This window comes from Hordeum vulgare, chromosome 3H (genome assembly GCF_904849725.1).
Source record: "Hordeum vulgare subsp. vulgare chromosome 3H, MorexV3_pseudomolecules_assembly, whole genome shotgun sequence".
Taxonomy (NCBI): Eukaryota; Viridiplantae; Streptophyta; class Magnoliopsida; order Poales; family Poaceae; genus Hordeum; species Hordeum vulgare.
Genome location: NC_058520.1, coordinates 585,376,763 through 585,438,278, shown reverse-complemented (window position 1 = coordinate 585,438,278; position 61,516 = coordinate 585,376,763). Strand labels below are relative to the sequence as shown.

The 61,516-nt window shown below is 42.6% G+C and overlaps 4 protein-coding genes and 2 pseudogenes across 4 annotated transcripts; 1 reads left to right on the top strand and 5 right to left on the bottom strand.

The window, feature by feature from the left end:
- Positions 1-4,060: 4,060 nt before the first annotated feature.
- Positions 4,061-5,354, bottom strand: LOC123440805 (polygalacturonase inhibitor-like). Its single transcript, XM_045117351.1, has one exon. The coding sequence runs from the start codon at positions 5,325-5,327 to the stop codon at positions 4,317-4,319; it is 1,011 nt and encodes a 336-aa protein (XP_044973286.1). The 5' UTR covers positions 5,328-5,354; the 3' UTR covers positions 4,061-4,316.
- Positions 5,355-16,888: 11,534 nt separating this feature from the next.
- LOC123445369 (sarcoplasmic reticulum histidine-rich calcium-binding protein-like) lies at positions 16,889-18,100 on the bottom strand. Its single transcript, XM_045122342.1, has one exon. The coding sequence runs from the start codon at positions 18,044-18,046 to the stop codon at positions 17,147-17,149; it is 900 nt and encodes a 299-aa protein (XP_044978277.1). The 5' UTR covers positions 18,047-18,100; the 3' UTR covers positions 16,889-17,146.
- A 6,825-nt stretch (positions 18,101-24,925) lies between these two features.
- On the bottom strand, positions 24,926-25,783 carry LOC123440804 (annotated as a pseudogene).
- Positions 25,784-28,376: 2,593 nt separating this feature from the next.
- On the bottom strand, positions 28,377-31,440 carry LOC123440803 (annotated as a pseudogene).
- A 6,688-nt stretch (positions 31,441-38,128) lies between these two features.
- On the top strand, positions 38,129-44,137 carry LOC123445367 (spermatogenesis-associated protein 20). Its single transcript, XM_045122340.1, has 15 exons — positions 38,129-38,423; positions 38,775-38,847; positions 39,229-39,250; positions 39,352-39,430; positions 39,561-39,593; positions 39,748-39,896; positions 39,975-40,131; positions 40,449-40,689; positions 40,771-41,012; positions 41,854-42,117; positions 42,194-42,304; positions 42,785-43,009; positions 43,095-43,298; positions 43,424-43,600; positions 43,692-44,137. Exons 1-15 carry the CDS (start codon positions 38,169-38,171, stop codon positions 43,902-43,904), a joined length of 2,445 nt encoding a protein of 814 aa, XP_044978275.1. The 5' UTR covers positions 38,129-38,168; the 3' UTR covers positions 43,905-44,137.
- Positions 44,138-44,207: 70 nt separating this feature from the next.
- On the bottom strand, positions 44,208-50,091 carry LOC123445368 (probable potassium transporter 2). Its single transcript, XM_045122341.1, has 10 exons — positions 49,933-50,091; positions 48,949-49,186; positions 48,475-48,723; positions 48,320-48,370; positions 47,601-47,861; positions 47,451-47,503; positions 46,826-46,940; positions 46,487-46,741; positions 45,233-46,373; positions 44,208-44,504 (listed from the first exon to the last, which is right to left on the bottom strand). Exons 1-9 carry the CDS (start codon positions 49,975-49,977, stop codon positions 45,283-45,285), a joined length of 2,358 nt encoding a protein of 785 aa, XP_044978276.1. The 5' UTR covers positions 49,978-50,091; the 3' UTR covers positions 44,208-44,504; positions 45,233-45,282.
- Positions 50,092-61,516: the final 11,425 nt, after the last annotated feature.

Genomic DNA, 61,516 nt, shown 5'->3' with positions numbered 1-61,516 from the left:
AGAAACCATACAGATCAAACGACCACCATGCGGAAATTTCTAAGGACTTACATCCTCTAAACATCATATGAAATTCCTTTGAATCAAAGGATCCACGTCATTGTTCCATGCCTAGCTTGTTGGTCAACGCCTAGTATTGATTGTACTCCAAAGAATAAAGATATCGCATTCTTATTTATACAACTGTTAGTGTTGCAACTTTGTGGGACACTATTTGAAAAAGATGAAACCAATAAAGTACTACAAATAAAAACTCGAACCATTATATGTTCTCTCATGAAAGCTAAAGATGAGAACAACGTTACTTGTGTAGTCTAAGAAGAATACTATTGTTGTCTAAATTGGCATCCGGGACAACGGTTGTAGTTTCCTTTTTGCGGGAACAATAGTAATAGTTTGTCAAGCTGTTAGCCAGTAGTGCATGATGTTTTTTTTTTGTCTCTAGCCTATCCAGGGCTAGTACATTGTTTTCCTGACGTAGTTCAATGGGCTCCTACCATCTTCCTACAAAAAAGAACTTAACTACTAGGAGACAAGATAATCCTTGTATTTCTCCCCAAAAACAAATTTCATTTTATTTTTCGTTTGGACGCCATTGCTTTGACTTCTTTTGTTTCTTGGGACCACCTGATGGAGATGAGTGTCGTGTTCCAAATATTGATGGTATTGACGGCTAAATAACTACTCCCTTCATTCCTAAATATAGATTTTTTTTAAAGGTTTCATTAATTTTTTTACAAACGGATGTATATAGACATACTTTAGAGTGTATATTCACTCATTTATGAACGGAGCGAGTAATTCTCATTCTCCAAGTCCAATCCCTAGCTTTTTAGTTTTATTCTTGGCCCCCCCTTTCACATTTTCATCCAATCCATTTGATCCTCAGTGCTACCCCGCCTGGTTTTCTCCCATAAGCCTTGTTCCTTGTAAAAAAGACTAAGAAATTTTTGGCGCGCCTCGTGATGGAACTGATCTCCGCATAGAAAGCTACTCCATTCGCCCAAAAATATTTATCATAGAAATAGATGTATGTAGATGTATTTTAGTTATAGATACATTTACTTTTATTCATTTTTGCAAAAAGTAATTCCAGACGAAGGGAGTATTAAATAACGGAAAGAAGCTGAACAACGTGCCAGACCTTTGCAATGTTGGTTCGAGTGGGCAAATCACCTAAGCGAATGAACTCAGGAGTTGGGCCCTGACCTCTCTACTAGATTAACAATATAAGGGGCCATGGCTGGTGGAAGGAGAGAAGCAGTGGCGATTTTACCGTACGGGCACCCTGGGCACGTGCCCGGGCTCGACCTTGCCGTTTAAAGGAACTATCGCGAGCTGCTCAAGCCGCCAGAATCGTTAAAAGCGTTGAAAACGCTGACAAATCGTGGAATATACGCTGAAACGGATGAGCATGCTCTGACTGGGCCAGTTTGAGCATTTTCTTGCCTTTGGGGGCTTTCTCACCGCAAGCAGGACCCATTTGCTTGTTTCCTAACATGGGCCATAGACCCCTTGCTCGTGAAACGATTCATAAAGGCTTGTTCGGTTAATCCCATCGAGGAGGGGATTGAAGAGGATTGGAGGGGATTGAGGTGGAATTTGACTTGTAGGGGATTTAATCCCTTCCAATCCCTTCCAAACCCCTTCAATTTTGGAGGAACCGAACAAGCCTTAAGGCGGATAAATCACAAAGGAAGACAACTTCTAAAACACGGTCCAGTTATGCTAGTTCAAATTTCAGAACTGAGCAGCTTTTTTTTCTACGTATATGATCAGATTCTTTGTTAACACGAAGAAATTAGCAAGTGGAGCCACCGTAAGACCCAAGTGATGAACATGAAAATAAACATTGGAGCTTGGACTTTTCACGTGGAGACGTCGAAAGGTTTTGGTTTTGTGCCTAGTGTTTAGCGATTTATTTGAGATGTTCTATGATCTATGAAACAGTAGTGCGAATATTTCACATGATTTTATTCTAAGCATATGATACTTGTGCTGTGTGATAGACCAAAACAAATTTTAGCTTAAGGTGTGCCCAGGCTTTGGCAATTTTCTAGCTCCGCCACTGGAGAGAAGGTAATCGCTAAGGTTACCATCATCATCAACAACCTGTTGAAGTGCATATATAGATTGCCTAGAACCATTTATCAGTTTAGACTTTTGGTTGTACTGGCTAGTGCATGAAGTAACACAATCATGATAATTATTTATCAAGGATGCATGTATTTGGAAAAGAGGGAAGGAGACGATATTGATTTATCGTGTGGTTGTGAAACTAAACGTGTACCACATATTATTGGAGTTTAATTCAGTGATAGATACTAGAGTTTGTCGGGTCTCTCTTGATCTTATCATAACGCAACAAGCCCTGCTACAACCAATGCGCGATGTTACAACCAATGCGCGATGCTACAACCAGCGTAGCCCCTGGTACAACTGGTGTAATCGCTGTTGGAGTTCTTCGAGGCCAGCAACGATGGTCGACGTCGAAACCTGCAACTACCATCGCGTGGAGCTGCAACCGTGAAGACAAAAGCTGCAACCATCGTCGGGTAAAGTTGCAACCACTGACGAGGGAAGCAGAACGCACAAATCGGCGTCATGTTTTTCCTATAATCGATGCCTTTTTCTTCTACAACCGATGCTTGCGGATGCTGGAAGCAGAATGCAGCCGCGCTGGAACCAGCGATGAAGATGGAGCTCAACAGGTGATGGGGATTGTTGGGACCGTTGCCGATGAAGTTGGAACCGGCTGATTATTTTATTTTATTTGTCGCTTCAACCGGTGGAAGCAGGTAGTGTTCAATGATGATGTCTGGTGCCGCGGTGGCTGCAGCCAGCAGTTGTAAAAGTGTGCTGCGGTGACATGGGTGAAGTTGTGACATGGGAGATGACGGCGAGGGATGGTGCACGGTGCACCCGTGGGCTGAGTATGGACGGCGAGGGGCGGCTCGATGCACCTTGTTGCTGCAACCGTCTCGCGGGGATGGTGCGGCGACTTCAAGGTCCGACAAAGGCTCGCAAGGGGCGCTACGACGTTGATGCCGCGGCAGCAGCGACACGAGGGAGAGGGAGGAAAGCGTCCGCACAGGATTGCCAAGGGAGAAGCCGCCTGGTGCAGTGACTAGTAGGCATGGTCTTTTTGTGTGGGCATTGACTGGCCTGGAGGTAGACTACCCAGACCTAGAGGGAGCAATGCTACATCTACGTAAATGTTTACGTACGTTTACGTGATAGTCTGATTTGGCAATAACTGATTGAATTAAGAGGAGGATGAGGCCCACCCATCCCTGAAAATCCGGGGGGGGGGGGGGGGGGGGACATGTTTAGATTAGTTGAAAGGTTTAGTAAACTTATGTAGGTTTTAGTAGGTCTAGCATTTCCGACCTAGAGGTTAGGGAAGTCCGGATCTAACGGCTGTGTGCCGAGCGGATTAAATTTGGGCCGGCCAGCCGGCGCCTAGGGGACATCTTTTCATGTTGCCGTTTTAAAATGAGAGAAAGTTTTAATTTGCATCATTGATCTAACCCAAAAACACCAAAAATGCTACACTTAGGCCATCTTCAATGGTCGTATGATCATCGTTGGTAAAATTGTCACATAGATGATTTTGATGACATGCCACATAATAAAAGAAGAGAGAGAATGAAATCGTATGAACTTGAAGCAACGGTTCACGCACAAGCTCCGAGGCAAGCAGGGTTATTTCTTCACTATTTAGTGGGCCCGCTTAGTTATTTTACATACGATTACCATACACTCCATTGAAGAGCTTGTATGATGTGTGATGTGGACACTTATACCAACAATTAAACATACGGACTGTTGAAGATGCTCTTACGGGCAAGATACGCATGAAACTTACGGATTGCTGCCGTTTAGCCAATCCCTCTGCCCCGCTGATTTCAAGGATGGGCCCTCATGCCCCAAGTTTTCAGTAAAACATGGACAGCTGAGTCCGTAAGTTACTTTCCGTAGCTTCCGTCCGTAAATCTAGCAAAGCTCCAAGAACACATCAGAAAAGAAGTAAATAAAAAAATTATAATGTAAAACTGAATTTTGACCGTGGTAAAACAATCTAGGATCTTTCTACTACTACACCAGATAACTGGTGATTTCCACTGATAAATCTAAGTCAGACAGTTAAAACAGCGGAAATACCAAAGCAGGCCGACAACTTTACCTCTCTATATCTAATCATTTTTACTTTATTTCAGCACAACTCTTAATCCAGAGACATGAATACAGCCGAATTGGTCGACACATGAATACCAGCGTCTCGTTATTCTGTCAAAACCCACAAGATAATCCATCTAGTTCTTGCAGGGAGGGAGGGGAGCACCGCAGAGGCACTTGTTGTGCTGGAAGTTGTAGAGATCGAACCTCGCCATGTTCCCGCCGGTGGGCACGGCGCCGCAGAGCCTGTTGTAGCTGACGTTGAACGCCAGCAGGTTGGCCACGTCCGCGACCTGCGCCGGGATGCTGCCATGGATGGCATTGTGGCTCAGGTCCAGGTGGAAGAGCTTCTCCGGGAGCACCACCACGCCTGACAGGTCGAAGTCGAAGGCGTTGCGGGACAGGTCGATGTACTGCAGCTCCTTCCCACGGCCGAAGAGGCCCGACGCGTCGCCGGTCAGGGCGTTGCGCGAGAGGTCGAGGTGCGTGAAGTTCACGGCGGCGAACTCGGCCGGGATGGCCCCGGTGAGGTTGTTGTGCGACACGTCGAGGTAGACGTCCCGGCCCGCGGACTCGCCGAGGAACATGTTGGGGATGGCCCCGGTGAGGCGGTTGCGGCTGAGGGTGATGCCGGGGATTGTCCCCAGCGACACCGGGATGGCGCCGCTGAGCGAGTTGAAGGAGAGGTTGAGCTGGGCGAGCTTCTTGAGCGCGCCCAGGGAGGACGGCACGGGGCCGGACACCCCCGTCCATGAGATTTCGAGCCTGGAGAGGTTGGAGAGCTTGCCTATCTCCGGCGGTATGGGGCCAGACAGCCCCGGGAGGTGGTGCAGGAAGAGGTCCTGCAGGTGGGTGAGGCCGGCGATGGCGCTGGGGATTGTGCCGGTGAAGTCGGGGTCCTGGAAGACGGAGAAGCCCACGATGCGCCCGGTGGAGCGGTCGCAGGCGACGGCGAACCAGTCGCAGCAGGGTGTGTCGGGTGTCCATGACGAGGACCAGGACTCCGGGAAGGAGAGCAGCACCGCCTTGTCGTCAGGGTGGCAATCCTTGTAAGTGAGCTCTCTAGAGGGCTCGGCGTTGGCTCCGCCGGCGAGGACAGAGAAGAGGAAGAGGAGCAGCAGCAGGGCGTGTGGGTGCATCCTCATCATGTCGGCTGTGTGTGGCTTTGATGTGATATGAGTAGACTTCGGTGTGCTGCGCCCTACGTACTGTACGTCATGCATGGTGCATGGGAGTATATGTAAAGATTCATCGTTGCACTCGGACCACACCTACTGAGCATGCATTGAAGAAGATATATATTGGAGAGCTATCTAACTAGTCAAAGAAGAAGACCAACCAAGGAACCATGGATCCACCAAGAAGATGAGCTGAGGATAAGATGCATCTACAGGCTACAGCTAGCTTAAAACCCTCACAGGCGATGTGTTTGGCCAAGTAGCACTGCCGACTGGTCACTGGGCGGCTGGTCAAACATGCAGCACATTTGCTGCCTTGTTGACAATTCATCAGAACGTTAGCATCCAGCCCACATGCCGTTAGTAGCGACAGGAACATCATCACCAAGACACCAACAAGCTAGACACCAATTCAGCGTGTTTCTTTGTGTCATGCATGTATGTGTGACAGGGAAAATTTCGGATGCTTACTAAAATTGTGCATTTTCTATGGTATAGAAAGAATCATTTTGGTTCAATGTCGGCTTGTGCAATTTTGCCCTTTAGTTGTTTTACCCTTTTTCTTTTGAAAGTACGTATGCTTCAAAATTTGTGAATACAATTATTTTATATTTAGGCCAATTAAATGATTAGACAATTAGCAGATTCCTTAGAATATTCTGCTAATTAGACATTCCTTGGAATATTTTGTAAATGTTCATATTCATTATTCTGTATAATATAAGCTGCAAGTGTATAGTTTTATGTATTCATTAAACATTTATCTAATAAACTTTTTAAATGTATGTATTTACTAAACATTTTTATATAATATATAGTTGTATATTTAAATATTTTTATTTACTAATCATGATAGTTATTTATAATATTTATAACACGCTAACATTTGAACATTTTTTTATTACTTACTTTTACATATTTTCTGAGGATTACTTAGTTTTACAATTATCCTAAAATAACAAGTGCGTGCTAAATGAGCCACACTATTTACAACTCATTTAGGCCCCACATCCGTCCAGCTTATAGAAACATAGTGCCCGGCCTTAAGGATAAGACCCTTACAAAAGTACAAGAAGAAACAAATAAAGAAAGAAAGAGGGGGCAACAGAATAGTGACACAACACCACCTTCGAGAGTATAAGGCCAACTATGACCTATCTCACGATGCAACACGGCAAGATAGCTAAGCTGGTCTTGGGCGGCGTTCCTGTTTGCTTCCCTCAGCTATGCGCACTACCTAAGGCCTTGTTCGGTTACACCTCTTTTCAAGAGGATTGGAGGGGGTTAAGGTGGATTTTGACTTGTAGTGGATTATATCCACCTCAATCCCTGTCAAACCCCTTTTAAATCTCTGCCAACCGAACAAGGCCTAAGGAGGTTGAAGATGAGAATGTCCAATTGACCCTGGTCTTGATGTTTCCCAGCGACTTCCGGAGTTGCAGAAAGATGGTGTTCTTGTATATGAGGTATGCCGACTGCTTGAACACGACCGCCTTGATCAATGCTTTGTTGGAACGCTTCAAAGCACCCAGGTGAGAGCCTCAACCCCAACCCAAGCAAGGCTAGCATCCCGGGGCGAGAGGTTCTTAATAAGCTTGAGGATACATCATCAGAAACTTAAGGTTGATGATAAACCTAAACCCTTTATCAAAATTTATCTTTAGACCAAACATCGCTTCGAAACACATCAGCAAAAACTTAAGGTTGATGATATCTCCTTCATTGTAGCGAATTATCACTAAAGTATCGTCTGCATATTGCAAATGGGTGAGGCCATCCTGAGCAATTCTAGTTGCCACACCCTGCAAATGACCTTCCTCCTTGATTCCGTCAACCATAGCCGGCAAAGCATCGACGATAACATTGAAGAGAAGAGGAGAAATAGGGTCACCTTGGCGTATCTCTCTAGCGTTGGGGAAGAATGGACCCACTTTTCCGTTAATGTTGATGGTCGTGTGTCCACCACAGACCAATTGCATGATCCAATTAACCAACATAGGGTCAAAACCCTTCTTGTGAAGAACTCCCAACGCACCTTGTCGTATGCCTTCTTGAAGTCTAATTTTAGGATGAACACTTTCTAATTGGAGGTTTTCAGCTCGTGGATCACTTCATGCAAGACCGTGATACCATCAAGGATAATGCGGTATTTCATGAAAGCCGTTTGGCTATGGTTAATCACCTTATGAGCCAAAGGGACAATGCAAGCGACAAAACCTTTCGCAAGCAGGCAAAAACTCACATTGATCAACCTGATAGTTCGGAACTGGCGAACGTTTTCACCACCCACGATTTTTGGAAGGAGGTTTAGCCTTGTGATGCGCACAAAACCGACACAAAAGTCGTTTGCAATTTGAAGCATCTGCGGCCCCACCAGTTGCCATAAACGCTTGTAGAACGTTCTAGGGAAGTCGTGCGGACCCGGGAAAGTGTTAAATCGCATGACACTTAAACATGTCTAAATTTCCTCCAGTGTGAACGGGGAAATCAACCAGTCATTGTCTGCCAAAAAAAACCCTATACTCTTGCCCCCAAGCTTGGGCCGAGATGGGCACCCCTCCACCATTACTTCTGCCATGAAGCTCACGGTAAAAGCCATAGATGTGTTCTCTAAGGGGGTCCTCCCCAGAGCTTAGATACGATCGAAGTCCCCCAACGAAGCAAGCGAATGGTACATCTTCTTTTACGGCTGTTGACGACATCAGGAAAAAACTCCGTACTAGCATCGCCTTCCAAAATCCATTTTTGGGTTCCTCTTTGTTGCCAATAAATTTCTTCACAACAATTGATGAATGTAAGCAGTGACGGACCTAGCGCTATGGAGCAGGATGGGCCAACAACGTAATTATGCATGTAATTTTACTTTTTCTTTTTCTTTTTAAGATTTTTTGCTATGGTATAAATGTCAATTTCTAATCTCATGGTGGGCCGTGGACCACCTTGACCATCCACTACCTCCGTCACTGAACGTAAGCTCCCTCTCAAGCTCATAGCGCCTAATTTCTAAAAATCTCGCGGCAACGTGTCTGTATTTTACTGCTTATCCAGGAATGTATGTAACCCGGGAGCAAAAACTCTACTACTCATGCTTAAGAAAACCTTTTTTTTTTGGAGAAGGACGCGTAAGAAAATTTGAGTCGTCAAATATATAATGTCCCGCCTGTGCATACATGTTTTCTTTTGAGAAAAAGCAAAGCTTTATCAACGACGCTCGGGCATGTCGCCCAACACGCAAGCAACCACATTGGGCGGTACAATCGAGTCCCACTCGACACACATATTAGGGGAGCATTTACCAATTTGAGCTAACTCATGCACAGTTGTATTAAGGGTTCGTCTACACACACTAACGCTCCACTTGGCGAACCACATCTTCAGCTCAAACTTCAGGTCTTCGATTATAGCTGCATAGGGCGAAGTGTCAACGCGGCGGATGTTCATGGCGTGAGCTAGCAGCTCGTCTGTTTCAATTCAAGATTAGATGTTGTCGTCATGCCCTTGGGTGTCGCGCGCCGCAACCCCCACCCACTAAGAGCATGGTTAATAGTATAGCCAACTGCTGGCTATAAGCAGTCTTATAACCCATCTTATAATTAGCTTGTCCAATAGTTAGCTATAAAAGAGTATTATTTTTATCATATAATGGCTCATCTTTCATTCTCACAAAGCAACTAGGAGCACGTGCAAGAGCTGGCTCTTCACGAAGAGTCCGTTTCCCTTCTCTCTCCCCTTCTTTCATCTAACTCAGTAAAAATATAATATTTTAATTCTTACAATCTGCTGACTGTACGTTATTGTACTTGCTCTAAAGGAGCTATCCGGGCACACATGTTGATGCATGACAGTTGTATGGCTAATTTGCAGAGTCTGGGCACCAACGTACGGTGGTTGGTTTGTCAAATTTGATTGCGTATGCAGTGACGGGATTACTCCAGTAGAGCAAATGCAGGGGTCACACGCTTTCAGACGCCATATCAGGTGTGCTAATCAAATGCTACTCCTACATAGTACTTCCTCCCCATGAAATTAATGATCGCATAAATTAATAAAAATAAATATATACCTAAAATTAAAATACATTCATTTTTATAACAAATATTTCTGGACAGAGGAAATATATATTTCGAAGTTAACTGGGCAAAAGTAGAGGTAGCTCTCGTATATCGTCAGAGCATTGTTGTATTCCGCCGACGGTTAATTGTCGCTGATTGCATCATACTAGATGCTAATTAAAGTTAAGTGTCTATCAACACTCGCGTCACGCCTTTGTTTATGTTGGGTAATGATCGGTGTCACATGCTTACAAAATCAGAAGACTGAAAAGCGTAGACCTAAACAATGATAATTTTATGCTGGGCAAACCTGGGGACTTGCTTGTTAAGCTTTCTCAGTCGACCTATCAAAAAACAAACAAGTTTCCGGATCAAGACAAGGAAGTAGAAGCCAAGTCATCTGACCTTGTCACTATCAGCACCTACAGTTAATCTCTTCGACCAAATTAAGCAATGCACACCAAATTTCTTGACGCCTGCCATCTGCGTGCGTGTGCAATTACAGAGAAGATGATGGTGAGCTAGACGGGACCAATATGTGCATGCCTAAAGTCTGTTGTTCTTGCATAAGGATTGTGAATTTTGTAATAGAGATAGTTGTCTGTTGGACCGGTGAAGAGGTTGGGAAACTTGTATAAGGAAAATGTATATGCCCTAAAATGAAAAACCAAATCGTCACCCGTGCAAAAGAAAAATAGAAAAAACACCAAAGTATCAAGAGTTTGGGTTCCCAAGCGGCAACGATGGTTTAATAAGTATTTCATTCATCTTATAGTATAATAGCATTTTTATACTACATTAATATCAAAAATGCTCATATATTATGGGATGGAGGTTTATTTTGATCCATCAATTTCATCGGGTTACTTATAAAAAGAACTGCCTGGTTTAAAGTTCGTCTAAAATTAGTTTAAAACTTGGCTCGAAATTGCAAACTTAATATTATGGGATGGAATTTTTTTCGGTAACACATCAGTTTTGGACCTCACCCAAATTTTGGAGGGGGCTTGAAATTGCAAACTTACCTGATTTGATCCATCAATTTTACCGGATTATTTTAAAAAAACTGGCTTTATTTGAAGTTCTTCTAAAATCAGTTTATATCTGACTCGAAATTGCAAACTTACAAATACTTCGGCACCCCACCAAAATCTCAGACCAAGTTTTGTCCAAATTTTATTGTATGTTTAGCTCTCTGCAACGCTAAAGATTACAGAGATGGCCCAGTTTTAGTACGAACCACGAGCGATAACAATAATATTACACATATACTCCTACATAACAAGACAAAGTTATTAGAAAAACACATCACATTGCTGCTCGTATAATCTCCCGACCCTCGCAAATAAACTAACAAATAAACAAAGCAGTACATAAACCCAAGTGGTAATGTAACGTGGAATACGAAGGAAAAAAAAAGTAGGAAATGGCAGAGCACTACACGTCACGCATCACACACAGTACAGGGAACAGATTAACCAAAGTAATTAAACGACCAAATCAACCAGGCGCCGGCCGGCGGTACGTACGTCGATCTAGAATCGGTTCAGGAGGCCCTTGAACCAGTTCCTCACCCCGTGGTGGTGGTGGTGGTGGCTGTGGCGGCGGCCGCCATGGCTGAAGCTCCTTCTCACGATCGCCTCGCCAAGCTTCCTAGCCAGTTCTTCCACCTCGTCGACCTCGTTCTCGCTGTCATGCGCGTGGTGGTGGTGGAAACGTCGGAACAGCTTCATCTTCAGGCCTTCGTCCTTGTCCTGCCGGTGGCCGTCCTCCTCCTCCTCCTCCGCGTCCTGCTCGTGGTGGTGGCGAAGATGGTGGCGGTGGTGGAAGCGTGCGAGCAGGTCCATGTTCGTGCCTTCATCCTTGTCCTGCTCGTGGTCGTCGTGCTCCTCCTCGTCCTGCTGCTCGTGGTGGCGGTGGTGGAAGCGGATGCCGTGGCGGAACCTCCTCAGCATCTCCACCTTCCACGCCTTCGCTGCTTCCTCCTCGCCATGAAACGGCTTCTGCTCGGCGTCGGTGTCTGGGCGTGCGTCGGGGTCCGGCTCCGCGACCGCCTCCAGCTCAGCATCCCTGGGCTCTTCCTCTTCCCCGCCGGCAAGCTCGGTGGGCACGACGTCGAAGGCGGGATGGTCGCGGACCTCACCCGGGCCGGAGAACGCGCCGCGGTGGTGCGCCCACCAGAGGTGACGGTGGAGGTGGCAGGGGCGGCGGTGGGAGGGGAGCCGGAGGACGCCCTCGTCCACGGCGACGGCCGGGGTGAGCAGAGCCGGAAGGGTCACCTCAGCAGCGGCATCGGACTGATCATCTTGGGTGAGGAGGACGGCGTTGGGTGGGCCCTGGTCGTCGGAGGTGGTTTCAAGGACGCGGCAGCTAGCGACGGCCAGGAGGGAGAGGAGGAGCACGGCGAGGGTGGCAAGACGGGCCATTGTAGGAGGCTGGAGGCACACAAGGTTTGAGGCTCTGAGCTGGAGTGAGACGGGAGCGGACCGGGGCATTTGTAGATGGAGGTGAATCGCCCATTTCGTCAATGGTCGTTGGCTTGAAATTAAAATTTCAGGGTGTGACGTGATAAGTTTTGATATCAAGGTTAGCTCTTAAGTAGCTGTAGGCGTTCACATGGTTTTGACTTTCAGTTCAGAAAAAATTACAGCACCAACCGAAATTACTGAAATTCAGTTTGCATTTCGGCTAAACGACCAAAATATTCACTTGAAATAAATATTTGAAAATTTTGAAAAGTATTTTGAAAAATATTTGATTTCTCGTGTACTACTGAAATTGCTGAAATATTTTGGTCGAAACGTAATATTTCAGTGTCTACTGAAATTAATGAAATTCAATGAACTTCATTGAAATCTCATTGAAAATGAAAACCATGGACGTTCATTAACTTATTATATAATCCCTTCATTTTTAAATATAACACTGTCTAGTGATTTTAATATAAAATATATATGAATGTATGTAGACATATTTTAAAGTATAGAACTACTTATTTTTTAAAATTTATAAACGGTTTATATTTATCAAAAAAACATTTCTCCCTGTTTTATATATATACATCATTGATCATCAACAACCCGATAAAATAGGTTATATTTAGAAATGGATGAAACGCACGCCCACGGGCGGCCGCCCCTCCTACCCTACATCCTATGCTAGGGTTTCTTCTACCTCTTGCCGGTTCCGTCGTCGGCCTATCACGTCTCCTGTGGTCTTAGGGCCATGGAGGCTTGGTGGATCCTCGCCTTTGCTGTCGGGGGGGGGGGGGGGGGGCGGCTCCGTTTTCTGTTGCTCTTTTGAATTTTGTTAGGATTTGTGTCCTATTCAGATATGCGAGGCGGGGTGACTCTTTACAAATGAAATAAGGTCTTTACCGCCTAGCCCATGTTCCGGTTGTGTTTCTAGCATCCTCGAAGGGCGCGTGGAGGTTTGTCTTCGGTGGATCCACATGGTTCCAGTGTTCATTCATCTTTGTTCGTGTGTCTACAAGTTGGATACCATCGATCTACGATCCTCTCCATTTACATCCGTTGTAGTTCTGGTGTGCTGGTCCTATGTGGCCTTAGCACGACGACTTCCCGACTGTTTATTACCACAAAGTTTGTCCGGCTCCAAAGATGGAGGGGCGATAATTGATGAATAGATTGAAAATTGTCCCACTTCAGTGCTTATAGTCGTCACTAGGTGGTTTACGGACTTGAATGTAATTTTTACTTCGGGTCTGGTGTTCTTTGTACTATCCTGATAATTGATTAATAGATTGAAAATTTTCATCGCAAAAAAAAGATGAAGTGGATGAAGTACTTGTATCAGCGACGCTTCCCTCCACTAATGGGGACAGGGCCTTTAGTCCCGGTTGGTGAACCGGGACTAAAGGGCCTAACCTTTGAATTATTTGACAATTTAATCTCTAATCACCCATCCTCACTGCTCTAGCGTGGATCACTCATTTCAAATCGTCTAACTTCCCGGCCGATCAACCATCCTTTCACTACTTCAGCCCGAGCACGCTTAACTTTCTGATTCTATCGCCCCTAGTTGCCAAGTGTGCACTTGTTGTTTTCCTGACAATAGTAAGCTATCAATCCTAAACAACTTGGGTCTTGATGTCATGTCACACGATTTAATTTTTTGAATTACAAACAATTATTAAAATCAACTTAATAAGTAACAATAATAGTGAATTTCAATGAAAACAGCCTAATATTTTTAAATAAAATTATTATTATTATTATTTTTTGAAATAACTTTTTTTCCATTTGGAATTTTGAGTATGTGAGAAAACTTCACCGGGCAAGCCCGGGTGAAATCAGGTACCAATTTTTTCGAGTTTTTTTATATATTAATTTTTTTTAACGTCGTATGCAAAAGTTATGGCCGTTTATTTTTTTTCCTGTTTTTCCAAAAACGGTCAAAATTCATATCTCAAAATTTCTATACCGACTAGACACTAAAACCTAACAACGTCTCAAAGGATTTTATTTTTTGAAGATTTTATCATTTTTTTATTTTCTACAAAACTCAAAGTATCAAGGTTTCAGACGAAAACCCATCTGCTACAAAGGCATTTTTTTAAAATTAATTGAACTATAGATTTTTTTTGTGCATTAAATATGCACCATACTACAACATGTTAAAATCTAGAGAAAGAACTAACTAAAAATAATAAAAAACAACAATTAAATGACTAAAACAACTATATAAGCAAAACAATATTTATTTAATTAAAATCCTAATTTAAATTATTCTAAAAATAACCAAATAAATCTTACTGTGACAACAATCTAACACATGAGTGGGAGCAAAAATAATTAAATTAAAAACTATTTGTAAACTCCAGTTATTCAAAAACTGGGTTTGAAGCAAATTTAAACAAATTCAAATTTAAACCATTCAAATTTGAAAACTAATGGCGCAAACAGAAACTAGACAAAATTTTGAATCTAATGCAAAAAGAATCAATCAAAAACATCAAATATCCTAAAAGATATAAGCAATTTAAAACAGAAACTACAAACAAGAATTTAAAAACAGAAAAAAAAAAAAACTGAACACCTTTAGTCCCGGTTCGTGTCACGAACCGGGACTAAAGGTATACCCTTTAGTCCCGGTTCAAGACACCAACCGGGACTAAATCCTCCAAACCCTTTAGTCCCGGTTCGAGACACGAACCGGGACTAAAGGTCCAAGACACGAACCGGGACTAAATCCTCCAAACCCTTTAGTCCCGGTTCGAGACACAAACCGGGACTAAAGGCTCCTTACGAGCCGGGACCAAAGCCTCGTGCGATTTGGGGCGACGTGGCCGGGCCTTTAGTCCCGGCCCAGAGGCAGGCCGGGACTAAAGGGTTCAGGCCAAAGGCCCTTTTTTCTACTAGTGCTCAACAATAAAATTAATCGGTGATGCCATATATGCTACATGTGCATGCATACTTTCTTACTCTTCCAAACAATGGAACTGGAAGCTATATTTTTCTTAACTGCATACTCGCTCCGTCCACGAATAAATGTATATTTAGTTTCAAAATTTGTCCATCAAAAAGTGTACATCTATCTTCTCAATGCACTATAAAGTAGAAAAGAAAATGCTTCTCTCTCATCACACGGTAATCAAGACCAATAACATTTAACACATGGTCTCCTTACTTTCTACATGCGCTTAGCTCATTGGATGTAAAGTAATTAAAGATGAGAGAGATGATATCTTGCATCTTTTCAATGCAGTTATTTACTTCACTCCATAATTCGTCTTAAAATTTCTATATGCACACTTATTCACGGACGGAGGAAGTATATATAATGAGACGCCGATATAGCAAAAAAAAATAGAAATTGCAGTGCATCATCGCACCCTTCCGTCCGACGAGTCCATTAGTTGTCTAGCGTCGAGAGACGAAGAAGACCGGCCGGGTTCAATTGCGTAGGCAGTGACGTGAATCATCTCACCATCTTTGAATAAAGAAAATGAGTCCAAGATTTAGCTACGCTAGCTAGCTAAGCAAAGCCTGGTTAAGTACTCAAGTATGTGGACGTGGCGTGTGCCATCTTTGCTCCTGCATCTATGCCGACCTCGGTCCTAATCAAGCTGCTTTACACTAATCTAGTACTCCCTTCGTTTTTAAATATAAGTTTTTTAAAAAATTTTAATAAAAAAACTACATTCGAATGTATACAGACATATTTTAAAATATAGATTCATTGACGGCTCCTAAATTCGTCAATCACTTTAACAGTTGTAAAACATACAGTATACATGTCGAGGTTGCCATGGCAAAAGAAGAGGTAGCTCCCGTATATCGTCAGAGCACCGTTGCATTCCACCGATGGATAATTGTCGCCGATTGCATCATCGATGCCAAAACTAAAGTTGAGCGCCCATCAACACTCGCGTCACGCCTTTGTTTATGTTGCGTAATGATCGGTGTCAGATGCTTACAAATCAGAAGACTGGACAGTGTAGACCTAAACAATGATGATGCACGTACGTGATGTGTAATTTCAGGCATCTTCCTCTTCCCTTTTAATACTTCGGGCAAACTTAGAGACTTGCTTGTTAAGCTTTCTCAGTCGACCTATCAGAAAACAAAAAAGTTCTCAGATCAAGACAAGGAAGGAGAAGCCAAGCTATCTGACCTTGTCACTATCAGCGGGGGAGTGAATGTGATCTGCACGTACAATTAACTCTTTAACCAAATTAAGCAATGCACACCAAATTTCTTGACGCCTGCCATCTGCATACGTGTGCAATTACAGAGAAGATGATGGTGAGCTAGACGGGACCAATATGTGCAGGCCTAAAGTCTGTTGTTCTTGCATAAGGATTGTGAATTTTGTAATAGAAATAGTTGTGTGTTGAACCGGTGAAGAGGTTGGGAAAATTGTATAAGGAATATGTATATGCCCTAAAATGAGAAACCAAATCGTCTCCCGTGCAAAAGAAAAATAGAAAAAACGGCAACGTTGGTTTAATAAGTATTTCATTCGTCTTATAACATAATACTTCCTTTGTTTCAAAATAATTGTCTCAACTTTGTACTAGAGCTATTATAAAATTATACTAAGTTTAAGACACTTATTTTAGGACGGAAGGAGTAGCACTTTTTATACTACATTAATATCAAAAACGCTCATATATTATGGGATGGAGGTTTATTTTGATCCATCAATTTCAGCGGGTTATTTATAAAAAAAACTGTCTAATTTAAAGTTCGTCTAAAATTAGTTTAAATCTGGCTCGAAATTGCAAACTTACCTGACTTAATCCATCAATCTTACCGGGTTATTTAAAAAAAACTGACTTTATTTGAAGTTCATCTAAAATTGATTTGTATCTGACTTGAAATTGCAAACTGACAAATACTTCGGCACCCATCAAAATCTCAGACCAAGTTTTGTCCAAATTTTATTGTAAGTTTAGCTCTGTGCAACGCTGAACACTACAACAGGAACATGGGAAAACTATGCAACCGCGAGGGGGAAAACAGAGATGGCCCAGTTTTAATACGAACCACGAGCGATAACAAGACAAAGTTATTAGAAAAACACAGCTGCCCGTATAATCTCCCAACCCTCACAAATAAACTAACACATAAACCCAAGTGGTAAATATAATGTGGAATACGAAGCAAAAATAAAGGTAGGAAATGGCAAAGCGCTGCACGTCACGCATCGCACACAACAGATTAATAACCAGAGTAAACCAACCAGGCGCCGGCCGGCGGTACGTACGTCGATCTAGAATCGGTTCAGGAGGCCCTTGAACCAGTTCCTCACCCCGCCCTCCGCCCCGTGGTGGTGGTGGTGATGGTGGTGGCGGCCGCCATGGCTGAAGCTCCTTCTCACGATCGCCTCGCCCAGCTTCCTAGCCAGTTCTTCCACCTCGTCGACCTCGTTCTCGCTGTCATGCGCGTGGTGGTGGTGGTGGAAACGTCGGAACAGCTTCGTCTTCAGGCCTTCGTCCTTGTCCTGCCGGTGGCCGTCCTCCTCGTCCTCCGCGTCCTGCTTGTGGTGGTGGCGAAGATGGTGGTGGTGGTGGAAGCGTGCGAGCAGGTCCATGTTCGTGCCTTCATCCTTGTCCTGCTCGTGGTCGTCGTGCTCCTCCACGTCCTGCTCATGGTGGCGGTGGTGGAAGCGGATGCCGTGGCGGAACCTCCTCAGCATCTCCGCCTTCCACGCCTTCGCTGCCTCCTCCTCCTCGTCCTCCTCGCCATGAAGCGGCTTCTGCTCAGCGTCGGTGTCCGGGCGTGAGTCGGGGTCCGGCTCCGCGACCGCCTCCCTGGGCTCCTGGTCTTCGCCGCGGGCAAGCTCGGCGGGCACGACGTCGACGGCGGGATGGACGCGGGCGAGGCCGTGGTGGCGCGTCCACCAGAGGTGACGGTGGAGGCGGCAGGTGGAGCGGTGGGAGGGGAGCCGGAGCATAGGAGTGGGTGCACCATGGCTCAGCACGATATTTTCGCGGGCCGGGGTGGGCAGAGCCGGAAGGGTCACGTCAGCAGCGGCATCGGACTGATCATCTTGGGTGAGGAGGACGGCGTTGGGTAGGCCCTGGTCGTCGGAGGTGGTCTCAAGGACGCGGCAGCTAGCGACGGCCAGGAGGGAGAGGAGGAGCACGGCGAGGGTGGCGAGCCGAGCCATTGTAGCAGGCACAGCAGGTCAGTGAGCTGGAGTGAGACAGGAGCGGAGCGGGGCATTTGTAGTGGAGGGGGTCGGAGTTGGCACTGGAGTGTTTGGTCAATGGTTGGTTGGCTTGAAATTAAAATTTCAGGGTGTGACGTGATATGTTTTGATATCAAGGCTGACCTACCAAGGTTAGCTCTTAAGTAGCTGTAGGCGTTAGTTAACTTATATTATATAATACCTCCATTTTTAAATATAAGAACCTTTAATGATTTTAATATAGAATAAATACAAATGCGAATGTATATAGATATATTTTAGAGTGTAGAATCATTCATTTTATGTAATGTGTAATGAAATGTATATAACGGCTTATATTTATCGAAAAATGCTTTTGTTTCGTTTTATATATAAATCAATGATCATCAACAACCCGATACAACATTTAGAAACGAATGAAGTGGATGAAATGCACACCCATGAGCAGCCGCCACTCCTATCCTACACCCCGTGCTAGGGTTTCTTTTGCCTCCTGTCGGCTCCGTCGTCGATCTATCTCGTCTCCTGTGGTCTTAGGACCATGGATGCTTGGTGGATCCTGACCCTTGCCGACGGAAGGGCTCTGTTTTCTTATGCTTTTTTTATTTTTTGTTAAAATTTGCGTCCTACTCAGAGATGCGAGGCGGAGGCGGCTCTTTACAAATGAAATAACGTCTTTCCGGCCTAGCCCCCCGTTCTGGTTGTGTTTCTAGCATCGTCGAAGGGCATGTGAAGGTTTGTCTTTGGTGGATCTCATGGGATTCAATCTGCGTTTCTCTTTGATGGTCCACGTGATTCCGGTCTTCGTTCGTTTGTGTTTGTGTGTCTACAAGTTGGATACTTCCGATCTACACTTCTCTTCATCTGCGGCGGTTGTTGTTCTGATGTGTTGGTCCTATGAGGTCTTAACACGACGACTTCCCGACTATGTACTACAACAAGGTTTGTCCGGCTCCAAAGAGAGAGGGGCGATGACGGTGGCGCGCCTTCGGCCCGCTTCAGTGCTTGTGATCTACGGGCATGGATGTAATTTTTACTTCTGGTTTGGTGTTCTTTGTACTATCTTAATAATTGATGGATAGATTGAAAAAAATTCTGAAGAAAAAGGATGAAGTACTTATATTAGTGACGCTCCCCTCAATAATAAAATTAATAGGTACATGTGCATGCATACTTTCTTACTTCCAAAACAATGGAACTTGGAGCTATATTTTTCTTAACTGCATATATATAATGGGACGCCGATATAGCAAAATAAATACCCCCTCCGTTCTTAAATATAAGACCTTCTAAAGATTACACTATAGACTACATACGGAGCAAAACGAGTGAATCTATACTCTAAAATATGTCTATATACATTCGTATATAGTCTATAATGTAATCTCTAAAAGGTCTTATATTTAGGAACGGAGGGAGTAGAAATTGCAGTGCATGATTGCACCCTTCCGTCCGACGAGTCCATTACTCCCTCCGTTCCTAAATATAAGTCTTTAAAAAGGTTTCACTAATGGACTACGTACGGATGTATATAGACATATTTTAGAGTGTAGATTCATTCATTTTACTCCGTATGTAGACTCCTAATGAAATATCTTAAAAGACTTATATTTAAAAACGGAGGGAGTAGTTGTCTAGCGTCAAGAGACGAAGAAGACCGCACGGGTTCAATTGCGTAGGCAGTGACGTCAACCATCTCACCATTTTTGAATAATACAAAATGAGTCCAAATAACGTGAGGAGTACTAGGCCAAATAACGTGCATGTGGACGTGGCGTGTGCCATCTTTGCTCCTGCATCTATATATGCACGCGGACCTCGGTCCTAATCAAGCTGCTTTACACTAATCTAGTGCTCTTTGCGTTATTAAATATAAGTTTTTTTAAGATTTTACTAAAAAAACTACATACAAATATGTATAGACATACTTTAAAATATAAACTTACTTATTTTATTCCGTATTCTAGAAAGATCTCTAGAAAGATTTATATTTTAAAACGGAAGGTGTACATCACTGAATGTGCACCAGGCATCGCTCAATCTCCTCTAATAATAAAGCGCGGTTCGCTTCTGTCGTCCGTCGTCTACGTCGTTACCGTTTTTGCAGAAGAGTCCCTATATTTCTAAGAATTTAACCCGCATTTCTGTTTTAAGTTAAAAAAACGTTTCGTTTTTTCTGTAAACCCCTCTGGCAATTACCATTCGGCTCGCTCAGTACCGGGCACCTGGACAGATACAAAGAAACGGTGAGATCGAATAACAGAGGAAGCGCGGGGGAGGGGAATGAGCAGGCGGTAGGATGCCTACCTCGGCGGCGAGGTACTCTAGGACGGTGGCGAGCCAGACGGGGGCTTCGCCGCCGATGCGCTCCGCGTACTTGCCGGCCTTGAGGTACCTGCGATGCAGCCGACGGGGAATAGCAGGCCGCACATAGACGATCGGGACCGGGACATCGCTCCGCCCGCGGGCTTTTCCTTGCCCGTCTTGCTGTCGTCGGATATTTCCATCTTCGGATTCGCGGTGCAGAGTGAGCGGGTTGGTGATGTGGTCGCTGGAGAGACGGTCGGGATCTGCGAGAAGGTGGAGAACGGTTGGCGTTTGAGAGCGGCGCGCGGGGGAGGAAATGAGCTAGGTTTCCCCCCGCCCCGCAGGCAGTTGGTTTTGCATCCTGATCGGCACGCTGGAAATCCGACGACACAGGCGAAACCCTAGCTCGCCTATCGGGCGTTTGGGAGGGAGTGGGCCGACAGAGCCAGCCGGCGCCCCAGACCGGGAGCCACGCGGGAGTGGGCTCGGGCGCTGGGTGACTCGGCCGGTTTCGGCCCAGACTGTCCTGGCCGTTTTTTCTTTTACATGTTCTGTTTTTGTCCAGTTTGTTTTGGGCAGATTTTCATATAGTTTTTCTATTCAAATTAATCCAATGAAATTTTGTATAGAAAAATAAAAAAGTGATAGAAATAAAAGCTTATGAAAAGTGAAGTTCATGAATTTTCTATTCATGTTTTTCCGCTGCAAATATAATAATTGTGCTCTTTTTTGAGAATTTTTTTGATGATAATTAAATTTTAAAAGCATATTAAAGTGATTATTGAAATAAATATTTAGGAGGCGCAGCGTGCACTGACGCAGCCGAATCAACACAGCAGTGCACGATGAAGAGGCTGTCACCGTTCCAGGTGATGTAAGGAAACAGCGGGATGTAGTGCAGCGGTCCGAGGCGGACATGATCCGCGACGAGGGGAAGGTTCCGGAGGCGGAGGGCTGGATCCGATTGATGGCGGCGAGGTGCACGCGAACGGCGGTGTGTAGCGGTCCGAGGCGGACACAGAAGGGCGTATGTTGAAAAAAGGATGTGAATAGTGCGAGTTTTTTCGATGCAACGCACGGACTTTTTTGCTAGTCCTACCTAATACACGGTTAGTCGTCGTTCACGCACAATGCCATTCTAAGCCGGCCCATATGCCTTCTCTTCTATTTCTTTTTCTTTCACGGTTTTATTGTCTTTTTGCTTTATCTGTCAGTGAATTTGCTCTCTTTATCCTTTTTTCTGTTCAGTTTTACTCTTTCTATTTTTATTATATATAAAATCTTTTTTTAACCTGTTTTGTATATGCAATGAATACTTTTTAAATATGTTATGATTGTCTTTTAAATATGAGACAAACATGAATATTTATAAACGAATTTAATCTTTTTTCTGTTTGTCAAACTGAACTAACTTTTTAAAAACCTTTTAAATAATAAATGTTTTGTACGTGATCTAGAACCGCTGGCTGGCACGTCCCTTCATCCTGAAAATCAGGGAGGGAGTGGTTAGGATTAAGTAAGGAAATTACATTTTTACGTAAGATTACATACCAATTTACGTAGGTGTAGCATTTTTGCGCCCGGTGTCCCAGATCCAGATCCGCTGCTAAGAGAGCCGGCCCATCCCTGCTCTTTTTCAGGTACGCTATGAACATGTTTTTTATAAGTAATAAAAAAAATTTAATATGTTATGATTGTCTTCTGAATATGCGACCAACATGAATGTTCTTTTATTTTTGTAATTGTATTTTTTTTAATATGTTACGAGTGTCTTCTGAATATGCGACCAACATGAATGTTCTTTTATTTTTGTAATTGTAATTTTTTTTGTGATTTTCAAACTGAACTACCTTTTTATAAACCTTTGAAATAATAAACATATAAACAAGTTCAAACCGAATATGAGCACGAACCAGTCGAGCCCTGCATGAGCCATTCGTCACCTATCACTCCGTGCACTAAAGCGTGGAATAGGAGGACTCTCTCGGCTCTGCCATGTGGAGTGCAACCATTTTCTCAAATGCAATATATCACTTACTTATTGTGAGATATAGCACTCACTTGCAAAGTAATGCTACATATACAAAGACTTGCTTACAAACTGATGTGTAGGATTGTGATTGGTAATTGAGGGATGATGGGCCCCACCCCCACTGAAAATCAGAGGGGAGAGAAGAATTAGTTTGAAAGGTTAGGTAAACCTTTGTAAGTCTAGCATTATTGCTCACTTGCCTACAGCCGAATTTGCCTGGGTCGGCCAAATACTGTGTGAATGTTAGCATGCTGGTTGCGATGTTTTCTTTGGTATTTGTTTCAATATTTTTTAGATCCTGATTTTTGACATTTGCGTCTGGTTTTCGATGATTTTGTGGGTTTTTAGTTTCCTTCCGGGTTTTTTCTTGTTCCTATTTTTCTTTACTTTTTTGTTTTTTCTTGTTTTCCTTTTTGTTTCTTCTTTTTAATTACAATAAACATTTTTTGAAACATAATTTTAGTTGCTGCTTTTCTATAAAAATATAGAAACAATTGTTCAACAATGAACGAGTATTTGAAAACTGCTCGTCTAATATTATATAGATTCTTAAATCACATGAAATTTTATAATACATATACATTTTTTACAAGTCTTGAAGTTTGGATCGACAATTCTTGCTCATGAATTAATCAAATCGGCACAAATGCCAACCACATATCCCCGTGCACTACACTGCAAACCATTCTTTGTCTCGAACTGATTCAAATGTGTAAACCAAATTGCCTCCAGCCTGAACGTTCGCCAGATATATATCACTTGACAAACAATAAAAAGTGCAGCATGGAACAAACAATAAGGTTCTGCATTGGTAAATCTGCAATCTGAATTATTATCGGTATCAAGAATGCACAATGACAAGAGGAGGCAGTTACAATTCTCAGTAGGAGTGCCCCAGTCTCCATGATTGAACAAAATGAGCAGGCAACTCGTCTGGTAGAACTTGCACCTGGAGGAACCACCAGGGTTTTGGGTACCGGGCGGAAAATTCGGATCCCGTCCGGTATCCGCGTTTCTCGCTACCCCATGAGAAAAACTGCATACCAAGCAAGAAAATTCGATATTTAAAAAAAATTTGAACGGCTACAGTATGATCAACTAGGACAGAAACTATTCAAAAACATGTACTTAGCTGTAGCCTGGTGGTAACTATTCCCCTTCCTACCCTGTGGTAAGTCGCTTGTTTGAGTCCTAGAATTCCCTTCTATGCAGTTTTCTTTTTTCTTAACAAACTCTTTAAATAAAAATTTAAAAACAAAGTAGGAGAATCAAACCCAAGACCTCGCATAAGCTGAGAACATACGGGGAGAAAATGCCACTGCACCAACAGCGATTTTGTGAAGCAGTTGAGCTCAGTACTAATATATTCCGAGCCCAGAAAAAAATGAATTCAAATTACATTTGAATAATTCAAGCGTTTTTTCCTCGGAATTTTACGGTAACCGCGACCTCAAAGCACTAGCATTGACACAACAGTTCATATATCGGAAAATGGAATCTCAGGTTCAGCAGACATGAAAATACAGCACAGAAATGGAATACCAAAGACAACCGAATCTCCGTGGCATGTAGTCCTGGAGTGCTCTAGAAATGCAACGGCAGCCCTGGGCATTTCAAGCCCACCCAAACACCGACATGCGTTATAGGCTAGAGCCCAGAGCTAGAGATTAAGAACAAGAATATAAGCATTCATGTACTACCGGAAACAAAAGTTGGTATACCAACAAATTATTCACAAGCAGAGAAATAACAGAGACAGGAATCCAGATATCAAAGTATTCATAATAGTTCGAATATATATAGCAGTACACAAACACAGGCAGAATACTGTTATACGGTCGAGTATCCATGATTGACAGAGAAGTTGACTGAATAGCTAGCAGCATAAAGTTAGGTACAACATGACTTTAATCAAGCACCAACAGCATATCAAAACTTACCCAGATAACTGTTGCTCATATTCAAAATCTAACTCCACTATCGTTATCAGAAAGATGGACAAGTCTGAGGCTTCAATACGCAAACATTTAGAGCCCGTCTGCCAATGACTCCGGGAACAAAGGAACATATGGAAGATAAGGGAACATTGAACTCGATCCAAGGTCACGAATGAAACGCAGCTCCCTAGAATCCATGTGGTATGAAAATAATTTCATCTGTGATAAGAGCTCCGATGCAAATCTTACGGTTATGAATATGACATTGTGTTCTGGGTGGGCTGAGATAACACGGTAATATTCCCTGGCGCTTGAATACTCTACTCCGACCAGTTGCAGGTAGCTGAGTTTGAGCTTCAGTGTCCAACAATTTTCACTACTAGAATCTTGAAGAAGCCAGATTGACAGTTCAGAAGGACCATGATCTGCGAGATACAATTGTTCTTGTGATACATAGACACCACGAGCAGCAGATGAAGTAGGGGTAGGAATGATCCTACCATTACCCTCCACATCGACGGCTGCAACTGAATTATTCGTGGAACATAGATACAACACACCGCTGAAAAATGCGGCACCTGATAAGCAGAGCATCTCAATTGGATTGTCCCAGACAATGTGATGTGTCCAACCTCCAGCTTTAGAACAGTAGACCTCCACCTCTTGGATGCGATAATCATACTGGTTGTTCAGATCCAAAGGGGCGGCAGGTACCAACTCGAACAGATAGAAGTGGGAGGAGACGTCCGGGTCGAATCCCAGGCGAGTGTCGTCCACTAACCAGGACCACTCAGTGGCCGGCACGGTAACCCATTTCCGAGTGGCCGGATTGCACACCAGGTACTCCAACGTGGCGGGATCGATCAGGCGTCGGCAGAGGAGGAGGCCGTTGCAGCAATCCAAGATGCGGAGCTCCTCGGATTCAGGCAGGAACGAGAGTGAGGCGTCAAGGGGACACCAGTTCCCCGAGACGCTTCGGTAGGCATGAGGAAAAGGTGGATTGGAGCGCAGGCCGTAGGTTCTGTGGAAGAAGCCGGCGAGGGTCGACCGGGGAAGCTTGTCGCGGTGGTCGGGGTGGGAGATGAGGTCCCGCCAGCGCGTGGAGACGCACTTGCAGCAGCAGGCGGACTTGTACGGCACGCGCGAGAAGATCTCGACCAGGAGGTCGTCGGGGAGCTTGATCGTCGGATCGCTCATGAGGGCCGCCTCCATGGATCCCGTCGCCATCGCTGCAGATCGGGGCGGAGGAGGACAGGTTAGAAAGATACTTTACATCCTAGCAGTAGCAGTGATGGGAGAGTGAGGGAAGAGAGGACCAACCAGATGCGTGGCGCACCAACTGCTTAGAGACAAGAGACGAGAGCGCCGGCGAGTGAGTCGCGGCGAGCCGGCGAGGGTTTGGTTTGGGTGCGGGGCGGCGAGATGGATGGATGGATTGGATGGATGCTGCGGAAGTGGTACCGAAAGAAGGAACGGGCGCGTCCAGTTATCTGGGCCTTTTACTGGGCTATGTGTGAGCCCAAACACTCTCACTGATAGACACGCACGCCATCTTACATGATCTTCTAAAAAAATCATATACTTCAAGTTTAACCTTAGTTGAAAGCTGTGATTGCTTACTATGAATAGAACATGTAGTACTCCCTCCATCCCAAAATAACTGTCTCAACTTTGTACTAGCTCTAGTACAAAGTTGTACAAAGTTGAGACAGTTATTTTGAGACGGAGGGAGTATTAGTTAAAGGAACTTCTTCCAACCATTGCTTACATAGGTCGTCATGCGGGACAAAACATTATATAGTGCAATCTTAGACATAAAAGTATGTGTGTATTCATAAGGATGAGTATCATAAATTAACTTTTTTTCATGCCAATTTATATTTACCGAGTGTGGATATTTTAGTTGGCGAGCATGATAAATTTGTTTTAGTTTTTTCTTGCCAGAAAATTACTGTGCTCCCCAACTAATTTTGCCATTCTTGCACCCAAATAAATTGTCATAAAAACGTTCGATTTGTCATACCTAAAGTTTGATGTCAGATTTTTTTAGCATTTTTAAACAAAAAAACAACTAAACACACACTAAAACAAAACTATACGATCTGGTGATCCATCAGATTTGCCTCTCTCTCTCTCTCTCGATTTTCATCACACTAAAAACAACTCAACGCCTCTTTCTTCAAATATGTCAAAGGTGATGTGTCCATAGTATGATCAGATTAAAAAATGCACAAAAGACAATCACTTTCCTAGATAACAATATGGAGACTCACAGTACAAGCACGAAACTCAACCTCCTCAACACTTGGACACCTCTGAATAACATCCCAGGAGGACAGAATGGCGTCGCCCATATCTCCTCCCATCACCACTGCCAGGCCAGTTGATCCACAAGTTGCAAGAAAGCTCGTGTCTTCATTTATCTTAACTAAATAATACCCCGCACATTGTTGTGGAATTGTGGAGGTGCGTATCTATAGATTTTTAGATAAAAAGATATAAATATTGAAACATACAATAACAAAGGAAACCATTTGCTAGGTTCCTCGTGGGTTGCCGTAGGTGCATAATGATTCACATGCATAAGGCATCTCGAATACAAAGAAATGAACCAAATATCCAAGTTAAAAAGTGGTTCAAATACATGTAAAATGTGGCTCATTGTTTCTATTTGTCATGATCCTTTGCACTCTCTATGAAAAACCATCCTACCAACGTGAAAGTTTCATGTTGTCTTGCCTACAATAGAACAAAAAGTTCAGTTAGGAACTTGAGATCAATACCACTAACAACCACAACTAACTTGGAACTGCTTTAACAAAAAAAAATATAAGTTTTCAACTATACAAAAAATGTGGAATCTACTTTACAAGAACAATCGTATAATAATATATGGAAGTATTATAGAATACTAAATGATACAATATTCATTTTTGCTTCGGTAAACCCCCCTCCTCCAAAACGTATATCCACCTCATATTGTATATTTTTGTACACTACAGGCCGCCATACATACACACACCTTGTATTGCATACATACGGCGGTTGTAGTACACAGTATAAGATGGGTATACGTTGCCCTTCTACGTTTTGTGTGTGTGTATGGGTGGGGGGGGGGGCTACCGAAGCACACCTCTACAATATTTTCACAAGAAAACTTGTTTAAGCATGCTTAAACTATGATGCTGGACATATTGTAAAGCTTCGTGTAGCCGTACAATTGCACCATATAATAAAAAAGAGCATGATCACTTTATACATATTACCCATGTAGTTAAAAATGACAAAAACATAAAGAAACTAACCAATAACCAATAACCATGTAGTAATAAAGCTAGCAGCGTGCGAAAAAAAAAACCGTTGCTAATGCTCGACCCAGACAGTCGTGCTAGGAACTAAATAATTTAGAAAAATGAATGGAGGTCATGTTGTGCGCCCCGCTTGGTTCTTCCCGGGTGTTGGGTTTAGTCCCACATCGATTGTGGGAGGAGACATAACACGACTTATAAGGGTGAGGGTGTCTCCTCCTAACAGGCTAGTCTTTTGGGGGGAGAGGGCCCGAGGCCTATCATAAGTCGGTGCTGCTCTCCGGTTGGGCCTGTTGACGTATGTGGGTCAAAAACGCTGTGTTAGCGGACCCGAGATTGCGTAACACCGGGGATACTAGCTTCGGGCTCCTTGGACTTCTCATTCCTCTTTTTAATTTATTTCTAGTTGTTATGACAAATATAAAAGTTGACGGTAGACTTTAATTAACTTAAAATGCAAATAATATGCAGCGCTAGATAGTGCATCAAGCCAACAAATCAGAAATCCAAAAGGCTTGCATATATATTTTTCAAACTGTTGATTAACTCAGCAATTCCTTTTTTTCTTAATTAATCGATAAGGCAAATCTTTTGCCTCCGTTTCGGGAAAAAAATCCCCAAATCCTGAAACTGCGGTCTGTGTGTGGACTGTAGACTAGAGGACATAAATTCGATCAACAAAGCATAGATATATTTACAATCTCTGTTTGATTTTTCTGCTCGATGATTGTTGGTACTGTTGACATTTCAAATTTTGAAAACCGTGTCCCCCAAAAAGATGAGAGTAATTGTAAACAAGAATAATGCTGGCAACCATGCCAGTGTGAAAACGTACACCATGTACTCCTTAGTTCAAATGCTTCTAATTACCCACGAAATATTTGGAAGTGTTGGTCCTCAATTGACCACATCAAGGACCAGCTTGCGGGACTTGTAGACCGACCACTTCATACGCCGGTAATATGCGGCTTGCAGAAGCGCGAGCGAGAGTAGGAAGATCCATTTGACTCCCATCTATGACACAATCACAAGGTGGAGTAAGCAATTAAGGAGTAGATAATTATGCTGCCATTCAAAAGAAAAAATGGGTAGAGTATAGCAAGAGGGCTACCAGCTTTCTCTCTTCCATCTCAGGCTCAGCCGCCCATGACAAGAATGAGACAACATCTTTACCCATCTGGGATTTTAGATAGAAGAAACAACCCAACCCTTAGTTTAGTACTGAATTCGTGGCGTAAATAATGTGATGCTTACAATAGAAAAACAAGAGTTACCTGAGCTTCCGTTGCAGGAGTACCGTCTTCATACTCGACAGCTCCATCACTAAGCATCTTGGGCATGGCTATGGCGCCACCGGGAAAGTAGGGATTGTAATGCAAGCCTTCACGAATCTAGAATTTAAATCAAAAGCAGTAGGTTAAAGCGAACGAATGTGCTGGGGAGTAAGAATGTTATCAGACTATAGCCAAACCAAGCTACCAACCTTACCAGACAATTTCAAGCAAGAGAGAAGTCCAAGGAATTTTCATTACAATGTTCCTTTTATCTGGCTGATCAACATGCAACTATAACCAATATGACTCTAGCAGCACCAACAAAAAAAGACACAAAATGTATTGTAATAATACGTTATAGAGCAGCGCCTGCAAAAAAACATCTGAATGCTAAACTATACTCCCTCCGTTCCTAAATATAATTCTTTTTAGAGATTTCGCTAGAAGACTACATACAAAGCAAAATGAATGAATGTAGACTCTAAAATATGTCTATATACATCCGTATGTAGTCCCCAAGTGAAACCTTTAAAAGGATTATATTTAGGAACGGAGGGAGTAGTTCTTAAACCTTGTATGTGTCGCCGGTAAAGATATTAGGTAATGCGCACAGGTGTAGATAGAAAAATGAACCATTAGAAGCAAGCACAAGTGCCAGTCAAGAACAAGTGCATGACTATGTGAGCCAATGCGATCGAGTTATAAAATAGTATGAAAACCATGTAACACAAACAAGATTGCTACGGCTCCTTATGCACTTCAAAAGTATATATAGGGAGATATCACATTGAGAACTAAAAGAAGCCATCAGCACCAAATGTAACACAAAGTCTGTACAGGGAGAGAGAGAGGGTTACCGAGACGCCAGCAGGTGGATCACGGTAGCCAGTAAGAAGAGAAAAAACGTAGTTCTGGCCATTGTGCCTGGCCTGCAAACATGTATTAGCAAAGGGTCAGATACAATTTTGAGGCCAGATGTTGGATGGATGCAACCAGAATCCATTAGTCGGCCACCTTTGTGATCAAGCTGAGGTCTGGGGGGTATGCCCCACCATTTGAAAATCGAGCTGCTTGCTCATTCGCATACGGTTGCGGGAGACGGTCGCTCAGCTTACCCGGGCGCGTGAACATTTCTCCTTCATCGTTAGGCCCATCAACCACCTCAATCTCAGCAGCCATTGCCTTTGTTTCCTCCTCTGTGTAGGCAACACCGACCAGGTCTCGGTACGAGATCAGGGACATCGAGTGACAGCGACAGGAGGCACACACTTGCTGGTAAACTTGGTGTCCGCGCCTTATTCTGCTCGTATGTTTTCAAGAAAATTAAATACGTTTAGAAGAGATATCATCAATTTCAAGAGAATGTTTTTACACATAGCATAACTGTATAGTAATATAGTATTCCCCTATTGCTGAATTTGGACTGCTTAACAGAGTCAAGTCGTCAACAGAAGTTGTTTGACAAGAGAATATGATTTTACTTACGATGCGTGATCATAAGAACTAAGAATGCCTTCATGTGGCCAGGGATAGCTCGGAGATTCTAGCCCATGCTCTGCTTCATCCGCTGACGCTATCGTACCAAAGCTTAAAAGGCCAGAAGCACCAACTAGCCAATGCTTTCAGTCCAGTGAAGCCAGAGGTTCCTTCTGGACGATTTATCCGGAATGAAGAAAGAAGAGATGAACCCTGCAAGAACAAGTGTAAGAAAATTCACTTCATTTGTAAAATTTAACCCTCCTAGTTCAATTGCAGATCTATAATAACTCCATAAAAGCAAAAACAAATTCCTAGTGCAGCCGTATAACTACTATTCTATACAAGCAAAAAAAGGTGGGCTCATGAACTGGTTTGTCGACTAATCAGTGCAAATTTACAGAACAGTACTGTAATAGAGAAACATGGAACAGCACTGTAAAGTTACATAACAGTAATATTTCCTCCATCACAAATTAAGTGACTCAACTTTGTATTAAGTTTGTACTCCCTCCGTTCCAAAATAAGTGACTCAAATTTACACTAACTTTAATACAAAATTGAGTCATTTTTGAGTCACTTATTTTGGAACGAAAGGAGTACTAAAGTTAGTATAAAGTTGAGTCACTTAATTTGGGACGGAGGGAGTAGAATAAATCCAACGAATGCAAATCTCATCGAATAATTTCTGCAAGACAGCTGCTATCTCTCTTAGTCTCTTATAGAGTAATTGCACGTAGTATCTGGAAATTATGCATGCTGACGACTGACGGTAATTCACCTTAGCAGCATCCAAATAAACTTCAGACAGGCCATTGAAAATATGAATTTGGTTCCATGCATATATATGTAATGTTGCAACTAGAACACTTTAGACCAAGTAATGTGGCTTAAGCTGCCAGATCTTTTTTTGATAATAAAGGAAACAATCAAAAACGAAGAACATAATACGGTAAAAAAAAATAAAGGAAATACTTACAGATGGGTGCTGGTGAAATGCTTTCTTCAGAAGCTGGCTGATCCCCCTCCCAGCAGCCATCTGCCACGTTGTACTCCCTCCTTTCGGAAATACTTGTCCTATAAATGCATGTATCTAGACTTAGTTTAGTTATAGATGCATTCATTTTATTCATTTCTAGGACAAGTATTTCCGGACGGAGGGAGTATCACATATCCAAAACAGGTTGATTAACAGATTTTTTGAGAGCTAAAGTACGTCAACTCCCTGAATTCGAATTGATGGATAATGGTTTACAGTTCACCTTTACCTGAGCAGCTTTAAGGGAACCGATAGCCTGAAACAATGGGAAATGTGCAAAGCGATGAGGCGATTCGGCAACGAACTCAAAATTTGTTACAGCGAAAGCGCCGCCGTTCAGAGAGGGCTGGAGCTATCCAGAGTTCCAGACACACAAAACAGAAGCATAAACTACTCCTCTCTAGCTTAATGCATATAATCCTTCCCGCCAAAAAAAGAAAAAAGAGAACTGAATGCATATAATCCTCAAGAGCCGAGAGTTGAGAGTTGAGAGTTGAGACCAACCAAAAGAGGAAGAGTGACTGCAACCGTGATCTATTCAATAGGTGTACAACGATACATATACAGCTCATGACTAACTAACTCGCTACATGCAAGGAGTGGATGAGTACCAAGGCGTGAGACTAGCTCCTATGGTTACAACGGCTTACACATGTATACAGGCAGCATATTACAACTCAACACCCCCCGCAGTCCGAACGTCACTAGGTAAGACGTTCAGACTGGCTCTAAAATCACAGAAGATAGTCGAAGGCAGCCCCTTGGTGAAGATATCTGCAAACTGCGAAGTGGTCGGAACGTGAAGCACTGTGGCCTGACCAAGGGCAACACGATCGCGAACAAAATGAAGATCAATCTCAATGTGCTTCGTCCGTTGATGCTGCACTGGGTTGGAGGAGAGATACACTGCACTAACATTGTCACAATAGACGACTGTGGCGCGAGTGGGAGGTCGTCGGAGCTCGGTGAGGAGTTGTCGCAACCAGCAGGACTTAGCAACACAGTTGGCCACGGCACGGTACTCGGCTTCGGCGCTGGGACGCGAGACTGTGTGCTGTCGTTTGGAGGACCAGGAGATTAGGTTGGAGCCCAAGAAGACACAAAAGCCATACGTGGACTTGCGAGTGTCCGGACACCCGGCCCAGTCAGCATCACTGTAGGAGTTGAGATCATGCGGCGACGAGCGGAAGAGCTGGAGGCCGTAGTGGGTAGTGCCACGGAGGTACCGCAAGACGCGCCTGATCAGCTGATAGTGGGTGTCGAGAGGAGCATGCATGAACAAGCAAATCTGCTGGACCGCATAGGTGAGATCCGGCCGAGTGAGTGTGAGGTACTGAAGGGCTCCGGCGAGGTTGCGATATTTGGAGGGGTCCGAATAAGGTTTGCCACCGGTGGAGGAGAGTTTGGAGCTAGTGTCAATGGGTGTCGAGATGGGATGGCAGTTAAGCATGTTGGCACGATCCAGAATCTCAAGCGCATATTGTTCCTGAGATAAGAAAAGGCCAGCGGTGTTGCGGTGCACATTGATGCCAAGAAAGTGATGGATATCGCCAAGATCACTCATGGAAAACTCGCGAGTGAGGTCCGCGACCAGGGACGTCAGGAGGGACGTGGTGCTCGCGGTCAAGATGATGTCGTCGACATATAAGAGTAAATATGGCATGGCCGATCCCCTGTGAAGGATGAAGAGGGAGGTATCACACTTGGAGGTATCACACTTGGAGGATGCATCAAAGCGGACACCATTGTTTTGTTGGTGTTCTTTTTATCTTCGGCGATCGTGTAAAATGTATTCTCATTTATCTCGTGCCCTTTGAAAATCGATATAGTCGAAAATGGTCACTTGGCCAGCAAGTACAGGTCATCTCCAACTTCAGGGTCATGCATGAGACGTGTTTGCAACCAACCGCCGAATGACGACATGTGTGTACGTTTGATCCAGGGATCAGACTGCTCCGGGTTCTTGGAGCGTACAATATCCAAATGTTCCTCGATATACGGAGCCAACAGGTGGACGTGAATGACTCTTGACTTAGAGTAAGTTTTATCATTCTTATAGAGCAGGCAACACATGGACAACACATAAAATCACCCCGCTGGTTTGCCTCAGCCGTACGCAGAAAACTCTACAAGCCATTAATGAACTCGGGAGAGCGTCGGTCATCGTACATCCATTGTCGGTTCATCTTCGTTACACAAGACCGAAAATACCAAATTAATACAAGTTCACACATAAGGTTCGTACACACTTATTCTCATAAAACAACATAGAAGAGTTTCTAGCTAAAGCATTTAAATGCAACAACAAATGCGACCAAGATCGCAACTAAGGTAATAATTGATGCGGCAGCATAGTTATACCAAGCCTCTTTATTAAGAGCATATTTTCTAATCCTTCTAATTTTCAAGCGCATTGCATCCATCTTGATCTTGTGATCATCGACGACATCGGCAACGTACAACTCCAATATCATCTTTTTTTCTTCAACTCTTTTCAATTTTTCTTTCAAATCCTCGTTTTCTTTGTCAACTAAATTTAACCTCTCGACAATAGGGTTCGTTGAAATTTTTGGTTCAACTACCTCCTAGATAAAAATATCTATGTCAACTTCATGGACATAATTGTCATAAACACGAAATGCAACAAATAGTTAAAAAAGAGAATATACCACATCTGAATCGTAAGCCGGGCAAGGGCCGACGGGCACCGATATCGAAACCATGGCACTATGTATAACAAACAATCATACAAGTAAGAAAATTATACAAGTAACTATTTATGTCATACAAATAAGATCTTTTTTGTAAAAAGGATAAGAACAAGGGGCTCACCAAGGTGGTGCAGACAGCGACGAAACGGTGCGGGCGATTGACGGTGCTTAGGCCGGGAATGACACTAAGTAAACCACACCTACACATATGCAAACTAGCAAGTTAATTTTAGCTCAAATTGCATATAAATCAAATAAACTCCCACATAATTACTCCCAAACTAAAATCCACAAATCACTATACTTATAGAGCATTGCATGAGCCGATCTAGCAATGAGAGATGAAAGGACAAAGTTACTAACCTTTGTGAACACTTGGAGAGATGGGGTGCCTCAAACCTTGACAAATCTTGACAAACAATGAAGGTTGAGCTCGAGCCAAGGGGAAGAACAAAGAGGGGAATGGAGAAAACAGAGCAATGTGCTCGGGATGGACGAAGGAGTTTATATAGGAAAATCTTTAGTCCCGGTTTGTACCACAAACCGGGGCTAAAGGTCTACCTATAGTCCCGATTTCTGATACAAACCGGGACTAAAGGGGCTAGTGGGGCCCCAGCCTGACACCAGACTGTCACCAACTCATTAGTCCCGATTTGTATCACAAACCGAGACTATAGGTCCAAATTGAACAGGGACTAATGGTGCCCGTGCCCCCACGACCGCTCCTAGCCGCTGGAACCGGGACTAATGACCATTAGTCCCGGTTTAAAACCAAACCGGGACTAAAGGGTCAAACGTAAGACCTATTTTCTACTAGTGATGCACGCACAACAAAAGCCACCAAATGAGAGTGGTCCCTCGCACGCATGTGGTCCACCTGTCATGGACCTCGAGGCATGCCGCCCAGATGCGCACAGTGCGGGAAAATTGGACACCATCGTGAAATGGATGGCGCGGGGGTCACTCTCGCCCACAAAGGCTCCTAGGAAGTGGGTACTCCAACATCCTCTATAGGAGTAATGGATCACTTCCTTGCAGTCTTTTCCTTCTCTTTCCTCTTCTTACTCCTCTCACCTCAATCTTTGGGTAGATTTGCCATTGTTGGAGACTTCATTGTGAAGTGAAGGAGACCCATTGTCCATATTAGGTGTCCATCCAAACATTGATGTGTTGTATTATCGCTTTGACACTAATATTGACTTCCTGACTCGTTGTCACTTCCATGGTCCCCTACTGACCAAGCTCCTCCCCCATCCCATCCCCACACATCTTATTATGGGTGAAGCTGGGGTTATTGTTTCTCCAAAAACTCGATAGTATTCATTCTCTACTAAATTAAGAAAAGTGAGATTTTCTCTGTCCCACCCTTTTGTTATGTCTAAATTTCACATGCTTCACATCCGTACGCTTTTCACACTCATATTGGCAATCACTATAAGACTACATTTTTCATTTACAAAAGACAAAAACATATTTTATTTTATAGCAAGGAACACACACACACACACACACACACACACACACAAACACACACACACACACATACACACACCTTCCCACTTCTCGTAAGCGGTGGGTAGGGAAAACTCTTCCCCTCCGGGCTTCGTCGATGAACCTATGGACTCATCACTCCGGCGGCAAATGGTAGGGAGGGGAATCCCGGTGCCTTGACTCCAACTAGTAGCTTGGGTTAGGGCTTTTAGTCCTCACAAGGGCGACACTTCTTCTAATTGGTCTCCGAGCTTTGGTCCACCTCAAGTTAATATGTGTGGATGGCGTTGACAGAGCTCTGCCATAGATTCCCATTGTCTCCTTGTGTTGTGAGGTTACGGTCACAATGTGTGTGTGCGCACTATGGTAAGATATGGTGTTGTGCGCTTTAGAGCAATTCAATGGTTCGACATCGACGACTACTACTCTAGGTCATTGTCTCTTAGGGGCATGTCCACCAAGGCAATTTGACTCTCATCGACAAGGTTAGGCCAAATCCGGTAGGGGAGTGACAACATCGACACATTGACAACTCGTTCTAGCAGTGGTAGTGGTTGTTAGGTGATCTAGAGACCTTGATGTAATTTCTGGGATACTTGTACTCTCACGAGACAACTAGAGAAAAGCAGTGGCAGGGAGGGGAATCTTGGTGCCTCGACTCTAGCTAGTAGAATTTTTAGGGTTTTAGCCATCGGAGGGGTGAGGCTCGGACAAATTGTGGTGCTTCTTCTTTGAGTAAATATTTCGTGCTTTGATCCTCCTCAAGTTCTCTTATCAGGGAAAAGTAGACAAAGCTTCGATGTAGATTTTAGCCAACTCTTCACGCAACGAGGTTAGAGTTCCTTACTGCACGCTTGTGATGATGAGCTTTATTTTCACGTTCTTTAAATCGATTCAACGATTCAATAACGACGACTATGGCTCCGAGACATTGGTTCCTAGGGACACGAGCACGAAGGTTTCTCGACTATCATCTATACGAGCCGACTCCAGTATGGGAGCGATGGGTAACGGTTCATTCTGGAGTCATTGGCCAATTTGGTGGTCGAGGGACCTCGATATAAATTTTATTATGTTTGGATTGCTTTTTTTCTACTTCAGGTGAACTTATATAATAGATATTTCCGAACCTGCCTGCCTCCGGGGAGATGGGCTGGGTCATACACGGTACCTACCCCGAGGAAGGAGGCTTGAGGCGCGTTAAATACAATTATTTTATCAACATGGGGTGGAGAAGGCATTGCAATTTCTTGCATTTTTGAGAAAATAAATACTTTGTATTTTAGCTGAATTTTTGTGATAGGTCTGGGTAAATTTCGTTAGAAAACTTTTTTTTAGAACAAACACTTTATTCATACTCAATCATGTAGCGGGTGTGTGCATTTGTCTCGCCACTGGTGAGACAGAAGCACGTCTCGCTTGAGGCGATTACTATCAATGGGCCGACCCAAGTGTCTTCTGCAGGTTAGTTCGTTCTTCTTCTCTGTTTTTTTTCTGTTCTCTTCATATTTGTTTTTTTTTCTAAATACATATATCAAAACTTAGTTTTGCATACAAAATTTTAAAACAGTGAATTTTAAAAATGTTCATGCAGTGTGCAAAACTTGTAAGTTTAATTGAGAAAAGTTGTTGATAACATAAAACAAATGCTTGGGACATTTTATAAATATTTAATAATTTTAAAATATGTATGTGATTTATTTAAAATGTTTCTATGATGAAAAATTGTTCATGTAATTTAAATAAAATGTTCACAAATTTCTTATTTAAAATGTTCACACATATACTTCCTCCGACAAAAATTAATTGTCGGAGCTCTAGTACAACTTTATTACATTTTTAAAACTGTTCATACATTTCGTAAATATGTTCATGACATTTAAAATAAATTATACAATCCACAAAAATGTTTGCGTGGTTTTTTAAAAACACTTATCAATCCATAAATTTTTCAACCTCTATTTGATTTTGTCAACACATATTAATTATTTTAAATTTATTTTCATAAATAAATCATTTATTTAAAAATATATTAAATGGCCATGTATTTAGAAAATACTTCATCCATCTCAAAATAAGTGACTAAAAATGATTCAATTTTGCACTAACTTTAACACAAAGTTGAGTTATTTTTGAGTCACTTATTTTGAAACGATGGGAGTATTAATCATGTATTTAAGAAAATGTTAAACATTTATAGAAATGTTCGCGGTTTACATGGAAAATGTGCAATATATACGAAAAGAACAGACATGTGTTGAAAAACGGAAATTTTTATTAAAGAGAAAGAACCGAAAAAATGGTAAAGAAGCAAAATAAACCGAGGAAAAAGAAAAGGAAAACGGAGGAAAAAACCGTGCAAAACAGTAGTAAAACAGTGCACACCACCTCCATCGTTTGGCGAGCGGTGGCGGTGGGCCCAGAGCGCAGTGACACCGTGGCTTGGCGGGCCGACGGACCTGCCTCTGCCTCTGCCGCTGTGGGTGTGGGGCTCTCGTGGACGTGTCGCCGCTAAGCAGCGGACGCATGGCGCCGCCCGCCGCTCTCGCCCGGGTCATATCCTGCTGCCGCCTCCTCCCCCCGCCCCCCCTCCGCCCCCCTCCCATGCTCTCCACGCGTCTCCTCCGCCACCGCCTCGCCGCCGCCGCCGCCAGCTCCTCCCGCCCGCCCCTCCGCTTCGCCACCGCCGCCGCCATGTCCTCCTCCTCCTCCTCCGCGCCGAAGCCGAACCGCCTCGCCGCCGAGCACAGCCCCTACCTGCTGCAGCACGCGCACAACCCGGTGAGCGATCCCTCCGCTCCACCTACGCTCTGCTCGTGCCATGGGTTCCCCTCCCCCGGCGGGGGGATTTCGCCGAGCACCTTGCGGTCGCGCGCGTGCTCCTTGGCCTTCGCCTGGTTCGGGGAGCACCTACTTTAATTTTTGGGTGCGTGTGGCCGAGGAGCGCATAGCTGAAGAATTGGTCGAGCTATGTTTACGACTTCACATCCCGAAAATCCAGATCCTTCTGCAACAGCCAGGCGAGGCAAATGTTTGCAGCTTGCTTGCCTTTCGCTCTCCGGTGGCTTTCGGGTTGTATGTGGATTATAGGCACCGTTGTTGAACTTGCGTACTTACGGATTCCATATGCAGGTTGACTGGTATCCTTGGGGAGACGAGGCTTTCGAGAAGGCTCGCAAATTGGACATCCCCATCTTCCTGTCAAGTAATGCACTGTCCACAGTATAGTGTAGTTCTCCATTTAGTATCTGAATCATGGGAAAATTATAATTCTGGTGCTTAGTGGACTGATTAGTTGACGTGGTATCTTTGTGAACAATTGTGTTAGAGCAATTACCAACTGGTGGTGCTATAGTTTGGAGCAGAGTAATGACTGCCAGTCCGGCTCTGTAAAATTTCTAATGAATAGTTTATGTAATGGATGGGTGTTGCCGAGTTCAAACTAAAGCTAGATTCTGTCAAATTCGTCTATTTCAGTTTAGTGAAACCCCAACTTTTGACTTGTGTAATCCAGAATTAGTTAGTCCTCTGTTCTATCTTAACATCCTTCTTTTGCTGCATGGGCAATGTGGATGTGTCCGTGAAGTTGGCTATAGTACATGCCATTGGTGAGTCGTCTTGAGCATCTCTCGTTCTTCATCTTATCAAGACTTATTTGCACAGTACAAAGATGTTAACCACAATTTTTATTATTGGCTGAATGTTGAAGGTGTCATGTAATGGAGGTGGAGTCTTTTGAGAATGAAGAAGTCGCTAAGATTCTAAATGATTGGTTTGTTAGCATCAAGGTAGTGTCATGTTCATAAGCACTAATTGCTAGTTGTTTTACTTCTCACTCATTACATGTCTTCCGGTGTGTGGAAGTTATGCAAATGCAATGTAACTGCAATTCTTCTTTCTGATTATTAGTTTTGACAGGTGGACCGTGAAGAGCGGCCAGATGTTGACAAGGTATTCTGTTTTCTAGCGATCAAATGTAAAAAACATGCTGTTTCTTGTGGATCGCAGGCTTTATTTTCCTGTTTTTCTATTGTCAAACTTTTGAGAGGTTTTGACTTACACCAGTTCTTGATTGACGTCCTGACGACAGTGTCACATTCTTTAGGTTTATATGACGTATGTGTCAGCACTGTACGGTGGTGGTGGTTGGCCTTTGACCGTCTTTTTATCACCTAACTTAAAACCTTTGATGGGCGGTACATACTTTCCACCAGATGATAAGTATGGAAGACCTGGGTTCAAGTCCATTTTAAGGTATCAGCTGAAATACCTCATTTCTGAAATTGATCGCTTATACATGATCTGGCGGTTTTGCTCATAACTTCTCTTCAGGAAGGTCAAGGAAGCCTGGGATACTAAACGTGATGCGCTTGAGAAGTCAGGAAATGTGGTCATCGAGCAACTTAGAGATGCATTATCTGCCAAGGCTAGCTCTCAAGATGTGCCAAATGATGTGGCTGTTCTTTATGTAGATGAATGTGTTGAAAAGGTTTGAGAAGTACTCCAACTTTATTTTTCTGTATGCTACTACTTGAACTTCTGCGCAAACAACTGGCGAGACTGACTGAGCGAACTGATTGCTCGATTGAGTTAACAACAGTGCAGTAGCTAAATTGCATTTTTCCTGGATGGCGTATCCTGGTTCCTGATTTATTTCATGTCTTATTAGGGCACTAAAGTTCCTCAACTCAGCACCACTAGCTTAGTCATAGCCTATCAGGATCTCACTTACCTTTTTCAGCTCTTAACTTTTTTTTAACTAGCTAGCTTATTTTCCTTATAGCCCTGCACCTTATATCCATGCAGTTAGCAAGCAGTTACGACCCAAAGTTTGGTGGATTTGGCTCTGCTCCCAAGTTTCCAAGACCCGTTGAAGATTGCATAATGCTCTATAAATTCCGGAAACACATGGAAGCTGGGCAGAAGAGTGAAGCCGAAAACATAATGAAGATGGTAACTCATACACTGCAATGTATGGCTAGAGGTGGAGTTCATGACCATGTTGGAGGTGGCTTTCATAGATATAGTGTGGACGAGTGCTGGCATGGTAAGTTCATTTTAAGTTTAAGGAGACATTTTCTTTTCACGTTTGCAGAATTCATGCCTCATATCTTCTCTGTGTGTGCAGTTCCACATTTTGAGAAGATGCTGTACGACCAGGGACAAATAGCCAATGCATACTTGGATACATATGTTATCACAGGAGACGAGTATTATTCTTCAGTTGCACGTGATATACTTGATTACTTGAGGAGAGACATGATTGGAGAAGATGGTGAAATTTTCTCAGCAGAAGATGCTGACAGTGCAGAATATGAAGGTGATGCAAGAAAAAAAGAGGGTTCTTTCTATGTGTGGACAAGTCAAGAGGTACATACTTAGTAGTGCATATGTAAGCCCTTTCTATTTATTCGCCGATATAATGCATACCCCTGCCCGCTCCTTATAAAATGGCCTTTAAGTTCGAACTGTCGTATACCATCATGTAAGTCTGCCTGCGGTTGACTTTGAGTTTGCATCGTAGCCACTTTATACACTCTTGCTGCTTTCTCGAAAATACTTTATACATATTGGAGCTCTTTACACAGGCTTGCATTTCAGCTAGATGACAATCCAAGTTGAAATGACAATTATGTTCTCCTCTGCTCTTGTTCCACAATAAATGTACTTACAAATAGAACTGAAGTCGTACCATTAGCGATTGGAGTCTGTAGCCATTGCCTAGTCTTATACATACCATCTCTGAAGAATGGCTAGTCTGATGCCTACCTCCTAATAATCAATAATTTTATTTAAGCTGTTCTCATGTAGTTGGTACCTACCTGGTGCTATGCAGAACTTTTTTGAATAGTTCTACTATATTTTATTCAAAATAGAAGAATAACTCGCACAGACTCTGCAGCTGAAGATGCACACAAATCATATTATTAGAAGGTCACAAAAGTTTGAATAAACTAAAATCAACAGGCTATCAAGTCACTAAAACTTAGTCAGTACAAAGCCTATCGATAAACTGTCAACCATGTTTGGTGATAGATCCCCTATAAGGCTGTAACGTGCCCAACTTGTTGCTACCAGCCACCATATGCTCCTGCCACTGAAGCAAAGACCAGGATCCCAGGCAGCTATATATTTTATATTTGTTGATTTATTCATTGGCCTCAACTTCTGGTATATTGTATGCTCAAACTGTCAAATATTTGTCACGTAGATCGAAGACACACTTGGGGAGAACGCGGAGCTGTTCAAGAACCACTACTATGTTAAATCGTCTGGCAACTGTGACCTATCGGGGATGAGTGATCCTCACAACGAGTTCAGTGGTAAAAATGTATTAATAGAAAGAAAACCGGGTTCATTGATGGCATCGAAGTATGGCAAGTCTGTTGATGAATATTATGGAATCCTGGGGGAATGCAGACAGAAGTTGTTTGATGTCCGATCAAAAAGGCCAAGACCACATTTGGACGACAAGGTTCTTGTCTACATGTTGACAGCAGCATGTTTTTAATATAGTTACATGATGATCTACTAAATATGGTTTGTTTTAGGTTATTGTTTCATGGAATGGATTAGCAATATCTGCCTTTGCAAGAGCTTCACAAATTTTGAAGTCAGGACCACCTGGAACCAAATTTTATTTCCCGGTCACAGGATGCGATGTAAGCTTTGTGCCCCATCCTCTGAATATTGCATTTCATTTTCTGTCATTGACATGAACTCGTCTTATTATATAGTCGTGTCACTATGTACATGATCAGCCAATAAATATGGCAGGAGCTTTTATCCATCGCTGCTTTTTTCAAGTCTGTCATATGTTTCTACTCCAGACTTCATTGTTTAAACCTATGTCTGGGAGTACAGGCCCATACATCTACTGTTAAAATTTAACTGTCTATTATGTTACGCCGTGCATGACAAAGGGAACACCATGATGCTGTATTTGGACCTCTTCTACAGCAGCAGCCATATGCTGCTTTGTATCAGGTCTAAATAGCTATTTCCCCTTTGTGTGGAGTGGAGGAAGCCATGTGCTAGCTTTTGCCTTCACCTGCTACATCACCAAGTTTATTTACTGTCCAACTATAGCTACAGTCATAAATTTGTTTATTGACCACCCATATTTCTGGATATTTTTGCAGCCAGTAGAATATCTTCAAGTCGCAGAAAAGGCAGCAAACTTTATAAAGGAAAAACTCTATGATGCAGGCTCAAAAAGGTTGCATCATAGTTATCGAAATGGCCCAGCAAAAGCACCAGGATTTTTAGATGATTATGCCTTTTTGATCAATGGCTTGCTGGATCTCTTTGAATATGGTGGTAAGATGGAGTGGCTTCTGTGGGCTATCGAGCTGCAAGTCATTCAGGCAAGTGAAACACAATTGTTAAATGCCTCGATGTTATATTTCACGCCCCTTGCATAATACTTTGCCATGACTACAAACATTACAGGATGAATTGTTCTTGGACAAACAAGGGGGTGGCTATTTTAATACCCCTGGAGAAGACCCTTCTGTCCTTCTCCGTGTTAAAGAAGACTACGATGGTGCAGAGCCCTCTGGAAACTCAATGGCGGCGATCAACATGGTCAGGTTGTCCAGTATTTTGGATGCTGCAAAATCTGAAGGCTACAAACGTAATGTTGAACATCTCCTGGTATGTACCTATCTATTTTATGTTTCTATGCACTACATTGCAGCAGTAGTTTGGTTTCCAAGTCATTTATATCAGAAATGATGAGTAACATCGACATGCTTGCTTATGGATTTGCTGCTTCGCAGGCGGTCTTTGAGACTAGACTGAAAGAACTTGGCATAGCGTTGCCACTGATGTGCTGCGCAGCAGACATGCTCACTGTCCCGTCGAGGAAGCAGGTAGTGCTGGTGGGGGATAAAGCATCTCCGGAATTTCAAGACATGGTCGTTGCTGCATTCTCGTCATATGACCCAAACAGAACCGTGAGTGATGAACTGAGTGGTTGTGTCATATGTTCGATATAGCACCCCTGTTATAAATTTACCGACCAGGATACATCTTTGATTGCTCCAGGTGATCCAGATAGATGCTAGCAAAATGGAAGAGATGGCATTCTGGGAGAGCAACAACGCGAACATCGCACAGATGGCACGGAGCAGCCCATCAGGGAAGCCAGCGGTGGCACATGTGTGCCAAGAGTTCAAGTGCAGTCCTCCGGTGACCTCTCCAGGCGCGCTCCGTGAGCTGCTCAACAAGGCGGTGGCTGCTGCGGGTTCAGCTGTTTGATGCTCCGCCTCTGTCTTGTTCATGTGTGCGTCATATCGACAAAGCTCTTGAGACCTTTCAGTTGGCAGTTGTATATAGACGTTCCCAGTAAAATACAAGGCTAGATCTGTACTTCACACACTTGTTGTGTGCATGCATTTCATATGTTTGCAGGAAGGCTTGTTTTGTATACATGACACTATAAAAATAAAAGGGTGAAATAAAAGACAGTGCAGTGAATGATTCCACATGAATTTGGATGGCACCATTCTAGGATTCTCATCGCGGGCAAAATTTATACAGGTTACAAGGAAAGCGGCAGAATTTATGCGACAAAATTGATTTACTTCACGTCATTCCGGAAATAAGTACAACCATGTAAAACAGAAATAAGTACAACCATGTAAAACACAGTAAATATAACCGAAAAGAAGAAGCTACGATCACTGATAGAGCATGGCGTTTTATTAGGGCTGAGAAGTGATATTAACATGCACAGCGCCTTCATCTCCACCAGACTAAAACTGAGATCATTTGGACAGCTAGATGCAGTGCAACATTCCATCCTAGAGATTGCAGCTTGAACTCCAGACATAAAGCAATAGGGCTTCACAGGTAGCACTGGAAAGAGGAAAATATTACTGATCAGAGACCTTCGATTCAGTTCAAGAAAGAAGAAACATTGCAAGAATGACAATACTTTCAAAGTAACAGCGATATCTGAAATGGCAATCATCTGACTAGAAATATCAAAAAGGGATATCCGAAATGACAATCATCTGCATTATGAAATCAGGAATCCAAAAAGGGCCACAAGTCATAAGTCTAAAATATTTTAGAAAAAAAACTAGATATATAATTGTTCGATCACATAGTACAGTATACCTACAGATTTTCACTAAAAGTACGGTGCATTTTTAGAACTCAAACTTGTTTTTTTTTACACAATAGCACAGAAACCATCCGTTTTTGCCACGAAAATTTAACACGTGTATAAAACACTGAACATGTGCAACTGAGTTTTTTTAGAATGTGTTCACATTAGGAAGCAATACTTTCAGACTACTTTCATTCGTTCCAGCAACACATGCTCCTGGGAGCCAGAAGCTCATAGTACAATTTATTTCCATATAACTTGAGAAAACAAGGGGAGTAATGACAGATAAGAATAACAGAGGCCGATGACAATGGCATCAGAGTTGTTTTATGACCTCAGCAATGCAATATATAAACATTGAGAAACTTAGTAATGACATAGATTTTTTACCCAAAAAAGCAATGGTGGTGCATATCCAAATGGTATCTGAGTACGAAACTAGTCAGTTTTAACCGGTGACTAGCAAACTCACCATGCTTTGTTGCCACCAAATGCCCACATTGTGAAAAAAAGAGCACCAGGCTACACATAGTAGATCATACCAACTTCTATCAGACTAATATGAGGGATATGCAGTGAGACTGATGGGCCTCTGCAGTTCTTCCGGAGGAAAGAGTAGCCAACATCGACCGCAAACTTCTTCAGGAAATTGGAGCTCCTCCTAGCTTTGATGTAAGAATGGCCCATGATATACGCAACCCCTGCGTGTTTCGCCTCCACGAGTGCCAATAACTCATCTTTCACCTGCTGATCCATGGCGTCCTCATTTGGCAGCTCGAAGCGAACACGACGCCTCCGGTTTGCACTCGGTGATTCCTGCTCATAAGAGGACTGCAAGCTTCGAAGGCTCTCGGATTTGCTACTCCTCGTGGTAGAAATGGACTCAGCTAGACCACCCAGATCTCTCATGCCCAGTGGGGTGCCAGCATCATCGGTGGTTCTTATCACAGCCATTCTTCCCTCGTTAGCAATATCATAACTTGCTGAAGACGAGACATCCTCAGCTTCCATCATAATGAACCTTGCAATGCTCATAACTAACATGTTCTCAAAATTTTCATCATCTCTCTGCACATCCTTGTAACCGTACCTGACAATGCACCGGTACATCCGATACGCTCTAGGTCCAATCCTACCAACAAGGTATCGCTCATCTGGTTGAACATATGGCACTGGTACTGACTTAACACAAAGAAACACTAGGACTTCATGAAAGGCAGGGAGATTAGTGACAAAATGTGTGAAGATGGCAGGCACACCAGTCACCAGTTCTGTGTAAATCAGTCCAATTCCCGGAACCCGAACTATGCCGAGGTTTGGACCAAGAGAAAGGATTGATCTCATTGACACTTTGTTCTGAAGATCAAACTGGTACTTCCTCTTTGTTCCATAGTGCCAAATGAACATGACAGACATGAATATGAAAGCAAGCACAAGAGGCACCCATCCTCCCTGATGAACCTTCATGAGGGATGAGGAAAGATACACGGTTTCAATGGATCCGAAGAATAATAGAAACAACAAGGCAAATATTATGTTCTTTTGCCAAACAAAGATGATGATGAATGCCATAAAGAATGTTGTAATAAGCATAACAGTCATGCAAGCAATACCTGAAATTATAAACCATGGACAATGGTTAGACCAGTAAATGGGAATGCTGGAAAAATCAAAAGGTCTATGTGCAAGAAAGATCTAATCTCGTCAATTGCTATTACAAGCTTACCATAGGCATTTCCGATAAGGGTTGTATCACCGAATGCAACTGTGACAGCTACACATAGCACCATAAGGATCCAATTTATTTCAGGAATGTATATCTGCCCATAGATCCACCTCGATGTGTGGACAATCTTCACTCGTGGGAAACATCCCAAAGCATGGCATTGCTTTACAATAGAGAATGTTGCTGAGATGACAGCCTGGCTTCCAACAACTGCAGCAAGAGTGGCTACCACAAATACAGGCCAAAATACAGGTCCTGGATGACAACTGAAACTTTAATAACATTGCAGAGAGGAAGGATTGGAGGTGAGGGAGATGAGTGAGAGAGAGTTTCAAAAACCTGGGATGGAGTCATAAAAACTTGTGCGCATGTGTAACATGTTCTTTGATAAAAATGCTGCTTGGCCCATATATTGCAATATAAGACATGGATATATGATGGTAATAAAAGCTAGCTGCAACAAGGAGAAACCCAGATTATGTCTCCAAAGATACAGGTTCAACAGCAAACTGTGCCGGAAAGGCAGGTATAGTTTAAGCAAACAGAAATCGTAAACTATGAATATAATAAGAGAGTCATCAGTACTATCCAGGCGGCTTTAATACTTTAACGTCATGGAATCGAATAGAGCGTCACAAAAGCATTAGATGAAAGCAACAATTTGGTACACAACAAAGAACTTAAACTTAACTAGGTTCTTTGGGAAATGTCATCCATTTTCTAAAATATGCAGGTTAAATCAATCTCTTTTCACAGAAAGGCTATTTGGTATTACGAACTTTTCTGCTTCTTTTAAGCTTAAAGCATTTGGCAAAAATATTTTCCCAAAGTTATTTCTTCATGGCTGCTTTGTCACACAGAACCACACCCAAATATAATTATAACATAAAAGGATCTATACAGCCAGTGGGAAGTTTTCACTGCAGAAATTAACAGATAGAAGATCATCACTAGCTCAACTTACCCTGACAGATGCACTTGTAAAATGACCGAGGTCAGCAAACATAGCTTCACTGCCTGCAAGGGGAAAGAAAACATAATTTGTTACTCTTTTTACTACAAAGGTACAAGCAAAGCACAATTTTACCCCCTGTATATGTTAACAGTTACTAACCTGTCATAGAAAGTAGTATTCCTCCTAGAGCAATCCAGCCATCTGTACCGGTTGTCCTAAAGAACTTAACAATGTAATATGGAGAGATTGCTTGGTATATCTTTGGGTTCCAATGAACTATGTTGTACAATCCAATTCCACCAATGCAAAGGAGCCAGATGATGACAATTGGTGCGAACATGAATGCTACCTTGTGAGTACCTCGGTGTTGCAAGGAAAATAAACCAACCAATACAATGCATGAAAGTAGCACCACAGAACCTGTAGAAATAAATTGTGCTTACATCAGTCAAGCCTCAAAATATAGTAAGCCCAAAGTTCCAATGAAGTGTTTGGAAAATAAGGATGCATAATCTGACTATACAATAACAGAATATAATGTCCAAATATATTACACAAAATGTTTTTGAAATACACAGACTTGTATTTGAAAAATTAAAGATATATGTACAATGTAGTATTTGAAGAGACAACCACATGCTCACAGCACATATGCGATACAGTACACCTTAAATTTTCCACCATACAGTGCATCGTTCTACAGAAATGATGTGGTATAGGTAGCACAACAAGTGCAACCAAATGACAAAATATGTAGTAATACAGAAATATAACCAGAGGAAGTGCATGTATCATGTCTCATAATACTCCACACAAGCACATGTGTTTAAATACTGTGCCTTATGAGTTCACATTTCAAAAAGATGAGTTGTACTTACGTTCCTGTAAACCAGTAGCTCGAACTTGCAGCCCAGACATAGATGACAGGACTGCAAGGAAAGGAGCAGAAAAAAACACGGTAAGCATATAGAGAGGTTAATAACCACAGTTGTGCATTGACACGAAGTAACCAACTGATGATGGTAGTATCCACCTGAGATTGCTGGAGTAAGGACACCATCACCGATCACCATGCTAGCAGCACAGAGAACTACAACAAGAAGTCCAGTTTTGACAGTTTTGTGCTTCTCTAGGAACCTTCTTAGCCAGGGTGAAGATCCATGCTGAGCTGCGAAGCCATCTCTGTAGTATGTAGATAACTCCTCATCCGCTGCTTGTTGATTCGGAAGCAAGCTAAGCTTTGCATGCCTGCAGAGGAGCGAATACAGAGCAAATGGTCCACCTACAAAAGTGTCAGCAGCTTCTTATTTGTCCTTGATTGACCAATGATATAGAACAAATTTGTGTGTGTGTGTGTGTGTTTATAGAAATTTATATGAGCAGGTGATTTATTATGATCTCCATGTGAGCATGTCTATAGAAATTTGCCAACAAACTACAACAATATGAACTTCATGATGACAGGCATCAAAGAGAAACAACTTCTTACAAAGGTATTATGGTGTACCTTCGCCATTGTCATCAGCGCTCAACACAATAATGACATACTTGAGCAAAGGAACAAGTGTGAAGGTCCAAAATATCAGGGAAAGTACACCATATACTGTCTGTTCATCTTGGTACTGCCCGAGCCTTCCTGAGAATGTACTTTTGTACACATACAGAGGCGATGTGCTTAGGTCCCCATAAACAACACCGAAGCTCTGGTATGCTAGCAGCAGTAGATTCCTGTAGTGCTGCCTCCACTGAAAAGGCATGACAGAACAGTTAGAAAATCATTTTTTTTTGGCCGAGTATAGATTCGCACGAGGCGTCCTTGATAACTACGATATGCAAGATCATGACTCTTATTCTATCATCTGGGACTTGAAAATAATAAAAATGTCCCGCCTGAAGATATCCAAACTGGCACTTTTCTGTTTTTTTTTTTTTGAAAGAAACACTTTTCTGTATTTTGAAATCATTCTTTTTATATTGATGGCAATCAGACCCTCATTATGATTACAAAGTGATTGTCAATCCGCGGAGGCATTAGAAATGCTGTTCCTCACTTGTAGAATCAAATCTTACCCAAAATAATTTGCTTCTGCGAAAGGTGGTGAACACCAACTCGTAACATTCGTTCACAGCAAAAGCAAAATGCCGAACCCAAATCTAGTCCAGAAAGATAAAAATAAAGAATGAAATACTAGCTGCGGCGAACCCATTCCAATCGAACCCCGGGAAAAAAATCAAATCGAAATGGATGGATGGATGGATGGATGAAGGAACGAAGGCATGATAAGATCTCCTGCCGTCCGCCGCGGAATCCCTGATCCCCCGCCAGACCTCCGCATCGGAGCCATTCGAGGCGCGGGAGGAACCGGGAGCGCGCCCTGATTTAGGGCTCCGCCCCGGTCCGCGTCGGGTCCAAATCAGCGCCGACGTGCAATGCGGAGAGAAATGTTGGGAGCGGGGGAGATGAGAGGGAGGGAGGGAGGGAGCCGCGTACCGGAAGCTCCTGGGCGGCGGCGACGGCGCCGGCCTCGGCGTCCATGGATCGCACTCAGGCGGCGGCGGCGGCGGCGGCGGCGGCGGCGGGAGGTGTCCGGCCGGCGGTCGAGCGCTGTTCCGTGCAGTTATAGGACACGGGGGCGGGGAGGGAGAGGCTGCGGATCATCGATCGATTCCATTCATTGTAGTGTCGTGGGAACGAGATTACCATTGTGCCCCTTCGTTATGGGAACCACCCACCGTATGCCATACTTCCTCCCTTCCTAAATACGGAGTATGTCCTTTTAAAAATTTCACCAGAATACTGTATGCGAAACAAAATGAGTGAATCTACACTCTAAAGGGGCTGACTAGGCAGCGGCACCGCACCATGGTGTTCCGATGCAGCGGCTGTTATAGGCCTGCACATGCACGGTAAAAAAATACAGACTGCATGTATGTACGTGCTTTGAGTAATATTTTCCACTAGTACTAGCTAAGTACTGATATGCTGCCACAGATTCTTTCTTTCATCACCATGCATGCTTGGAATGACATCATCAAGTTTTTTTTAATGTTTGAAATTCAAAAAGTTTTATCTCCAAAACCGTTAATTCGATTGATGATCTGTTTTCATCATTGACTTTGTCGTAGCGAGATCTTCGAAACTAGATCACATGTTGATATGTTTCAACATTTTTTTTCGGTTCGTACTTGCCATATTTTTTCAATTCACTTGCCATATTATCAACCACGTACTTGTCTGACAAAAAAAGCTTAATTGCCATTTTATTTTATGTTGTTCCTGTACTAAGTTTGTTGGTGCTTATAATTCTAGTTGCCATAATGTTTTGATGTGCTTGTCATTTTTAATTCTGCCTAGTTGTCATGTTGTCTCATAAAACTTGTGAGTGGTTATATAATCTAGTTTTCCCAAATATTTTGTCGTGCTTGTCATTTTTATTCTACCTAGTTGTCATGTTGTCTCATAAAACTTGTCAGTGGTTATATAATCCAGTTGCCCCAAATATTTTGTCGTGCTTGTCATTTTTATTCTACCTGGTTGTCATATTGTCTCACAATGCTTGTCAGTTATTATAAAAATTAATTGTCGTGGTGTTTTGTTGTACATACGAGTCTTAATTCTACCTAGTTATCATGTTGTCTCATGAAAAAGCTTGTCGATTGTTCTAAAATGTAGTTGTTATGATGTTTTGTTGTATTTGTCAATTTAATTCTACTAAGTTGTTTCATATAAGCTTGTCACTTGTTGTAAAATTTAATTGTCACATTATTTTGTAGCCCTTGCCATTTAAATTCTACCCAGCAACCGGTTATTTTGTGTACTGTAGGAGATTGAAAAAAAAATTAAAACAAATGAGTACTACTAGTAGAGTAGCACGGCAACAGCTGCCTCTCTACGTCACTGCTCCCTCCTGACACCACCAATTCTATCCAGCAGTTTTGGTTTTAAAGATACATAGTACTACAACACTTTACATAGCAAATGCTAGATAAAAAAAAGCATTGTACCAGCTGTAGACTGCCAGCTACAGTCCCTATGTGAGAAAAGCACCTCAGTGCGTACTGTAGAAAAATGCAACAACAACTTACGTCCACGCATGCGCGCATTGTCTATGAAAGGAATCTCGTTCGAGCCGCCGCACGGGAGGGCGGCTGTGCATCCATTTGTATGTGGTCTTTTAGTAAAAATCTTTAAAAAAACTTATATTTAGAAACGAAGGGAGTATTATTTTTGTGATTCTCAATGATGCCCCTGTTCATAGATGCCTTGCAATTATAGCCCTTGCTATGTGTGGTTATTTCATATCTCGAGGCTTTATTGCTCTTTTGGTCTTTGTTTGGTTGCAAGGGAGGATCTCGGGGGGATCCCCGCTATTTACTCGGGTCGAAGAACCACGGGTTGGGTTGGCTCGGGGAGGTCGACAGAGACATTTGGTTGGATCAGTTCGGGGGTAACCCTGCCCTGACCAATATCATTTCCATGGGACAGAAGCCACACTACAGGCACCATCTATCAAGATCTATCACCCCGCCTCCTTCGTCGGCAACCGAAGCAACGCCTCTGACTCCTTTCTTCGGTGTTCAGGATCCACGCCCCGTCCCTTCCGCGATGGGGACGGACCACGGCCATCACCTTTCTCCTTTCCCCGAATAACCCCTTGCCTCGAAGGGGAACATATCAGGTGCTCCCCCCATACTCTAATTTCAAAACATTGATTTTAAATGTTTTGAAAATACGAAAAAATGTGAATGTCCACAAGAAATGTGTCTACAACCCCAAAAAAATTCCAGGTCCAAAATTGAAACGTACATTGAGAAACAAAAAAGGACAATTGTTGTTTTTTGTCTTTTTATGACACTATTCATGTTAGACTTCACATTTTTGTTTTTCGGTGCGCATTCAGAGTTTGGAGCTGAAAATTTTAGGAGTTGTAGTCACATTCCTTGTGAACATTCATATTTTTATTAGAATGTAAAATATTCTTTTTTTAACTTGGAGCATGGGGAGCAGACCAAGGATGGGAGCACCTGATATTTCTCCCGCCTCGAAGCTCCGGCCCTCTCTAGCGATCACAACTTCTACCTCCTCCACTAGATTAGCCCTCTCCTCCTCTCCACTCTTCAACCTCATATATTTTTCTTCACTTGATGCCTCCACCATCTCTGCATCGATGAACTTGAACTTGCTGGTCCAGATCCAGGAACGTCATCACCGTCTCTCTCATAATATTGCCACCAACATCAATCACCAATGAGCATAAACATCTCCTTAGATTTGTGAACAATGTTTTGCTTGCTGATGTTTTAGCCTTTGCCATGATCTGTATAGTTGTTAGTTAGTTAAGAGACCGCGATCATGGTTTGTGTTTGGTGCATAGGTTATGCATTTGCTACAATAAAAATGAGAATTTTTTAGCCGACCTATGCCTTCAGGAAGTTCGTCCGTGTAATTATCTACAAAACATTCTTATGTGCTCTGTTGTTTCAAAAAATATACACACACTAGTGGAAAACGGGCCTTTGGCCGAGACCCTTTAGTCCCGGCCTGCCTCTGGGCCGGGACTAAAGGCCCGGCCACGTCGCCCCAAATCGCAATGTCTCCCTCGAGGCTTTAGTCCTGGCCCGTAAGGAGCCTTTAGTCCCGGTTTGTGTCCCAAACCGGGACTAAAGGGCTACGCGGGGTGCAGCCCGCATGTGCGCCACCTTTAGTCCCGGTTTGTGTCTCAAACCGGGACTAAAGTCCTCTGCCTATATATAGCACAACCCCCCTCTCCCCTCTTCCTTGCATTTTTCTTGGATGGAGGATTGTGGGTGTGTGCTAGCTCTCCACTTTTTTTTATGCACTAGAGGTGTTTGTTGAAATGTGTGTTAGAGCGATGCCGCTTCAGTTCACCGAACACAACTACGATATGAGATGCCTGAGCCACGCTTAAACCTCTTCCTCTTTATTTCTACTTATTCTAAAAGGTTAGCAACTATATTTCCTCGTTTAGACCGTGCGGTACTAATTTTTAGGATCGTGATTGTATTTTATATACTGTCGTATAACACAGATGAGCCATCCATGGATGTACGGTGATCGACGCACAGCCGCTTACAGAGAAGGCGTGCATTCTTTTCAAGATGCAGCCAATGCGAACAAGCATGGTGGTGGCTATATGTTTTGTCCATGTGTTGAACGTCGGAATGAGAAGGATTACACTTCCTCAAGAGTCATTCAGAGCCACCTGCTTCGGTCCGGTTTTATGTCGGGCTATAATGTTTGGACCAAGCACGGAGAAAGAGGGGTTATGATGGAAGACGACGATGAAGAAAAAGAGAACGATGATGACAACTACCGATCTATGTTCCCTCAGTATGCTGATACCGCAATGGGAGACAATGAAGAAGAAGATCAGGATGAAGAACGGGAACCAGATGAGCCCGCTGATGATCTTGGCCGGGTCATTTCTGATGCACGGCGAGGTTGCGACACAGAAAAGGAGAGGTTGCAGTTCGAGCAGATGTTACAGGACCACAACAAATTGTTGTACCCAACTTGTGAAGATGGCCAAAAGAAGCTGGGTAGCACACTGGAATTGCTGAAGTGGAAGGCAGAGACCGGTGTGACTGACTCGTCATTCGAAAAGTTGCTGGTACTGATGAAGAAGATGCTTCCAAGAAAGAACGAATCGCCCGCCAGCACGTACGAAGCAAACAAGCTTGTCTGCCCTCTAGGATTAGACGTGCAGAAGATACATGCATGCCCTAATGACTGCATCCTCTACCGCGGTGAGAAGTACGAGAATATGGATAAATGCCCGGTATGCACTGCATTGCGGTATAAGATCAGAAAAGATGACCCTGGTGATATTGAGGGCGAGCCACCCAGGAAGAGGGTTCCTGCCAAGGTGATGTGGTATGCTCCTATAATACCACGGTTGAAACGTCTGTTCAGAAATAAAGATCATGCGAAGTTGTTGCGATGACACATGGAAGATCGTATGAAAGAGGATAAGTTGAGGCAGACCGCTGATGGTCGGCAGTGGAGAAAAATCGAGAGAGAGTTCCCGAGATTTGCAGCTGACGCAAGGAACTTATGGTTAGGTCTGAGTACAGATGGCATGAATCCTTTTGGGGAGCAGAGTTGCAGTCACAGCACCTGACCCGTTACTCTATGTATCTACAACCTTCCTCCTTGGTTGTGCATGAAGCGAAAGTTCATTATGATGCCAGTGCTTATCCAAGGTCCAAAGCAACCCGGCAACGATATTGATGTGTACCTAAGGCCATTAGTTGATGAACTTTTACAGCTGTGGGCCGAACCAGGTGTACGTGTGTGGGACGAGCACAAACAAGAGGAATTTGACCTTCGAGCGTTGCTTTTCGTAGCCATCAATGATTGGCCTGCTCTTAGTAACATTTCAGGACAGTCAAACAAGGGATACAATGCATGCACGCACTGTTTGGATCAGACAGAAAGTATATATCTGGACAAATGTAGGAAGAATGTGTACCCGTACAATCGTCGTTTTCTTCCGCCCAAGCATCCCTTAAAGAAAAAAGGCAAGCATTTCAATGGCAAGGTAGAACCCCCGGGGAAGCCTGTCATCCGTACTGGTGCTGAAGTATTTGATATGGTCAAAGATTTAAAAGTAATCTTTGAAAAGGGTCCTGGCAGCCAACCTATTCCTAACGGCCCTGATAAGCGCGTACCCATGTGGAAGAAGAAATCTATATTTTGGGAGCTACCCTACTGGGAAGTCCATGAGGTCCGCTCGGCAATCGACGTGATGCACCTGACGAAGAATCTCTGCGTGAATATTCTAGGCTTCCTGGGCTTGTATGGGAAGTCAAAAGATACACCAGAAGCACGGGAGGACCAGGAAAGTCATAAAGGAAGAGATGGCATGCATCCAGGGCAGTTTCAAGGGTGTGCCAGCTACGCTCTTACTAAGGAAGAGAAGGAAATCTTCTTTGAAGTCCTTTTCAGTATCAAGGTCCCGACTGGCTTCTCGTCGAATATAAAGGGAATCGTAAATATGAAAGACAAAAAATTCCCAAACCTAAAGTCTCATGACTGCCACGTGCTTATGACGCAATTGCTTCCGGTTGCATTGAGGGGAATTCTACCGGAAAATGTTCGCCTGACAATTGTGAAGGTATGTGCATTCCTCAATGCAATTTCTCAGAAGGTAATCGATCGAGAAAGTCTATCAGGGTTACAGATTGATGTGGTCCAATGTCTGGTCAGCTTTGAGTTGTTGTTCCCGCCATCCTTCTTCAATATAATGACACACCTCATAGTTCACCTAGTCGAAGAGATTAGAATTCTCGTTCCTGTGTTTCTACACAATATGTTCCCCTTCAAGAGGTTCATGGGAGTCTTAAAGAAATATGTTCGTAACCGTGCTAGGCCAGAAGGAAGCATCTCCAAGGGCTATGGAACAGAGGAGGTCAATGAGTTTTGTGTGGACTTTCTTCCTGACCTTAAGCCGATTGGTGTTCCTGAATCTCGGTATGAGGGTAGGCTGACATGAAAAGGCACACTAGGAAGGAAAGCAAAAGTATGTATGGACGGGCATTCTTTCTCTCAAGCACACTACACAGTTCTACACAATTCCACCGTGGTGGCTCCGTATATCGTGAGACACAAGAATATTCTACGCTCCGAAAACCCGGGGAAGGCTGACTCTTGGATTAAAGGGGAACACGAGAAGACTTTCGGCAGTTGGTTGCAGACATATCTCATGAATGACGACACCGTTGGAGATCAGCTGTACTGTTTGGCCAGGCCACCATCTTCGACTATATGTACTTTCCAAGGGTATGAGATAAATGGGAATACATTTTACACGGTTGCCCAAGATAAAAAGAGCACCAACCAAAATAGTGGTGTCCGCTTTGATGCAACAGACGAGAATGGGCACTGTTTGGAAACATATTACGGGTACATAGAGGAGATATGGGAACTTGACTATGGACCTACTTTTAAGATCCCTTTGTTTCGGTGCAAATGGGTGAAGCTGACAGGAGGCGGGGTAGTTGTAGACTAAAAGTACGGCATGACAACAGTGGATCTCAACAATCTTGCGTACATGGACGAACCATTTGTCCTAGCCAATGATGTCGCTCAGGTTTTCTATGTGAAGGACATGTCTACAAAAACGAAAAAAAGAAATCAGCGAAAGAAGATATCGTCCGATGAGCCAAAACGCCACATAGTTCTTTCAGGGAAAAGAAACATCGTGGGAGTAGATGACAAGACAGACATGTCAGAAGATTATAATAAGTTTCATGAAATTCCCCCCTTCAAAGTGAAAACTAACCCAAGCATCCTACTGAATGATGAAGATTCTCCATGGCTACGACCCAGAAAAAAACAGAAATAATAGATAGGAATATTGGTGCAATAATGTAATAATGTATTAAACCTTTTATGTAATGCATATATGGAATGTACGAAATTTCAAACACTTTTCATTTTCATAGTTTTGTCAAATTCTCAAATACGCAAAAATAATTTTAATAAACCTTTGTAAAAGATGAGTTCTCGTTCGAAACGCTCATACTTCGAGAGAGATTGTCCGTTTTGTACACGAAGTGCATCCAGTTTTTGTCGTAGCCCTCTCAACTTTTTAACACATGCTATGTGGGTGAAATGATGATAGCATGCCAACTTTCAACATTTTCAGAGTTCATTTGTAGTGCTTTTCAATTTCAGGGTCAACTAGCTCAAAAAAATAAGTAAATGCATGAACAATACCAAATGAAGTCAGAAATTGTTGAAATTTTGTGATATGCCTTTGAATAGTGCATTTTGAACACACAAAAAGTATGGAGTTCAAATAATTTCAAAAAAATGAAATCCCTTTTGTAAGAGATGAGTTCTCGTTCGAAACGCTGATACTTCGGGAGAGATTGTCCGTTTTGTACACGAAGTGCATCCAGTTTTTGTCGTAGCCCTCTCAACTTTTTAACGCATGCTATGTGGGAGAAATTATGATAGCATGCCAACTTTCAACATTTTCAGAGTTCATTTGTAGTGCTTTTCAATTTCAGGGTCAACTAGCTCAAAAAAAAAGTAAATGCATGAACAATACCAAATGAAGTCAGAAATTGTTGAAATTTTGTGACGTGCCTTTGAATGGTGCATTTTGAACACACAAAAAGTATGGAGTTCAAATAAGTTCAAAAAAATGAAATCCCTTTGCAAGAGATGAGTTCTCGTTCGAAACCCTGATACTTCGAGAGAGATTGTCCGTTTTGTATACAAAGTGCATCCAGTTTTTGTCGTAGCCCTCTCAACTTTTTAACACATGCTATGTGGGTGAAATGATGATAGCATGCCAACTTTCAACATTTTCAGAGTTCATTTGTAGTGCTTTTCAATTTCAGGGTCAACTAGCTCAAAAATAATAATAAGTAAATGCACGAAGAATACCAAATGAAGTCAGAAATTGTTGAAATTTTGTGATGTGCCTTTGAATGGTGCATTTTGAACACACAAAAAGTATGGAGTTCAAATAATTTCAAAAAAATGAAATCCCTTTGTAAGAGATGAGTTCTCGTTCGAAACCCTGATACTTCGAGAGAGATTGTCCGTTTTGTACACGAAGTGCATCCAGTTTTTGTCGTAGCCCTCTCAACTTTTTAACACATGCTATGTGGGTGAAATGATGATAGCATGCCAACTTTCAACATTTTCAGAGTTCATTTCTAGTGCTTTTCAATTTGAGGGTCAACTAGCTCAAAAAAAAAAGTAAATGCACGAAGAATACCAAATGAAGTCAGAAATTGTTTAAATTTTGTGATGTGCCTTTGAATGGTGCATTTTGAACACACAAAAAGTATGGAGTTCAAATAAGTTCAAAAAAATGAAATCCCTTTGCAAGAGATGAGTTCTCGTTCGAAACCCTGATACTTCGAGAGAGATTGTCCGTTTTGTACACGAAGTGCATCCAGTTTTTGTCGTAGCCCTCTCAACTTTTTAACACATGCTATGTGGGTGAAATGATGATAGCATGCCAACTTTCAACATTTTCAGAGTTCATTTGTAGTGCTTTTCAATTTCAGGGTCAACTAGCTCAAAAATAATAATAAGTAAATGCACGAAGAATACCAAATGAAGTCAGAAATTGTTGAAATTTTGTGATGTGCCTTTGAATGGTGCATTTTGAACACACAAAAAGTATGGAGTTCAAATAATTTCAAAAAAATGAAATCCCTTTGTAAGAGATGAGTTCTCGTTCGAAACCCTGATACTTCGAGAGAGATTGTCCGTTTTGTACACGAAGTGCATCCAGTTTTTGTCGTAGCCCTCTCAACTTTTTAACACATGCTATGTGGGTGAAATGATGATAGCATGCCAACTTTCAACATTTTCAGAGTTCATTTCTAGTGCTTTTCAATTTGAGGGTCAACTAGCTCAAAAAAAAAAGTAAATGCACGAAGAATACCAAATGAAGTCAGAAATTGTTTAAATTTTGTGATGTGCCTTTGAATGGTGCATTTTGAACACACAAAAAGTATGGAGTTCAAATAAGTTCAAAAAAATGAAATCCCTTTGTAAGAGATGAGTTCTCGTTCGAAACCCTGATACTTCGAGAGAGATTGTCCGTTTTGTACACGAAGTGCATCCAGTTTTTGTCGTAGCCCTCTCAACTTTTTAACACATGCTATGTGGGTGAAATGATGATAGCATGCCAACTTTCAACATTTTCAGAGTTCATTTGTAGTGCTTTTCAATTTCAAACACTTTTCAATTGAAAATAACAAAATAGTTAATAGTTTGGATAGTCAAAATAATTACTTTTGAAAATATAAAATAGTTTTGCATTATTTATTCAATTTCAAACACTTTTCATTATCATAGTTTTGTCAAATTCTCAAATATGAAAAAAGAATTTTAATAAACATAGTTTTTAATTGAAAATAACAAAATAGTTAATAGTTTGGATAGTCAAAATAATTACTTTTGAAAATAGAAAATAGTTTTGAATTATTTATTCAATTTCAAACACTTTTCATTATCATAGTTTTGTCAAATTCTCAAATATGCAAAAAGAATTTTAATAAACATAGTTTTTAATTGAAAATAACAAAATAGTTAATAGTTTGGATAGTCAAAATAATTACTTTTAAAAATAGAAAATAGTTTTGAATTATTTATTCAATTTCAAACACTTTTCATTATCATAGTTTTGTCAAATTCTCAAATATGCAAAAAGAATTTTAATAAACATAGTTTTTAATTGAAAATAACAAAATAGTTAATTTTGAAAATAGAAAAAATTGAAACTATATGAGAATTTGTAAAGAAAATTAAACCTAAATTCAAAGTGACCTCACTTTGAATTCAGGTTTAATTTTCTCCACAATTTCAAATATAGTTTCAATTTTTTAATTTTACAGTCAGTTTAGGTCCGTAAGCCTGTTTTAGAGAGGAGTTCGATGGAGTAGCTGCGACGGGGCTTATAAACAAGTGTTAGTCCCCCTCGCTGGGCGAGGTGGGACTAATCTTATCGTGGAGCCGAGGAGGGGCTTTAGTCCCGGGTGGAGCCACGACCCGGGACTAAAGCCCCTCGCCTGCCGCCTGCCGAGGAGGGGCTTTAGTCCTGGTGCGTGGCTCCAACCGGGACTAAAGACCCCCTTTAGTCCCGGTTGGAGCTCCACATCGGGACTAAAGGCCCCTGCTTCCCGCCTTCTGGTCTGCCCAAAAAGGGCCGTTAGTCCCGGGTCGTGGCTCCACCCGGGACTAAAGCGGGTCTTTAGTCCCGGTTCGAGCCCCGAACCGGGACTAAAGATCCACCTATATAAGCGGGAGTTAGAAAAATTCCAACCCAAATCATTCGTTTCTCTTCTTCCTCTCGTTCTCCTGCCCGGCGCGGCACACCGATGACCTCGACGACGCCGTCAGGCTGCCCGCCGTCCTCCTCGCCGCCGCCTGCCGTCCTCCTCGCCGCGCACCGTCGACACCTCCGGCCGGTAAGCCCCCCGCCCTCTCCTCCCCAACACTCCGGCCAGTAGAAAAAAAGAAGAAAAAGGAGAAGAAAAGAAGAAGAAAAGAAGAAAAAGGGAAGAAAGGAAGAAAAAGGAGAAGAAAGGAAGAAAAAGGAGAAGAAAGGCAGAAAAAGGAGAAGAAAGGAAGAAAAAGGAGAAAAAAGGAAGAAAAAGGAGAAGAAAATAAGAAAAAGGAGAAGAAAAGAAGAAAAAGGGAAGGAGAAGAAAAGAAGAAAAAGGAGAAGAAAAGAAGAAAAAGGGAAGGAGAAGAAAAGAAGAAAAAGGAGAAGAAAAGAAGAAAAAGGAGAAGAAACGAAGAAAAAGGGAAGAAAGGAAGAAAAAGGGGAAGAAAGGAAGAAAAAGGAGAAGAAAATAAGAAAAAGGGAAGAAAAGAAGAAAAAGAAAAAGATTTTTTTTGTCATTTAATTCCTATTGTTATTAGGTTTGTGCTAGATTATTAGGGTTAGTAATATTTAGAATTAGGTTAGGGTTACAAGAAGAAATATGAACAAAAATAAGAAAATAAGATTAGGAAAAAGGAAAATAAGAAGAGGAGGAGAAGAAAAGAAGAAAAAGGAGAATAAGAAGAGGAGGAGAGGAGAAGAAGAGGAAAAATAGAAGAAGAGGAGAAGTAGAAGAAGAGAAAAAAATTAGAAGAGGAGAGGAGAAGTAGAAGAAGAGAAGAGGAGAAGTAGTAGAAGAAGAGGAGAAGTAGAAGTAGAAGAATAAGTAGAAGAAGAGGAGAAATAGATGAAGAGGAAAAATTAGGTTAGGGTTACAAGAAGAAGAAATATATTTTTTTTGTCATTTAATTTTGCTATTGTATAGTGTATATGCTTAAGTGTTAATAGTGTTTCTTAGATTATTGCTTAATTTTGCTATTGTATATGCTTAAGTGTTAATAGTTTAATTTTGCTATTGTATATGCTTAAGTGTTAATAATTTATTTTTAGCAAGAAAATTAATAGAACTAGTTTATTTTTTTAGTTCATTTTACGATGCCTGTCCCGCATCCTCGTCGTTGACTCGGCGGAGGACACCTGCTTGATCAGAGGGGCCCTGTCCGGGACTGGGCTCCGCCCGGCTGGTATTGGGAG

What these genes read in the sequence shown, in the direction of transcription:
- LOC123440805 (XM_045117351.1), bottom strand. Translation starts at nt 5,327, where the DNA reads ATGATGAGGATGCACCCACACGCCCTGCTGCTGCTCCTCTTCCTCTTC.
- LOC123445369 (XM_045122342.1), bottom strand. Translation starts at nt 18,046, where the DNA reads ATGGCTCGGCTCGCCACCCTCGCCGTGCTCCTCCTCTCCCTCCTGGCC.
- LOC123445367 (XM_045122340.1), top strand. Translation starts at nt 38,169, where the DNA reads ATGGCGCCGCCCGCCGCTCTCGCCCGGGTCATATCCTGCTGCCGCCTC. An exon ending in GGGTTCAAGTCCATTTTAAG is followed by an intron (nt 39,897 to 39,974) that starts GTATCAGCTGAA and finishes ACTTCTCTTCAG; the next exon opens with GAAGGTCAAGGAAGCCTGGG. An exon ending in GACCACATTTGGACGACAAG is followed by an intron (nt 42,118 to 42,193) that starts GTTCTTGTCTAC and finishes GGTTTGTTTTAG; the next exon opens with GTTATTGTTTCATGGAATGG.
- LOC123445368 (XM_045122341.1), bottom strand. Translation starts at nt 49,977, where the DNA reads ATGGACGCCGAGGCCGGCGCCGTCGCCGCCGCCCAGGAGCTTCCG. An exon ending in CGCTGATGACAATGGCGAAG is followed by an intron (nt 48,724 to 48,948) that starts GTACACCATAAT and finishes ACACTTTTGTAG; the next exon opens with GTGGACCATTTGCTCTGTAT. An exon ending in CCTTACTCCAGCAATCTCAG is followed by an intron (nt 48,371 to 48,474) that starts GTGGATACTACC and finishes CTTTCCTTGCAG; the next exon opens with TCCTGTCATCTATGTCTGGG.